Source organism: Carassius auratus, chromosome 39, assembly GCF_003368295.1.
Source record: "Carassius auratus strain Wakin chromosome 39, ASM336829v1, whole genome shotgun sequence".
In the NCBI taxonomy this organism is placed as follows: Eukaryota; Metazoa; Chordata; class Actinopteri; order Cypriniformes; family Cyprinidae; genus Carassius; species Carassius auratus.
The window spans coordinates 4814565-4875512 of record NC_039281.1 but is presented as its reverse complement, the minus strand read 5'-3'; the positions used below and the strand labels follow the sequence as shown (position 1 = coordinate 4875512).

The 60948-nt window shown below is 36.2% G+C and overlaps 7 protein-coding genes and 1 long non-coding RNA gene across 9 annotated transcripts in view; 4 read left to right on the top strand and 4 right to left on the bottom strand.

Moving 5' to 3' along the window:
• Positions 1-6335: 6335 nt before the first annotated feature.
• LOC113057779 (39S ribosomal protein L18, mitochondrial-like) lies at positions 6336-7869 on the top strand. Its single transcript, XM_026225302.1, has 4 exons — positions 6336-6525; positions 7088-7256; positions 7410-7644; positions 7748-7869. The coding sequence occupies exons 1-4, from the start codon at positions 6429-6431 to the stop codon at positions 7817-7819; spliced, it is 573 nt and encodes a 190-aa protein (XP_026081087.1). The 5' UTR covers positions 6336-6428; the 3' UTR covers positions 7820-7869.
• A 2203-nt stretch (positions 7870-10072) lies between these two features.
• Positions 10073-22701, bottom strand: LOC113057759 (protein phosphatase Slingshot homolog 3-like). Its single transcript, XM_026225269.1, has 16 exons — positions 22532-22701; positions 21149-21268; positions 20125-20162; positions 19839-20022; positions 19187-19302; positions 17875-17943; positions 17405-17470; positions 16818-17094; positions 15413-15541; positions 15278-15324; positions 14982-15128; positions 14538-14738; positions 12098-12266; positions 11892-11987; positions 11202-11294; positions 10073-11123 (listed from the first exon to the last, which is right to left on the bottom strand). Exons 2-16 carry the CDS (start codon positions 21194-21196, stop codon positions 10980-10982), a joined length of 1824 nt encoding a protein of 607 aa, XP_026081054.1. The 5' UTR covers positions 21197-21268; positions 22532-22701; the 3' UTR covers positions 10073-10979.
• Positions 22702-24598: 1897 nt separating this feature from the next.
• Positions 24599-26304, top strand: LOC113057792 (uncharacterized). Its single transcript, XR_003277882.1, has 3 exons — positions 24599-24634; positions 26077-26157; positions 26247-26304. It is a non-coding gene; the product is annotated as an uncharacterized LOC113057792 (long non-coding RNA).
• Positions 26305-26398: 94 nt separating this feature from the next.
• LOC113058017 (sushi repeat-containing protein SRPX2-like) lies at positions 26399-28778 on the top strand. Its single transcript, XM_026225687.1, has 8 exons — positions 26399-26438; positions 26578-26754; positions 26864-26987; positions 27077-27198; positions 27540-27719; positions 27802-27935; positions 28039-28160; positions 28559-28778. Exons 1-8 carry the CDS (start codon positions 26399-26401, stop codon positions 28737-28739), a joined length of 1080 nt encoding a protein of 359 aa, XP_026081472.1. The 3' UTR covers positions 28740-28778.
• Positions 28779-29149: 371 nt separating this feature from the next.
• Positions 29150-37196, bottom strand: LOC113057756 (synaptotagmin-like protein 4). 2 transcript variants are annotated; one of them, XM_026225266.1, is made up of 17 exons: positions 37050-37180; positions 35447-35578; positions 34733-34945; positions 34467-34576; positions 34118-34232; positions 33122-33256; positions 32947-33043; positions 32738-32834; positions 32289-32389; positions 32109-32207; positions 31774-31952; positions 31501-31591; positions 30882-31043; positions 30676-30784; positions 30473-30581; positions 30177-30388; positions 29150-29640 (listed from the first exon to the last, which is right to left on the bottom strand). In XM_026225266.1, the coding sequence occupies exons 2-17, from the start codon at positions 35560-35562 to the stop codon at positions 29498-29500; spliced, it is 2088 nt and encodes a 695-aa protein (XP_026081051.1). In that variant the 5' UTR covers positions 35563-35578; positions 37050-37180; the 3' UTR covers positions 29150-29497. The 2 variants fall into 2 exon arrangements, with proteins under 2 accessions (XP_026081051.1, XP_026081050.1); XM_026225265.1 differs by having other exon boundaries at positions 29151-29640; positions 35447-35581; positions 37050-37196.
• A 2478-nt stretch (positions 37197-39674) lies between these two features.
• Positions 39675-41875, top strand: LOC113057784 (ribonuclease H2 subunit C-like). Its single transcript, XM_026225306.1, has 5 exons — positions 39675-39703; positions 40598-40751; positions 40831-40943; positions 41020-41139; positions 41675-41875. The coding sequence occupies exons 2-5, from the start codon at positions 40598-40600 to the stop codon at positions 41693-41695; spliced, it is 408 nt and encodes a 135-aa protein (XP_026081091.1). The 5' UTR covers positions 39675-39703; the 3' UTR covers positions 41696-41875.
• A 1002-nt stretch (positions 41876-42877) lies between these two features.
• On the bottom strand, positions 42878-44599 carry LOC113057765 (zinc finger and BTB domain-containing protein 3-like). Its single transcript, XM_026225276.1, has one exon. It carries the CDS (start codon positions 44590-44592, stop codon positions 42910-42912), a length of 1683 nt encoding a protein of 560 aa, XP_026081061.1. The 5' UTR covers positions 44593-44599; the 3' UTR covers positions 42878-42909.
• A 3526-nt stretch (positions 44600-48125) lies between these two features.
• The window catches only part of LOC113057787 (clathrin interactor 1-like), a 14434-nt gene continuing 1611 nt past the window's right edge, over positions 48126-60948 (bottom strand). Inside the window, exons 2-12 of the mRNA XM_026225309.1 lie at positions 58246-58350; positions 58016-58112; positions 57821-57929; positions 57544-57708; positions 56294-56471; positions 55864-56080; positions 55557-55641; positions 54527-54604; positions 52575-52858; positions 51171-51345; positions 48126-49002 (exon numbers count right to left, since the gene is read on the bottom strand). Coding sequence (XP_026081094.1) covers positions 48653-49002; positions 51171-51345; positions 52575-52858; positions 54527-54604; positions 55557-55641; positions 55864-56080; positions 56294-56471; positions 57544-57708; positions 57821-57929; positions 58016-58112; positions 58246-58350 — 1843 coding nt within the window. The 3' untranslated portion in view covers positions 48126-48652. The remainder of the gene's footprint in view (positions 49003-51170; positions 51346-52574; positions 52859-54526; positions 54605-55556; positions 55642-55863; positions 56081-56293; positions 56472-57543; positions 57709-57820; positions 57930-58015; positions 58113-58245; positions 58351-60948) is intronic.

The following is a 60948-nucleotide window of genomic DNA, read 5'->3' as shown; positions in this document are numbered from 1 at the left end:
ATATTCAAGAATATTCACTCATGGTTTAGGAATGTACAGTGTGAAACATCAGTTTATGAATACCCAGGATTAATTGTTAACCCCAGGTTAATTATGAGCAGAGTGAAACCTGAAGCAAGATAACCCAGGATTCCATCAGGGTTTAGAATAACCCAGGGTTAACCATTGCAGGTCTGAAAAGCTCTATAATGGTGCACACACAAGTTTCAATCGGTTTTAGAGTAGAACTCAGAATGCTACAGTATTGAAAATCTTTCCAAGTCCAATGATCTACCAATACTTATAAGTTAGATTATGGAGAGACTTTGTATAGAAGACTTTGTATAGAAGCACAGTTTCATGACCATGCAAGCAGCGATCCTTCCTTCTCTGAAATTCTGTTTAAATGCAAGTACTTCCCTCACACATTAATCAATCCATGTTTAGTAACTGGAAAAAGGATTTCAAAATGGATTGAGTATATCTTTTGTTTGCCTATGCCACTTCTGAATGGATTGAACTCCATTCTATATTCCCAGACCCAGGAGAGATTGATCGGAGAGTCTGGATATCACAGTTCTAAAATGAAGGGCTTTATTTCACTTTTCCTGCTAAAGGCATGTCTCAGTCTGGCAGGGCATCAGCTGTACTTTACAGCCACTGGCTATTTCAGTGGCAGTATTGTTTCACAACCTTAACCAGAGATATGCCTGCGCCCTTTATTTCAGGAAATATGAAGACTAAGTAAGGTACCAGGCACAGCACTATTTCTAGAAGCTGCATTTTTATTGTATTTGTCAGACTTTGTGTTTCATATCTGCAATATCCCTCTACGAATGTCTATAAACATTTTGATCCAGTGACATCTAAAGAGCTGGTCTCTGTGCTAAATTTACATTCTTTGTTTTTAGGGAACAGTGAGCTCTAAATGTTCCATTACTATTTTTGGTAATGGATGCAGATGGTTTGCTGTTGGCTGGACCTCATTAAAGGACGGTTAAGTCCAAAGTTTTTTACTAGATGACTCTCACTGTCACACTGTCAGATCTTACGTTAACTCTGTTAAGATACAAACTACTTCTGGCAAGAACAACTTTTGATACGTTTGCATTCTGAAGAACATTCAGAAACATTAAGAAAAATGTCCATTTAAAAATGAAATAAAATAAAAGAAAGCAGTATATCAACAGCCATGTTTTGCATCCTAAACTGTTTATGTACTTTATCTGTTGAAACCTGGGACAACATCTACATTCCTGGAAAATATGTCTATATATATATATATATTTTTTTTTTTTTTTTTTTTTTTTTCTTCTCTCTCTTGTATTCAAATAGCTTTTCATTTCCATACTTTTCAACTTCAGTAGTTCACATAAAAAATAACAGTACAGCTATTTGAGTATAGTATGCAGTCATTTCCACCCAGATGCTTTATGCAGTAATTGTTCTATGTATATCAGAGAAATCATTTTGTAGACACTGTGCAGCTCTGTCTATGAGAGAAATGTGCAACTTTTAACATTGACTGTCTGTAATAGTGGTAATAGCGGTTATTGGGGGGTAAATGTATTCTCTGTGCAGAGGCATGACAGTGATGAAGTATTCCTCTCCTTCCAGCTGGCTTGGCAGCATAGCTAACACCTGGATGATCAAACTCTTAACTGGGTCATCTCCATGGGGAGCAGAACAAGTGGCCACTTACCTCATTACAGCTCCCTCTCATTTTTAAGCCTTCAAGTTTGCCCTCCACAACTCTCGCAAATAAGTGTTATGTTTTAGTATGTCGCTTTATTTTCCTCGAAAATAAAGATAAATATATTTGACAGTCAGAGGCAGGTTGCAAAATAAAAGGGAAAAGATGAATAAGTTGTAACAATGCTGAAATCGGCCTAATAACAAACTACTTGAATGTTAGGTAAGGCATACCCAAAGTAAATTGTATGCTGTTTTTGAACCATTTGGAGTATATGCATGGTTTTGGTCTCTTTTGAAAGGTCACATTCTGAGGGTTGTTCTGTTTAACAAACCGCAGAATCACTGTAAGTCTTACTAGTATTGAGTAATAGAACTTTGAACACACTTAAAAGGGGGGAAACACTTCTCATTGTCATTTAGTATAACTTGACATACTAAAATAAAATGAAATAAAATTTATACAATGTACAAACAGTTAAAAATACGAAAAAAACCACACACACACAAAAAAATAATTTATTAAAAACAAACAAATATATTATATAAAAAAATCTCAGTGATAAATAACATTGGAAAAGACATTTGTTTGTTCAGAAGAATGATGTCTACTGAGAATGCAAAGAAAATGCCAGTATTTGACCAATTCAAAAATATAATTCTGGATTATGCAGCACAACACATGTTTGGGTTTATAATTATTTGTTCTGAATGCATCACAACCTTCAGATACAAACTCAACATTTTTTAAATCTTTGTTCATATAAAATTAAACAAATGCTGAAATGCTGGTTTGATGGTCTGTATATTGTGTATTTTATGTGAAAAAATATTACATTTACATACTCTTTACACTATTGTATACTATTGAGCTTCTGTACCGCAAACCAGAGTTATGGGAGTAACTCTTAAAACTTGAGTTCTGGAGGTGGATCAAAGGCTCACAGAGATGAGGAGCGATGGGGAACTCTCATTCTCTCTCTTTCTCTCTCTCTCTCTCTGCCTCTCCTTCTCTCAGGGGCTTTTGACAGTGGATAATAAATAATGGAATTAATTTGTAGTCTAGGGCTACACAGAACACAGCATCTGTGAAATCAAAACTCCCAGATCAAAAGATTAAAATGTGGAAACTAGTAATGGAAAACACACAGACATTAATAACATAGTAAGAATATGTCTGTCCATGCTTCTTTATGCGATTATTGCAATCAGCATGTGTAGCTTCGAGTATATTGTTGATTTAGACTGTGTATTTTAATAGCCTATCCATTAAGACTGCAAATATGTGATTGGCTAAGCTAATCTTATGCTTCAGCAGACAATTCCATTATCATAGATTCCATGAAAAACACTTCCATCCTCCTTTCAGAGGGTTCTGAACTCCGTGACTATGCAAAGCCCTTGTGGCCATGCTGTTTACAGCAACAAGAAGCAATCTTTATCTTTATCATTTGTAGGTTACATTCACTCTCAGAAAAATAAGCTGTCACTGGGACATGACCTAAAACTTGTTACGTGAACATTAACAATTTTATATATGAAATTATAGTCAGAAAGTTATTTATTTATTTAAGGTTTATTGAACCTTTAGAAAAAAATCTATACTTTTTTTTACGCATTTGCATGTGTTTTTTGTTGAGTCATATTTTAGCAGGCTTTTATGGCTCATATGTAGCTTATACTCAAGGAATAAAAAAAAAAAAAACACCTCAAGTTTATTCAAAGGCCCATCCTGAAAAAAAAAATAAATAAAAAAAATAACTCTACTGCTGATATTTATATGATCAAAGTTTCAAAGTTTTTTCTACTAACTTGTAATGTAAATCAGTTAGATCTTTATAACAGTATAGCAGACTACTTATAATACATAAATGTCAGGTAGCACTCTATATTTCCCAATAATATAAGTAACATATTTAATTATATTTATACATTTAACTGCTTAGTTTTATGATCAAAGCTCTGCTGCCTTTTAGGGGTAAAACATACAATGCAATGCAACACTGATGATTGAGATATATAGGCTACAAATAAGCAATTCTCAAAAGCCTGATGTATGATATTTGAATCATAATAAAACATAATTATAATAAAAAAATTTAAGATGTACACTTTATAAATTAAACTCCCTATATTTGAAAAGACCTTCCTTTTGTCCTCCATACTAAATATTTGTAGTTGCTTTCTTTTCTTAAAAACTGGAATAGTGTGTGGGAAAATCACAGCTCTTTTTAAAACAGAATGAGAAAGGAATCCTTAAACAAGTGGTCAAACTCGAAGACTCTCGGTGAGACATACTGCCACTCAGAGGACATTGGCAAAACTGTGCTTTATTCATTTATTGATCTCAGTGCATTGCATGTTCACAAGATTTAATGAACTTGAATGGGGTCTTTTAAAGGTTGTTATTGATCACTGAACACCTCTAGATTTAATATCCACATTCTTGCGATAGGGCTTTATGTTTACATTAAATTAACTGTTGAAGTGTGTTTGTGTGTGTATGTGTGCGTGCATGTGTGTGTGTATTTGTGCTAATGCTGTCATGTGAATAACCAAAAGTTAACCTCCATTTTTGAAAACATATTTTGAGTTGTAAGGAGAATATGAATCAGATTTCCTGAAGTGACACTGTGTTTTGTATGTGTAGGTGTGTGCTCTGACATTTCAAACAGAGCTGAGGGGTGTGTGTGTGTGTGTGTGTGATGTGGGAGGCTGTGTCACTTTTTCCCTCACCCACACCATCAAATCAAACCATGTCTGGGTAACCATTGTGGAATCCCTGTTGCATAGCAACACATCTCCAACACATTCCAGACAAGTGTTTCTTCTGTTTTGCAGCCGGCCTTATTCATGTCTCTCCTCGGTATCACTCTTTCCTTTCACCTTGAGCCTGATGAAATGTTAAGCACCTTAACAATAACAACAAGAATTAACCTTGGTTCACCACAAAGTTCATTATGTTAATCATATTGAATGGCATTATTTTCTCACAAGTGTGGCAAATGAACTTGTTGTGAATAATAGTGTGCTATTTATCTCATTCTTCCTAATTCTAACCAACCCCAACTTTTGTTACTCAACAGTGTTCACCAATCACTTTCATCTCAAAGAACATTTTATTCACCATTACAAGATTTTTTATATTTTGAATAATATATATACAGATTTGTGTCGAATTGCATTATGTTTTGTTCAAAGGAACTTGAAGAAATGTTGTTTTCAACAATTTTTCCCTAGTTCTGCACCAACTTTGACATTTTTGTTTCTATTGGGTCCATTGATTGTTTGTTTATTTTTTTACTTTTTACTTTTAGTTCTGTCAATATGAAGCAGTGGAGCAGGTAGCAGACAAGGTTTGAGCTTGTGTGAATGAGTAGCCTTCTGGAGATGGATACATACACACACATCACGTCCAAGTTATTGACCTGGAATGCTAGAATGTTTCATTCTATTATTTTATTTCCACTCCATGCTCTCAACATTATTGAAGTAGTGAGAGTTATATTTAGTTTTTATGTGAACGTACAGTAGTAAAATAGTTTTTCTTTGTTCCTTCGGCTTGGATATTCCTGTCAGTGGCGTTTATGTAGGACAGAGAAATATCCTTTCATTAAAGATCTCTATGGATAGCCCACATGAAAAGAAAAGTAATTTGATTAACCTTTTTTTTTTTTTTTTTTTTTTTTTTAAAGAAGAGGGAAACAATATAGAGCTGCACACTCCTCCACAAATGCAAGGTTTCTAATGGTCTGAAGGAGTATATGGGTAAAGTGCTCAACATTAGTAGGCTGTAGCTCTTGCTGAGAGCAAGGATTTGGGTAACAGGGTCATGCTTGTTCAAATGGCAAGAGAACCTAAAAGATAATTTATTTTATCTAGGGGCACAGCCTCTTCAAAGGATGCTAAAAGTGCAGCACAAACAAACTGGCCAAATTAAAATGGCAAGCCATGCAGAAAATCCCTTAATGTCCAAAAAGGTGAGGCCACAGCTGCCTGAAAATGTAGAAGTGGGCAATAACAAGCTGTGGAGATTGTGAGAGAAAAATACAGTATTGGATATGTGTTCAATGAACTTCACCGCAGGTGTAAGAGTATGTTGATTCTCATGGTTCATCACAAATTATTAGCAATTGAAACTAATGAATACGCTATTTTGTCTTATTAAATGACCAGACCTGTGAATGTAGGCCAACTAAACTTAAATTTCAACTTAATTTTATTATGCAAAAAGAAATGTAGGGTGTAGCCTATTTAACATGCACATGTTATATTCCAAGCCGAGGTTACCGTTTTATAACCACAATATATGACCAAAAATCCATGATGGCAATTTCTATGACCTTTGTGTAGTATTAGACGAAGGTTTATTTTCTACGATGATGAAGGGTACTAGTGCCATCTTGTGTAATTTCTAGTTAACTGTACCATACCAATAATTGTGACTTAAGGATCTTAAAGAATGTTTTATTAAATACCTCAAGTTTAAGTAGAGCATACCTTCACCTTTTGTTATTAAAATGTTATAAAGCCTAATTGTTTTCATTGCTTGTAATGATTTCTAAGCGGAACCCATGCAAACTCCTAACTTGTGCTCGGAAACACGGAACAGTTTTTGTGTGACATCAAAATGGCTGCGCACTAGAAAGTGGTCAAATAGTTTTAATAATATACGGAGGGTCATGCTGTCTCCGTTTGTACAGAAACAACAACTATAATTTGTCACTAAAATTAAAGGTATTTTATACCGCTGTCAAATGGCTTTGTTCAGTGATGTTTGCCGCGGTTTTCGCACGCTGTTGGGTCAATGTCAGCGATCTGCGGCCGCAGCGGCGTGGATTCACTGTCAATCATGTAAGTAACATAACTAGAGCTTTCAACAATATCTATTTACTCTCTGCTGCATGGGTGTGTTTAATTAATAAAGATTATAGCTGTTGATTATTAGACATTCAATCTGCTTTCTACAAATGTTAATTTTTTCCTCACAGAAAACTAACCTAAAATTATTTTGTATTTTATTTTGTACCTAAAATAAAAAAATAAATAAATAAGAAACGAGGACGGCTGATTTAATGTGTTAACCTAAAGACAGATGGGGATTTTGATTCATCCCAGTGACTCGAATCTCGAGTCTGTGTTCACCAAAAAGATTCGTTAAGCGATACTGAACTGAGACTGTTTCAGCAGTTGACTTTATTATAATTTGGCGATATAGTTTCAGTTGGTAATTTTGAATGTAATGTAATATAGATTTTTTTTTTCATATTAATTAATCATTTTACTAATTTTGCATTGAAAAGTTCTTTCAACAAAAAAAAAAAAAATTCTCCACAAATTTGAGCAAATACAACAGCATTGCAATGTTTAAAACCTCTAGAACACAATGTGTATATAATGCGTCTCTTCCCAACAGCTTGGAAATATAGTCAGACAGCACCTGAGCTGGAACCAGTGATTAGTGATAATGAAGCCATCGATAAAACATTTGTTAACCGAAACCCAAGAAACCTGGAACAGATGGCCCTGGCAGTGAAGGACCGAGGCTGGGCTACAGTGTGGCCCTCCAGACAATATTATCACAGGTTGGTATGCATTGTGAGGACTGGAACTATATGTGAATAATAAAACATCTACAAACAACATCTTAAAAGCCTTTTTCCACATACAAACACAAATGTACACTGTACAGGAATATTGAACTGATGCTATTTTGTTCTTCACCGTTCCTTCCTCAGGTTGGTGTTCAGGCGCACACAGCATCACATCACAGCTGAGGTGTTCTCCGGTGACTCTGTAGATCCTGTGCTGTCCTGCTCCACGAAGGAGTGGGCATTGAAGCATGAGCTGGGCTCCACGCGGTCTGTAGCAGCTTGTCGTGCTGTAGGTGAGGTGCTTGCTCAGCGGTGTCGAGATGCAGGGATCACAAGGATTGTTTATCGAGAGGTACCGTGGAAGTTTCGCTCGGGGTCGGTGAGTTCTCTTTTCTTTTCATTCTTTAAGGACAACACAATAATGGCCGGTTAATCGTGTGAATTTATAGATTAATTTGTGTATATTTTTTCCCCTACTGCAGAATCAGACATTCTGGACAGCAATGAAAGAGGGCGGCATCGTGCTTAGTGAACAAAGACGAAAATTCATTTAAGTTGCAGCATCACTTTTTTACCATTATTATTGTTATGAAATGTGGCTTTTGTCTGTAAATATAAATATTCTCATATTCAAACTGTGTATTCATTGAGTTATACCTGTGTATTCATACCACGTTATACCTGTTTGATTATTGGGTTTTAAATCTTCGGGTTGACAGTGAATTGATTCAGTGGTTTTCAGTTTGTTTCTAAAGTGTTGTTTGTAATTATATAAGGCTCTTAAAATGCTTTTACTGATGCATTTCAGACAAAAACAATTTAAAAAAAGCTTCAGACCACTGCAAATAATACTACTTTGCAAAAAAAAAAAAAAAATCAGAAGTGTGCTTTAAATTGGTCAAGAGTAAATATATCATTAATGGGACCAAAAAAAAAAATAAAAAAAATCATCAATTAGTCCTATGGTTTCCACAAAAAAAATTAAGCACCAGGGCTGTTTTCACAATTAATAAATGTTTCTTGAGAACCAAAGTAGCATATTAGAATGATTTCTGAAGGATCATGTGACGCAGACGACTGGAGTAATGGTTGCTGAAAATGTAGCGTTGAATCACATTAACCAATTGTTTTTAAATTCTTTCAAACAGATAAGTTATTTTAAATCGTAATAATACTTCACAATAAGTTTTTACTTTTTTTATCAAACAAATGCAGCCTTGAGCTGCAGAGACTCAAAAATATTTGAGCAGTACGTGTTATTAATGGCCCTGCTTTGGTGCTTTATTAAAATACATATTTTCTAATTTGTATACTACAAGTTATTTGTCATATTTCAGGATAGATACAGTTGTATTGGGCTGAGTTTTAGACCACCACCCCTTAATTATTGCTTAGCTACAATTTATGACCTGTTTATCTGGCCAAATAAGTACAAGTATGGCCCTATAAAGCTTAGTTGCTATAGTTAGAATTTTCCAGTAAAGACATTTCCAGTAATATGTAAGCACTAGTATATGAATGTGAACTTTCTACACACTTTTACAGTAGCATTATTAAGAATATCTTACGTGAAACAATCACGAATTACAATCATTGAGACCGTTTCAGTTTCCTTTAGACATTTCTCAAGCCACCTTTATAAATTCATTTTAATTTTTTTTATAGCACAGACAACAATGTATATCAAATTAAAAAGATAGAAGTTCAGATCCGTCATAAATAGAAAAAGCATCACCCTGTCTTGATATTTAACGATACCAACAATGGAAAATCTAGTTACATCAGAATAAAATGTTATAAACCGTTTTTGAAGTCGATAAGGCATGGCACATTATACATAAGGTGAGGAAAATCAGCATTTTGAAGGCTGTAGGTCATTATCTATCGCTAATACACATAATTTAAAACATTCTCATGTGGAAAAGAACTACAAAACCAGCGGCGCCTTAATACAAGGAACATTCGACAACATAACTTTGGTTTCACAACATTGGCACTTTGTGCAATGACAGTATACACATTTCAACATGTTTTACAGCAGATTGTATACAGGACTCATGCTTCACAAAAAGGCTTACATACAGTACAAACAGCATGCATACAGACTTGAGATATCATGCAAAGACACAAATCAACCACCCCTGCAGCTAAAGACACATGTAATATGTAGGAGTTAGCTGTGTTAGTTTTAACTGCACGAATATTAAAACCAACGAATGTAGTTATTGTGGTCCACCTCTATCAACTAAAGGCACTGAACCATGCAGAATGATTGAAACCGCAGAGAAGGTTAAATAACTGGCACACTTTTTTTTTTTCTTTTTTTTTTAAGAAAAGATATTCTTCTCAGGTTTTGTTTCCTGCATACTGTAAAGGTTAAAAACAAATATTAAACAACGCCTGCTTAATATGAAAATAGCTCCAAGTGTTAAAAACCTATGATATAGCATGAGTAACTACATCACTGTCTAGAAACTGCACTACCGTTCAAAAGTTTGGAGTCACCAAGGCTGCATTTATCTGATAAAAAAAAAACAGTAAAACAGTAATATTATGTGTAATATTATTGCATATTATAACAGGTTTTTCATTTATAAAATAAAAGTAATTTACATTTGTAATGCCAAAGGTACATTTTCAACAGCCCATTGAACCGATCTTTAATCTCACATGATCCTTTAGAAATTGTAATATGCGGATTTGGTGATCAAAAACATTTCTTATTATCATTAATGTTGAGAACAGTTGTGCTAACATTTTTTTTGGTAACTGATTTTTTTTAATAGAAAAAATATATATATATATAAACAAAAAAAAAAAGTTATAAACATCATTTTCGATCAATTCAGTGCGTCCTTGCTGAATAAAAAGCACAGATTTCTTAATGACCCCAGATTTTTGAATGGTAGTGTACATGAAATTTAAGTTTAAATCCTTGATTGCTTCCTCTTCACTTTTTCACTCACTGATCTCTACGGAGGCAGCATAAAGCTTCACATTCTTGGAGAAGAAACAGCTATAAAGTAGATTATTGCATAGGACTCCTAAAATGTGTCAATCACACTCTTATTAATTTATTAAAAACAACATGAAACAACGCTATAGAGAGAAATAGTTCATGGTTCTGTATAATAATGACATGAGAGATAACAGCCAGAGAAACACTCCACTCACACTATAATACCATATTAAAATCCGTGAAGTAAACTGAATTGTATGGCTCAGTATGAAGGTGCAAAAGGACACAGATATTTCAAAAGGCACAATGTGACATTTTGAATGATAGTGCTCTGAGGAAAACAATTCCTTTAACAACACTCACTTGACAAGGGGTGGCTGAAAGAAACCGGCCATTATAGATCATTATTATTATTATTATTATTATTCAACAATCAACCTAAAACTGACCACAATTTAAGAGTTTTGGGCTAGATGGACAGGCAAGAGAAAATCTGTGAGACATCCATTGATATGTAACCATGTGCTTTCATGTGTTGAATATTAAATATAGTAAAATTACCTAATAAAGCATCTATATGAATAAATTCCTTAATTTTATTCTGCAATGACTTTTCATAGAACTTGAAATGATACAATCAGGAGGATAAGACTTGTGCAAGAGTTTCCCTATGTGTGTTCTTTTTCCTCACCTTTTCCTCACTTTTTTATTCCCCTCTCTCCAGATTTCCTAACACGGCCCTTTTTTAAAGTGCTTCAGAGACCAGCTTCATCCTGGCTGCTGTTCTGTGCCTGTCTGCTGCTTGGCTCAGGAGAAACATCAACATGCGCTCTCTGATGAGTCAAGCTTCTTCTTCCATGACTCCGTCTATGTTGCGAAGGAGAAAGACCTGCATTGATCTGAACAACAGGAATTCTTCAGTTAAAGCTTGTTTTTATGTGCTTTATTAATCAGTTTTGCAAATACTTTCTTCTCACTTCATCGATCCCTCGGTCCTCATCGTCAAGCTGAATAGACTGCATTAGAGAGAACAAATCCATCCTGCCACTTCTGCAGGGGCTAGTCGACACCTAGGATAAAGTGTTGCAAACATTAAAAAAATTCCTTCATGAAAACCCCAACCATTATTTAAAACAAAACCCCGCATCCTGAAAAACAGAAATTCAGCTAAATTAAAAAAAAATGGCCTAATATTACTTAATTTGATTATGAGGTATTCATAACAAATCTATAAAAACTTTCCATCCTGTACAGTCAGGATTAGAAATCAGGATTAGGAATAGAATAATTCATACCGTCAGAATAACTCATACATATGGAAATCATCTGAGAACTGAAACAACAGTTGTAACACGGCTCAGAAAAAGATAGGAATCGTGTCCTCATGGCAGGTTTTTAAGGGATAATTCAAGACCTCTTCACCTTGCAAATGATTATCAAAAGTAAAAATGCAATGAAATGCACGACACTGTGAGAAAGTGTGATGTGCTAGAGAAAAACATGCACTATTTTTTGGAATCAGCACCCCAGAAATACTAAGAAACAATTTGATTAGCAAATATGATGCAGGATTGTGCAATAGTAAAGAAAACCACATTAACATCTGGAAGGACTTTAAAAAGGTTAACTGTAATGAATTTAAATCGGTGGCCTCTGAGTGCTCGAACCTTATCACTTTCTTGTACTGTAATAAGTGGGTTGGATGTAGCTGTATCTGCCCCATACGCGTCAGGAACACTCTCATCCAACTGCTCATCAAAGGTCTGAGAATGACAGAGGCATAGAAATAAACATACTTTTTGGTAAAACCAATTTGGAAATTAAAGAGAAACTGAGTAGCATCAAAATGGCATGTTACAGGACTTTTTCTTACATCTCTTTCCTCCTCCTCATTACTGCTTTCCTCTTCTAGGCTTACTAAGTCCTCCTCTTCTTCCTCTTTCTGTTCATGTTCACTCCCTGCAGCTGCTTCATCGTGGACAGATGGCTGACGGATGTCTGGCTTGGACTTCTTCCTCCAGAGGTCACTGTGGCGCTGTTTACTGCATGACACAATGCAACGTTTGGAATTAAATTCAGTTTTATTACTGAATATATATATATATATATATATATATATATATATATATATATATATATATATATATATATATATATATATATATATATATAAAATAGGTGGGCATAGATTAATTTTTTTCATCTAGATTAATCTCACTGTGATCTTGAAATTAATCTAGATTAATCTAAATTAAAATGGCTCATTCGAATTCTGCCGAAAGCATTCAGAATATGTGTGTTACCCAAATAAAATTGACAAACAGTAAGTCTTTGAGAAGGGGTTTATCAAGATAGGTGGTGCATTAGAAAAGGGGCTCCTGTTTCCAAAATTCATCACAAAGTGCTTGAAAAAGCTGTAAACTAATTCCAAATTGCACAAGGTGCAATCAACCTTACGCCTGTTTCACATCAATGTTTAAGTTTTTTTCAAGTTTGTAGGTGTCAAGGTACAGAAACCAAATAATTAAATGTAAAATAGCACTGGATAGTCTTCAATGTAAAAATGAAATATACAATCAAACCTACATTTATTCAGACACCTTCAACATTATCAAGAAATTATTACCACATTATTACAGTTTTGCTTTATATATCAAAAATTAAATTTTAATTTTAATTTTCTTGGATTAACATTACAGCAGCCAGTAACTAAATTGGGCGCGGTCCCTTTAAGAGAAGATGAACGCATTATTTCCCTCAACTGTTTACTTTCACTTAAGAAATAACTGACAGTTTTTTCGAGCATAATTTCCAAGGTGGATTTTGACATATTTTGTATGTATTTGTCGGCACAAGAGCAAAAATAAGCAAATTCGATATTCAAGTGTTTTGAGACGCCTTTCTCTTTGCAGAAGAGAGCTCAGTTCAGTGTCGCTGTCCGTGATATGCGGCTCTCTCTCTTTCTCTCTCGTGCGCACCGAACACAGCAGATGCTTTAATGTTTAAATCGACAAGCGGTATAAAAACACGTGAAAAAGATGAGCTTTCGTGACGATGCGCAGCAGTGGCCCATCAACTGTCCGGAGCATCTTTTTAGGCTTGCCTCAGCCAGTCGATTATATAAAATATCAAGGTGAAAGTCATCATAGCTTGCTTAGTATAGACCCAGCTCTCAACCCAACTTTGAGAATAGATTAACGGCGATATTTTTTTTTATCGCCCGATAAGAGTCTCGCGTTAACGCAGCACCTTAACGCCGATAATGGCCCACCACTAATATATATACACACACACACACACACACACACACACACACACACACACACACACACACACACACACATACACATACATACATATATATATATATACACACACCTAATTCTCTGAGTGGTTTCAATTTATCACATATGTACATGTACATATGTAGCCTTTTCTGTCCAATTTTGTGTAAAAATGTCTTGATATCCCAACTAAATGAGTCAAGAAAGAGACTGCAGCTGAAATTAATTCTGATACATTTTGGCAAATCTGTCTTCTGCATACAATATGCTGCATAAAGCCTATGCAAATACCAAATTGTGTCTAATAAAATGCGTATTTTATAGATATATCAGAAGTCTATTATTTAATATACAGTTTATGCTGCAGCTGATCAATCAGAATATAGGATTTCAGAAAGCTGTGTAATGTATACACTATCGTTCAATTAAATTCAGTAGTCAGTGAGATTTCTTTTGAAATAAATTAATATTTTTGCTTTGATTAATTCAGTGTGACCTTGCTGAAGAAAAGTCACAGTGAAAACATTTAGAATGTTACAAAAGATTTCTACTTTAAATGCTTTTGAACTTTCAAAAAAATGTACCCCCCCCTTCATATTAATCATTAGTAATAAGAAATGTCTCAAGCAGCAAATAGCACATAAGGACCATGTGACAATAAAGACTGTAGTAATGACAGCTAAAAAGCTTTGCCATCACAGAAGTAAGTTACATTTCAAAATATATTAAAACAGCTCTTTTATATTGCAATAATACGTTTTGATCAAACAAATGTAGCCTTGGTGAGCATAAGAGACTTCTTTCAGAATCCCAAACTTACATGGCTGTGACGGTTTGAGATAAGTTTGTTTATCTGCACTATTCAGTTCCCTTATGTACACACGGTTGAACAACAATAATCCAGACCTGACTTGTTTGTACCTGAACATCTATTGAGATACTACACAAGTGGGAAAATGCCAGTTTTCCTGTGTGAATGCTTGTTTGTTCAAGTATGAAGTACAGCACCATTATGAGAGTGTAAGTCACCTGGCATTGAGGATGCCGCTGTATGTATGCAGCTGTTTGAGGAAACCTTCATTGGGCTGCACTATAGGCCGTCTTTCTCTCACGTGGTGGAGGGCCTGCTCTAATGTCCAGCCCTGCTGCTTCATCAGGTAAGCAATTACTGTGGAGGCAGAGCGAGAGACGCCCATCTTACAATGGACCAGTATGGCCTGTCCACGCTTCCTGTATTATCATCAGTACAAAACAATGACATGATATATTAGAATGAGACAGAGCACAGAGACATACGCAAATATATTTCATTAAGTAGTTAAGTATTAAACACTGCATGTGTGCCTTAATATAAACTAATGCATTTCACAGTCAGGGAAGGGAGACAGCAAACACAAAAACTAATTGCATGTCATCTATAGACCAAAATGAGGAAGAAGAGTGTGTGTGTGGGTTTGTGTGTGTGTTGAGCACCTCGCGTCACTGATGAACGTGTATGTGTTGGGCCAGTGTGAGAGTAGGTCGGTCGCCTCAACATCGTAAACTCTGATATTCATATAGGTGAAGGATTCTGGGAAAAAGTTGTCAATCTCCTTGGTAACGTTGAGGATGTAGCCCACACTGCCAAAAACCAGAAAAATAATGGTTCATTCTATTCATCTGCTGCAGAAAACGTTCATTTAAAAGGATAACTCCGTTATTTCAAATACATCCATTTGATCTTTGATTAAAAATTATTCATTATTTGAATCATAATTAATCCTGTATACTTGTTCTTCTGTAGTTCTTCAAAGTTGGCAGCATTCCATTCGGAACCCTTTGGGGGGAAAAGAGCGTCATAGATAAATGACTGTGTTTTTCCAACAGTACAGCAGACAAGGCAGAAGACAAATGTTAACAGTCACCAAGTAAAGATAGTCCAAGATTCTGGAAGGTTTGTCCATCTGTGCCATCGTGACCATCATCTCATTGTCAATATACTCCTTGTAGTCTTTCATGTCTGTGCCTAATTTGGACTCCAGGGCTGTTCGCACCTACAAACACACAGAAAGAGTTACTGAAGCTTAACTGTATGGTGCTAGAAGCTCCTAGATCATTTGATTTGGGATACAAATAACATTAAATGGAAAGTCACATGATATAAAATGCTTACAAACATCAAATCAAGCATCTAACTACACGAATGCTGCTCATGTTCATACCACAAAGATTCTATGGATAAGACAACAAGCCCAGGCGCATTAACCTTAAGTAAGTTCTAGAAGAAGAGAGTCTTAAAAAGGAGCGTCTTCAGGCTCGACTGAATGACTGGGGTCAGTAAGTTTTGTTTGAAATAAATTAATAGATTTATTCAGCAGGGACACGTTACATTAATCAAAGTGACAGTTAAGACACTTATAATAATAATAAAGATTTCTATTTCACAAGATGCTATTCTTTGGAATTTTCTAGAATGCTGAAAAAAATGTATCTTTAGCACCAAATCAGCACATAAGAAAGATTTCTGAAGGATCATGTGAAACTGAAGTAATGGCCACTGAAAATTAAGCTTTGTTATTTAAAATAGTAGCAATATCACAATATTCATATTTTACTGTATTTTGTTAATAAATACAGCCATGGTGTCCATAAGAGAATTCTTTCAAAAATGAAAAAGAAAAAAAAATAGTTTTTAATTGTAGTGTACTTTGAATGACCTTAAAGGGGCCATAAACTAAATCCAGCCCACACCAGACCACTGTCTGAAAATAAGCTGCAAAAACATGCAAATTGTGAAATGTTTTGCAGCATGTCACAATGCAATACTGGCTTTGAAAGTGCCTGTTAGGGAAGGGTGGACACCAAAATCACAACCGTAAAAAATAAATAAAAACCATTGTTGCATACATATGCAAAAAATTAAACAATCATAACATACTGTAAAAAAAATAAAATAAAAAAATTGAATGAAAAAGGAATTTTCTCTGGTCTGAATTTTAACAGGTGTTTTACCTGTATTTTGAAATTTGCACTCCATTGCATTGTGTTTTAGTCTGTAATGTCCGTAACATTTTTACAGTGCATTTTACATTTCCGGATGTTATTTACATACATAAGTCTTAAAGTAAACATGAAATTGTGTTCTAAACCATTTGACTTCTGTTATATGCCCTATTTACACCCCAAAATAATAGTGTGAAACTTGATTTTATCATCAGGAAATGATTGGATCATAAAAAGTGGTCTATAGGTGACTAGAGGGGAGAACTTGGTGACGTTGTGGAACATTGTTTGAAAAGCAGAGTAAAGCCTTACTCTCTTTCATTTTACCTGCTTAGAGGTAATGTTTTCCAAGTCCTCAGTCCTCATGATATCTCGTAGCTGGGTTTTGATCTCCCTCTCTACTGACTCCCGATTTGATGCCAATCGCCCTACAGTGTCCTTCCTGACTGACTCCAGGCCAGTCATGGCCGCCCATTCATTAAGGCAGTGCTGGTCAGATTCCACATTCTCTCTGTAATGTTGTGCCCACTCCAGTCCACAGCCAGGTATGACAGCCCCACGTACGGCCCGTTCACAGCAGCCATGCAGCGCCTGCAACACAGACCTTGAGCAAAGTGAGAGAGACAAGAGAGTGTTGTGAACAAGCAGTCGACAAACCACAAACACATTTACAAGTTAAAAAGCTAATTTTGATGCTTTATGCAGATGTCTAATAGACTATGTGTGATGACTGACTAAAGACCAGAAGAAAGACAGTTTTATCAGCAATATCAGATAAAACAAATAATAAAACAAATGGGATGATAACTGTGTGCAGTTAAGTGTGTGCAGTTGCGAGACCAAAGTCACACTGTATGTTGTTTCTGTTTGAGGAAACTAGTTGTTTCCTCAGCATTTCCTGCTTTAAAACTTACCACAACGTCTGAATGGACACAGGCTTAAAGATTCGTGTCACTTCTGCAGATGTCACACTGAAACCTCTGTAAAAGAACAAGTGCAACATACTGTCAGAAAAGCAGAACTCTGTGGCTGAGGTTTCAACAGTGTACTAAGTTCTACAGAGCTACGCAAACAAATTCTAAAGTGGAAGATTTTCCATTTAAACCAAGCACAGGTCTATTTATTTGAAATGTTCCATTTTTTTGACATTTTATATTAAGTCCTGTTATATTGCTTAGTACTTTTAGTGTTTATGGTTTCCTGATTTTCTTAAAAAAAAATGTGAAATTTGACTTTGATGGAAAGATAATGATATCAAGATTGCTTTCATAGTACTAAGATTAAACACTTTTGCTTTTCTTGCTTTCCCTGCTATTATCATCATCATATATTTGCACTTTATTAATTGATTTCTGGTCAGAATAAATCAGTTTTATGTTCTTACCCATCTCCATCTAGGTAAACCTGTGTGTCACTCCATATTGGCAAGACAAGTCCAATAGTGCAATCATTACTGAGGAAGAGAGAAATGAGTGAGGGACGTTTCTTGACCGGCTGAAATATGATCAAATGTTATTAAAAAATCTGCTAAATGTTTATATTTAAAGATTTTCACCCAAAATACAATTAAAAAAAAAAACATAAAATGTTTAAAATATATTTTGAAAATGTCTCCGCATTTTTTGTCCATATACAAAAACTCAAAAGTTACCAACATTTTCCACATAAGAAATAAAGTAATATATATATATATATATATATATATATATATATATATATATATATATATATATATATATATATATATATATCATTTTTGGGTGAATTATCCCTTTGAAACTGCTACTTAACATAAACACCAAATTTTCTAAATATCTGCACATTCCATTTCTAAAATAGTAGAATAAATACGGTCTCCTTGATTCAGCTGTGTTGTGAACAAATGCTATCAAAAATGCAATAGTATTTAGGCTGTAAGACAATAGGTATACAAACATTTAACACGCATGTCACACATACAATTTAATATTTCTCCGTTTATCACTAATGAAATCAAATCTGCTTATGATGACTTAAAGGGATGCTATTATGCTTTTCCACTTTTTCAACTTTAGTTTGTAATGTTGCAGTTTGAACATAAAAAGGTCTGCAAAGTTACAAAGCTCAAAGTCCAATTCAAAAGAAGATATTTAAAAAAAACTGAACAACATCATTTGGACTACAACGCATGTTTTCCGGGATTTCTGAGCTCACAAATATGGATGAATGGGATGAGACCTGGTTGAGCTGCACTAGAGAAGGCCATGAGTGTTATCACTATGCAGGAGACACACTAGCTTTCCCAAGGCAGACAAACTTAGAGTGGTTACAATCATCTGGGTTTAAATCACACTCAAATTGATTTGATTTTGACGCAATATTTACAACTGAAGCTCGCAGCAGGCGACTATGGTAAGGAGCATGTCATTTCCCAACCAGGCACCGAGTACTGTCAATCATAGCACACACTGGCCCAGCTAACCAATCACAGCAAATTTCATATTTCGGAAGGCGGGACTTCATTTGATACAGGAACTATTTGAGCTGTTCATGCCAGACAGGGGAGAGAGGTATTGTAATAATGTAAAATATGTGAAGAAATATTGTTTTTCGAACAACCTAGTATGAGATGCCGTTGTAGTACACAATCAAATCAAGACTTTGTAAAAGAGCATAATAGGACCCCTTTAATAATTTAGTTTATATAGATGTGCTACCTGTTTGAGCCTGGGAAGTCTATGCCAAGTAGTAGACTCTCCTGTTTTTTGATAAGTGTGCCAACGATAAGCAAATACCTCACTCTGACTGGGCTCACTGACTCCAAACGCACAGCCTGAGGCAGGGAGAAAGAGACATTCAGTTACATTGCAAATGAATCAGACACAGAAGTCTGAGCTGGATTCATTAGGATAATTACAAATTCCTTAGCAATTATAATGAGATCTTTGCCATTACTATAATTCAAGAACAGCACCCATGCATGTTGTTCAACACATAGGTTTTTTTAAGCCACAGTAAGCTGTATTGTGTGTAACTGTATTCTTAAAGACAAAGCAAAGCTATTGTCATTTCTGCATAGCAGAAGATGGAACAAACTAAAGTGTCTCCAGAAACCACATTGCAGAACATGTGATGTTACATACGCAAAACATTGTCTCAATAAACCCAGGCAGCAAGTGCAAACACTTCCATAAATCTCACACAGACAATAAATAATGCAAATGCATGAGTTACATTCAGACCCATTATTTTTCCAGTCATTTGTGATTATAACATTTATTTAGCAGAGGCTTTGTTTCATTTGTTTCATCAATCCTAAACAGTGAAAGGCAGTGTAGTTAAACAAGAGTGGTTTGAGGAAATCCTAACCAGTTTGACTGTGTCCTCCGGTCGTAGTAATGAAATCATTGCATGCAAATGTCTGTGTTGAGTGTCAGAGGCTCGGCCTCCTTGTCTAGGACCTAGCAGAGAGGGTACGGTTTCTTCTTGCAATCCCTCCCTCTCTCCTTCTCCCACCAGGAGCACTGCCCCCTTAACCAGGGCAAAACTTTCTCTGGGGTACGGAAATAAAAAACTTAATCAGTTACGCATTTCTGGAGGAAACACTATATAACTAAATTACACATGCATGATTGAAACTATCACAAACACTCACCTTTTCTGAAGTCTACCTCTTCTTGGAATAGGCTCATCCTTGAAAATAAAATTAAGCTGATTATAATTTATTGAATGAGAAGTTACAGGAAATTATATAAGATCTATAATTATTATAAGATCTGCCCAGCGAATGGTGATGTTAAAAATGGGTGGTGGGTGAATTGATTATGTGATGCACTTAATTGCAAACAGACTAGATTCTGCTCGACTCCTCTGGATCATCTGAATCAGTTAGTGCTATTTGCCAAAACATCTGAATAAAAACTTGCATCTGGGAAGGGCTTTTTAGCTTTTTTTTCTCACCCATAACTCACTCTGAGATGAGTGACTTGGTTAAAAAAAAAACACTCATGAAAAAAGGAAACCTGTAAACACAATGACAAGGCTTTTGGAAAAAAATTGCCAACTGTAATGCAGTGACAGTATGATAAGACACTGAGGAAGCTCATACTAAAGACGACAAATGAGAGTGAGAGAAAGACAGAGAGAAGGACACCAAAGAGGCTGTTATCAGTGCTTCTATGGAATGAAAGAGGAGACAGTAACATTACCTGTTATGTGACTGACGTGTCCCGACAGAGACAAGAAGAAAAGCAAGAGAGGGGGGTGGAGAGGAGGGGCAATGAGGTTTAAGGTTAAAGCTCTGGTGAGACTTTACTCAAAATAGTCTAAACATAGTGTTTTATAGAATCAGATACACAGTTTGCAATTAAATGTATTAGGCATTTTGGCTCTTTAGCAGAATCCTCACATAATCCGGGGGCTTTTTTTGGAACAGCATGAAATTAACTATCAAATTCAGATTCACAGTAAAATTTGGAAAGCTATGGAGCACTAACAAATCATAGATAAACTTGTGTACAGAAAAAGGTGTAGAGTAAATGGACACACGTGGAGGGAGTGGGAGTAGGGTGAAAGAATGTGAGGAGAATTGCAACTGACACACACAAAAAGTGCAGATTTTCTTCTGTAGCATTTTAGAAGTACATTTGTACATTTTCATTAGGCAAAATAAAACTCACCGGTGTTGTGCAAATAGACTGCGCTCTGTGCAAGGTCAGCAAAGCCATTCCACAGCCGGTTATCCTGCTTTAACACCAGCAGATGAGTCTGAGCAGCTCAACAGAATCCTTGCAAGTTAACTGGGTTGAGTAGGACAAAAAAATACAAATAAAAATACTATTAAATACACAGACTGATGAATGGTACTACATCTGAAAATGCAATACTTTATCAAGATGTTTAACTAGACTGAATTATTTCAGAGCAGTCTCAGAATCTGTTAATAACATCCAAAAAATTTTGCCACCTATATGTGCTTTTCACAAAAAAAACTTGTTTTAATAAATGATGTAATTTTATTTATAAAGTGGGTAATGATTAACCTTCAGAGAGTGTTTATCATTAACCTCAGGTGGTCAAATAAAATTTTATAAGAGCAGTTTTATTTTCCATTCATTTTCTACAGGGTTTCACCATAGAAAGAAACTTATATTTAACACTACAACTTCTGTTCAAATTTAGATGGAGATGTAATATCTTGCCAGAAAACGTAGAACAAAATATGTGGGAGTGATGTTAATAATTAAAAACAGTTTTTGATCATTAATACTAATTTTAATTTAAAAAAATCAACTCTATTTCAAAAGTCATTTCAACTGACTGTCAAAATTATGACACTGCAGGATGAATTTTATTTATCGATAATTTCAGATCTAAGGTCAAAAGGTCAATGCATCCTGAAGTGGGATCAATTTTAATCTGAAATAATTTATAACAATAATAGTAATAATAATAATAATGTTAAAAAAAAATAGTGTATCAAGTATTTATAACGTGTAAAAACAAAATAAACTAAATGAATTCGTGCTTTTAATGTCTTAAAAGTCAAGGAACGCCAGAGTGTATCGTATTACATTAGTGTAACGTGCTATTAATTCACAACACAAATCACGTAACGAAACAGATAACCGAAAATAAACGACCAAATGGTTCTGCGGTCTAAGATGAGGAGAGACATACCGTGTATTTCTTCGCCATATCCATGACACATTATAATAAAACGCGTAACCGATCCCACAGTAGATATCAAAATATGCGCTCGATGTGTTGAATACGTGCATGAGGCTGCGCGCGTCATGTTGATACGGTCTAAAATACCTCAGCTCAAGCATTTGCTCTTTTACAAGACAAACTTGCAATCTATGCATGTTAGCTTTTTCAGTTCAGTCGCGATAGAGTATTGCCACATACCTAATGTCCTGTTATTATGCCTGTAGGCTGAGGCTTTATGCTTATGAAGCTCCAACACAGCTGTTTTGACCAACAACAGACTCGAGCCTTGTCATTTCCAGTTCCTTAAGAAAAGCAAAGGAGGGCGGACTTAACATGGAGAGTTCGCTTACCTGATGCGCTGAAACGCTGTGAAAATGAAAAGGATTCCCTCCTAACTGAATCTTCCACGAGAAAATCGTGTTAGTTCTTTTGATCCTATGACCACAACTTTTGCATTGGTCCAAAATCCATTTAAAGGGGAAGGCAGACTACTATATCATGAAACCAGGAAGACTTATTCTCGGCCGAGAAAAGTAAATGTGCCCTTAAATGGAAGAGGCGGATCGGGAGTTATTCGTCTATTAAAGCGACAGAGACATACTATTTAGTTCATCGGAGGTTGAGTAACGTAATGCCTTGTCACATTAAAAATGCAACAAGGAACAGCAACAAGAAGTGTTTACATATCAATATTGTGTTCACACTAGGAACAAACGAAATGTATTTGCTTGCAATTGCACATGTTCCACTCAAAATGTCTGATGTGGCATTCTCTAATACTTTGTACATCAGTTATTTCCAGTCCTTGAATTTGATTGACATATTGATTTTTTTTTACATAGTTACGCCAGTAGGAGGCAACGAGTGACTAATCACGCTCTAAACACCGTCTATACTCTAGTGTACAAATATTAATAGTGTACCGAATGGACCCCTGCTAACATTTAACAGACGGATTCTACTTCATATACAAAACATATAACACGAGACTTTACAAACAGGGACACATTTCACACAACGAATGACGACGTTAGCACTAGACTGTTTAAAGACACTGAACTCACATTTGAAGGTGTTTTCTGTAGCGTTACTGACGTCATTTACTACCACTCCGTCTGCGGCTCGAGCCACCGGGTAAACCCGCCCCATTCAGCGTTCTACTGTTTGTTTTTTCCTCTGTTTAATAGGTTCATCAGGTACACGAAATGCACCTTTGATTGCAGTTTTCATTGTGAACACCCTACCTATAATATATATATATATATATATATATATATATATATATATATATATATATATATATATATATATATATATATATATATATATATATATATATGCGTGTGTGTGTGTGTGTGTGTGTGTTTTCTGATTTTTTTTTTTAAATCAAATGTAAACTCCTGTCCCAAGTTTTTGATTAAATAAACATTACTTACACACTATAAGTATTTATAAGTACATTTAGGTGAATTTACGTATCGTTTTCAGGTATTCTATTTACTTATTTGAGGTGCATGTGTGGGAACCTGTTTTTATAAAATCTATGGTGCGAACTGTTCAAATGTCCAGTAAGGCTGAGAAAACAGTTTCGTCTCGGCCAAACACACTAACTAGCGGAAGTGTTTGTGAGCAGGTCAGAGTATTTCGCGGGCAGGCGGGGATTATCTTTTATTGTCTATGGGGATTATGCATGCAAATATATTATCTTGTGACGTTAATTAGTAAGAGTATATATATATATATATATATATATATATATATATATATATATATATATATATATATATATATCCGCTAGTTAGTACTCATTACTAATCACATATTCACGCATTTGATAAATTCTGAATTAATTATGATTGTTTCTTGCGATAAATCCTGCCTCTGCATGCGCGCATTCGCGAATCAGTCTGAATGAACTATATATATATATATATATATATATATATATATATATATATATATATATATATATATATATATATTATATATTGTTCATTCAGATAATCATATATATATATATAAAGAATCAGAATCATATATATATATATTTGTTCTTTAATTATTCAATATTTTTTTATTCATTTTGCTATTATGGAATACTAATCATCATTCATCATTAGACCTTATTTGTTTGTCCAGTTTCCAGAAAGACGATTATGGAACAGCAGTGCCACCATCAGTCCAAGTGCTTATTACACAGAAGGCTTTCAAGTCCGACTGGTGGAAGAAATGTTGTGCTGAGATACTGTTGAGACGCTAGTCGTCTGAAGGCTGCGTGGGATGCACTGCTTGGGACTATACTCTGTCAGGAATTAGTTATCCGAACGATTACTTCGGATATAGCAGAATATTTATAGTCATATTTTCGCCTGACGTCCAATGCAATGAACAAATTTATTATTATTTTGTTGAGTTGTGCATGATTTATCAGGCTCTGGGTGATTTGACTGAGGGTAAGATATCTTTATATTCTCATGCTTTGCGGAAACTATAATCTTTAATGGATTGAACAGCGCAAGGTTATTTTTATAGAGTACAGAATTGAAACTTTATTGACGGTTCAGCTGTGAATGTATTTACATGTGCACTGCAGTTACAGACTATACGATGCATACAGTTAAATATACTTATTTCAGTCTTGTTAACTATTTGATGTATAATTTTCATAATGTCTAAACAACAGTTGTAATAATAACCTAGTGACCCAGTAAATGACTGAGTGTGAGTTCACCATCTGTAACATGAGCCCTAATTTGAACTACAAAATGAAGAACTTTACCCCTGTCATCTCTGGGTCGATTGTCCCGCTCTGGAAGCCAAACAAACAAGCAAGCAAGAAATAAGTATCTTGCCATGCATATGCTATGCAAGTTGATTATTCAAAACAAATGACTTGCATATTTATATAATTAAAAGAGCAGTGAGGTCTGGCTTTCTGCACAGTTCCAAATAGTTTGTGAAAATGAGAACTACATTCCACACACAAACAGGACAGCTAACATAATGTTAATGTAAAGCAGTGTAATGACAAATGTTGACTCACAGTCTTGGTATGTTACAACTCTAGACAGAAGACAGCTGCAGTCAGTCTCTAGGAGTAGGAATTCAACATTTATATATTTAAATTAATGTATTTAAAATCTGGCTATCTGTTGATGACGATTCCTTGCCTAAAAACCAACTCTGGGTTAAGCTCCAGCATCCCCCAACCCAACATAAGACAAAAGGTTTGTAAATTGGATGGATATTTAAAATGAGTTCCCTCTAAGCCTGGCAACATCTTTGCATACCGTTAGCTTAGATTGCAATTTTCTTTTGCTCAGACATGTCTTAATTTATTTTTTTACTTAAATAGCGATAAATACTTGTCTTTATAAAATTATTTTCAAAGATCTTAATCCAGTAAACATAGACTTGGAAACCCTGACTTGGCTGAATCTTCAGTTTTCTATGTGCTGAGAGCAGCACCCTTTGGCAAATGTGATTTTGGCATTGGTTAAAACAATTCTGTACTAGATTTCGGCTGGAGTTAATAAATACTGAACAGTACTGAACTTGATTGTGTTTTTAAAGCTCCCTTTAACAATCTTCTCAGTATATATTTCCTAAAGGTATCCTTATTTTTTAGGTTATGGTTATAAACTAAAGAGTTCTTCCAAGAGTATTAAAGAGGTTTGTGTACGTGTAACCGGAAAACCGTGTGAGAGAAAAAAATGATTGTGGTTGTGCTGATTGGGGATCTTTTTCTCTATTGCTGAGGCCACAGGATACTAATGATGCAGCTGATTTTGTTGCTATGATGTGCCGGCCAATATTTTGACTCAGTCTTTTGGAAGATGACTTTTAGAAGACTTTTTTGAGATCAAAGCTTCAGGTTTTCTGTTTGCTCTTTTAGGCTCAGCGTCTTCTGATCATGACACCAACGAAGTTGGGCATGAGGACGAGATTTATTACACCCCTCAGTTGGACTACAAATGTAAAAAAAAACACAAACAAATTTTACAATATGACTAATTTTGAAATGCTAGTTACTTAATTTTTCCCCCCAATTTTTGTTGCCATCAGATCCGCAGTGGTGCCATGTACTTAAGCTGTCCAATGGACAAGTGTCCTGTTCTTCTCCTCAAGGCGGTCACCACCGGGGGTCACTTGGAACACGCTGCTCGCTTTCCTGTGATCGAGGATATAAACGGCTGGGCCGATCATCTGTTCAGTGCATGCCTAACCGCCGCTGGTCTGGATCTGCTGTCTGTCGAAGTAAGTATAATTAAAAGGCGTCATAATAATTGTGTCAGAGAAACTAGCTATTAGCTATTAACTATTTAGCAGCTGCTACAGAGAACTTGACAATCTATACTTACTTGAACCATGTGTTTATATTATGTCTGAATCTCAGGGATACGTTGCCATGTTCTGCCTCTGATTGACCAAGGTATGTACAGTTGCACCCGTGGTTTTGTGGTAGACTCCAGGTGTGACTACAACTGCTATGAAGGCTACCAGATTGAGGGAGATCGCTACCGGATGTGCCAAGAAGAGGGAACATGGAGTGGCACAGAACCGACGTGTGCAGGTACATTTGGAAAAGTAGTCATTCATTGATAGTTTGCAGATGCTGTTATATCATCATTTAGGCCAGAGAGAAGATGTTGTGACAATGACGAAAAATTACATTGTTTCAGATCATGACCCCCCCAAACTGAAATGTCCTTTGTCCAGAGTGAAAGTAGCAGAACCAGGAAAAGTAACAGCCATGGTTTCATGGGAGCGTCCTATTGCTACAGACACCGCTGACAGAGCACTACAGTATGTGCATCAGATTTTATGAAAGCCATTCAACTTCTTCCGTGTCAAAGAGGCAACTTCTAAACTGCATATTTGTCATCCTTTATCAGGGTCTTGCGAAATGGACCGGAGTCTGGATCCGACTTTCCTGAAGGAATACATGTAATTCGATATACAGTCTCTGACCAGGCTCACAACACAGCCACATGCAAATTTACTGTGCATGTTGAAGGTAAAGCTAGTATAAAATTTTGCTTCATCATTTACTCACTTTTATGTTCTTTCAGACTTTTATGACTTGTGTGGAACACAAATATTGGAGCCCGCTGACTTTAATCACATTAGCCGAAAGCACCAAGACATTTTTCTAAATATAATCTTTTGCATGCCACAGAAAAATAAAGCCATGAGTAAATGATTACAGAATTTTCATTTTCGGGTGAACTATCCCTTTAACTATAACTGGTATTATTAAAATATGACTTAAGGTTTTAACTCCCTTCTCTACGTCCACTTTCTTTGTACTATACAATGGTATGTATGTCTCAAACTGAAATGTTTTTTTCCTCTCAGTGAGGCGATGTCCAAAGCTAAAGCCACCTATGCATGGCTATCTGATGTGCTCATCTGATGGTAATAATTATGGGGCTGTATGTGAATACCATTGTGATCCTGGCTTCGAAAGGACAGGTTTTGCAACTCGCGTTTGTCAGCTCAACCGCAACTGGTCCGATGAAGCAGCTCAGTGTATATGTGAGTACTTAAGGTTATGTGTATTTTTAATTGAAAATATTTTTCTCTTATTGTTGTCTGAAACATTTGCTTTATCTTTTAGTCATGGACATAAAAACAGACGTCAGGTCTGCTGGTGCTCTGCTTGACCAGTTTTATGAAAAGAGAAGGCTTCTTGTTGTGTCTACTCCAGATATCACTGACCAGAAGTACAGGCTTCAGAATATTATGCTACAGGTAATATAGATACTTCCTTGATTAAAGCACAAATAATAAGAAGGGAGAGTTAAAATCCCATTATGAAGCATAACTATATGACTGTTGGAATGTTCTGACACAGAAAGCTGAGTGTGGTCTGGATCTGCGACATGTGACAGTGATCGAGATTTTAGGAACTCCACCTCATGCAATAGGCCGCATCAAAAGACAACAACTAGAGCCTGAAGTCATAGAGGGACTTAGGTAACTTACTGAGTATCTACAGTAGTGTTTACATGATCAATACTGTATATTTAACTGTTGTGTTTAAGGACTAACATGGAAGTCACTGCAATATTACAATTCTTAGTCAACATGAAATTAACCATATCTACTTTTTTAATGTTCCCAATTGATAAAATCAATTCCAAGCTTTCTCATATCAAATATCATGGAATGAAAACGGGATTTAATGCTGACTTTTTTTTGTTCATAAGAACCATGTGAAATTCTTGGACAAAACACTTTCATAAGGTTTGTCAACAACAGGGACTCTATACTGTAGTAAAATGTTTTGCTGACTCTCTCCATTATGCATGTGTGTTTCCAGTCTATAAGTGGTAAATTATTGTTTGCATGTGTTTTTTGTTTGTATGTAACAGACAGGCACTGCATATGTCTACATCGTATTTCACCATGGTGCTGCTGGATGAGTATGGTGTGGACCGGGAGCGCTTTGTTAACCCCACCACCTCTGATGAGCTCTACTCGTACTTAGAGGAGTATCTCCTCACAGAGGAGGAGCTAGAGAGACTGGCGATGAACAGGGACTTCTGTGACTGACCTCGGTGTGATCAACTCCTGATCTGATGTTGTGGGTGGGAGTTTTTTTATTTATTTATTTATTTTATAGTGACAAGGACCTAAAGAGCCTGTTTCCAAGACAAACAATCATTTAAAATGACATATTGCAGGAATTATTCATGGAGAATCACAGTTGGAAATGTGATTTAGTCTGGAACGGCTTTTAATCTGCGGAAGTGGAAAACTGACAGCTGTGGTTATATACATATTCTTAAGAAAAAATATTTTAACAGTGTACAGCACACAATGTGGATTCTTAAAAAAAAGATTTATTAAATGCTGGTACTTTCGTGTAGCTCATAAAAAGAAGGTGTTCACAATGAGGTCAATCAGCATTATAACATTAAAATACATTGTGTTAAAAATCTACATTTTCATTTACATTAAGTGCACATTTAAAACCAAAGTGTTCTTCAAACTAAAACATTTAATGTCTCCAAGCGTTAATTTTCAAGAACTGCATTCAAATGATGTATTTGAAAACATCCCTTTAGCTGCAATATTTATAGGAAATAAATATGATTAACATATACACACTGCACATTTTCACATCATTATTTGTGAACTGCCTTAAAATGTTAAAAAAAAATATAAAAGATGCATTAACCTAAAAAGACTTAAAAATATTACTATGATGCATTAATGTTCTCATATTCCACAGCTGTAACGGCAACAGATGTTATGGAATGTGGAATCCCTTTTCCTTATTATGGCTTGGGGGCTATTGGGCAGCATCCTTACTTGCCCTTTCCCATGGACGAGCGCAGTGGAAGAGTGCCTTCTGCCCAAGAGTCGGGATACTGCATCATCTTCTTCCACAGCAAGATCTCCTCGCCGGTGGAGTCTGCCACCCATTCTTCCTTTCCTTCCTTAATAGTCACTGTGCAAACATCAGTTTAAAATGACTTAAATATTCTATATATATTCTAAATTGTTCTATTGATCTTTATATTAATCAAAGAATGCTGAAAAAAATGTATCATGGTTTCCACAAAACAAAACAAAATATTAAGCAGCACTATTGTTTTCAACATTGATAAGAAATGCTTCTTGAGCATCAGATTAGCATGTGTGAATCATTTCTGAAGGATCATTGAATATTGGATGGCTTTGAATAATTCAGCTTTGTCATCAGAGAAATAAATTGCATTTTAAAATTACAAAATTACATTGTATAATCATTTTTTAATATTTTTTTTTTTTTACTGTATTCATTTAACTGCAGCTTTGGTGACCATAGGAGACATTAAAAAGATCTTATCATTCCTAGTTTTAATAAAATTAATAATATCAATAAAGCTTGCCGCGTCTTCTGAATTTGGTGTCTGCAGTTAGTGAATCCAGTAATTAAATTAATGTTAAAGGCTTCTGAATTGATATGAACTCAAAGGAGTATGTAGCAGCAGATGCTCTTACCTCCTCCCAAGCTGAGGCGAACTCCTCCCAGGAAGTCATTGCTGGACAGGGTCTCTCTGTCCCAGACAGTGACCTCCAGACATACATCCTTCAGCTGCTCCATTCTCAGGTTGTTGTACACAAATGTGTGGTTATAATTTGGGTTCTTTGTCTTCTTCACTAGCGGAGTCTTCTTCTTTGAGGAAGACTTGCTCTTTGATGGCAGCAGATACCTGAAGGACAGAGTTCAAAGTAGAAATAAACAAACCAGGGCCTTTTAAAACAAAACAGATGTAATGAAACAGATGTTTGCAAACCCTTTCACAAAGGAATCGCATGTGCCTCCAGTTTTAATGGCCATCAAATTTTTGGCCTCCTTGATCAACACGTGCAGCTCAGCACCATCCGTGGGTATGGTCTTTTTTCCTTCAGTAAAGAACAGAGGCATCATTTACTATGTACTATGTATCATTTGTTAGTTAAAAGACATGTAATAGGTATGTAAACTGTTTTCCCTCACCTTTTCCATTAGAGTTCTCTGCATGTGTCTTATTTGCTGTGACATACTTCAGTGAAACCACCAGCTCTCCTTTGTACTGATCGAATGGAGATGCTGGCTGGGCAGCTGCCTATGAAGAGAAATGGAAAAAATGTAATGGTACTTCTTAACAAAACACCAACTTGAGTACAGTGGCATATTCATGTTTTGATGCCACATAAATATACCTTTCCTCTAAGAGCCATGCACTCTAGATGTGCAGAGTCAATGTCATGGCTATCCAGTGGTACCTCCACCTCACCTAGAAAGGCATTGCGGCCAAAACGGTCGTAGTGCCAAACTGAGAGTTGCAGTGTTCGAGTCATCAGCTGGGTACGGCTGATGGAATACTAAAACAAACAAGCACAAGACAGGTTGTCAATATGAAATTTATTTAAGTTATAGGTTACCATGTAGGAGCTTTGGTCAGTGTGCTTAGTCTGTTTGTATGAACTACGCATGTTGTTTGCTCTAGATTAAAATGGAAAAACATATGAATGAACTAATATTTATCTAACTGTGACTCAGTGATATAAGTGTACTTATCTTATCTGTCAATACTAAGCCCATTCGAAACCTGAAGTTAGTGTGCAGTGTTTTAACTACCTGACATTAAAGCAAAGCACTATATAATAGTGTTGCTATTTTTACTCAATGGGATCAGTGTCTATATAGTATAGTATAGATAGTATTTGTTGTTCCAAACCATGAAAAATTAAGTTATTTTGGGGAGTTTGATTTTGCTTAGAAAATTTACTGAAAATGCTACTATTTTTAAATACGACCTTAAATGAATTGAAACTATACCTTCAGTGTTTCCTTAAAACTGGGGTTAATGTTACGTTTGATTGAGGTTTTCTTCTTGCTCTTGTCTGGGAGGAGGTAAGCCTTGACATATCTGTGGAAAGGAATCAACCAATCAGGAGAGTTTAGCAGTGATGTTCTCTCTGTAACGGGGAAACCCAGTAGTATGATTCACGGGTGAAAAATTACTCTTCTTGGAAGACAGTAAAGAATTGAGACCCTCTCAAGAAACCACATGTAAATCACTTCGCATATGCTGTGTGGAGGCCCACTTACGGGTTGCACTTCTTTTTTGCTGCATCAGCATAAGCTAGTCCTTTACACTCATGGACCACAACAGACAGGCTCTGGCTCGGCTCATCATAGCTGAGAGAGAAGAGAATATCTCCACTCACTTCCACACGGTCGTAGTCTCCTGCTTCACTGTACACACTCATTGTACTACCAAGAGTGGCCTGTGGAATTAATCATCATAATATGATGTATTATTAATATTATTGTATTATTATTATTAATATATGTGGTATTATTAATCATGTATTTACAATTCAACCATTTTAATACCACTTCATTTTAATAGTATTTTATTTGATAATATTAAGGTGGGTTACCCTTGAGTAGCCTCCCAGACTTCCCGAGCTACCACCGAATTTCTGCCTGTGTATATTCACCAAGTTATCAATATCTTCTTCCTCCTCCTCCTCCTCCTCCTTATGAAACAAGCCAGACATTCAGATTAATACATTGCAAGCTTGTTTGGAGTAGTCTGAATTTGTTTTAAATTAACTCACAGCATTAAGGCCAGGAACGGACTGGCTTCGGTCTCCCATAGAGGGTGCAGCATTTTCTGTCCCATCTTTACGCAAGTCAAGTGTGGAGGCTGGTTTAATATCTAGGACAAAACAGTGTTTGCATCTTTAAAACCCAGAGTAAATAATAATGATAATACTAATAAATATATGTACACTAGCATTCAAAAGTTTGGGGCCGGTAAGATTATGTATTGTTTTTGAAAACAATGATCTTTGATCAAAAATATAGTCAAAACTAAACATTTATTCCTATGACACAGTTGTGCTGCTTAATATTTTTTGGAAAACCGTGAGACATTCTCAGGATTATTTGAAAAATAGGACAGAATTAGTTTGAAACAGAAATTTTTGTAATATTATAAATGACTGAACTGTCACTTTTAAACTTGCTGATCCCAGACTTCTGAATACTCCTAATATAATGTCACCTGATAGTTTGTGCACTCTTCTAACACTTTTCTTGAAAAGCCTATCCGCATCACGCAGCGAGTCAGAACACGCATTCATGTGATGAATTAATGAGGCCTTAAATTGGAGAGATGATGGTGGAAAAAGCAAGATAATAGGTGACACATGAACAGAAATAGGACAGAGAAAATATATAGCTAAACAGGGTGCACTATGAATAAACACTTACGGTCTCATTGGTAGATTGGCTTTCATTGTTAGTGGGGACCATCAAGATGGACACTGCAGAGCCTGCTGGACTAGTCTTGGCTGTCGGTTTCTCTTTTCTAGGTGCAAATTAGAGGCTTGCATCACAGTACTACATCATTAGCCATGGATTTCTGCATCTCATACACAGATTTTACCTTTGCATTAGGGGGGTACTTTGGGATGATTCGGTCCCGGCAAGGCTGCTGCCCAGACTGGCTTTTTCTATTGATTCTGTGTCACTACGCTGTTGCACTTGCACATCAAGTCCCTCATAAGTCTCAATGGGTGAGCTGAAAGAATGAGACTGGATGAAGTATAGAGTGCTGGACAAAGATGTCAGCCTAATAAATCACATTTAACACCTGGAAGCTGGAGAAATAGTACACTCAAAAATATACATTACTTGTATTACTCATCCAAACATCATCATTACAAACCTACCGTATTTTCCGGACTATAAGTCACACTTTTTTTCATAGTTTGGCTGATCCTGCGACTTAGTCAGGTGCGACTTATTTATCAAAATTAATTTGACATGAACCGAGAGAAATAGAAATGAACCAATAGAAAACATAACCGTCTACAGCCACGAGAGGGCGCTCTATGCTGCTCAGTGCTCCTGTAGTCTACCCCTGAAAACAGAGCGCCCTCTCGCGGCTGTAGACGGTAATGTTTTCTCTTGGTTCTTGGTTCTAAATAAATGCGACTTCTAGTCCAGTGCGACTTTTATATATTTTTATTTCCTCATCATGACGTATTTTTGGACTGATGCGACTTATACTCAGATGCGACTTATAGTCCGAAAAATATGGTACATGCATTTTTTTCCCCCTGTGAAACACAACAATGATAAGATCTCAAACAAACAGGTTGGAAATTATCATCAGATGTATTTGCTTTTGCATGTCAAAAATGATCTACGTGAATTATTTCTAAATTATATATATATATGTATGTGTAGTGTATAAAAAAATGAATGGAATGTGAATTCTCTAAAATCTCTTTATAACAAAGAACTGGGTCTGCGTGATTTTTAATAGAACAAAATTATATAACGGAATTATGAAATTGTGAATATTTAAATGATAAAGAACATTACATTAATTTCTCAGTAGAATCATGAGTCTAAATAAGTGCTGATGATGACACACCTCTTATTTGCTAGTGCAATGTCTTTCAATCTTGGTTTGGGCACAGGAACAGTTTGGCTGGAATTCAACTCAGCTCTGTTTAACAGCATTTCCCCAGCTGTCTCATGCTTTTTACCTAGAACAGAGAGATGCCATTTATAAAAAGGGGAAGTAAGTGATGTATAATGATTAATCTTAAAACAATGCCAGCCATTTAACTCTAAAGTAAACAGGAGAATTATTCCTATGCCCTCTTCTCTTGGTGAAAGCACGCACACAAAGAAAATATTTTTTCCACCCTTTATAAAAACAAAAAGTTCAAGTTCACACTGCTCTATCAGACTCTCTGACATCTGCTTCCTGTACTCACTCAGAGGCCTTTTCCTGAGGGAAACTCGAACTAAGTCATGTCCAGGGGCTGCAGAATAGCGATTAACCCTCCCGTCATTGAACCAGTCTCCAGTGCACATCTTCAGATCTCTGATAGAAAAGAAAAGTGGAGTTTCTGTTAAACATTAAACTTTTCCATTAAGCAAGGGCCTCATTTTCCCGTCTATTGTGCCTCTTAATAATAGGGTTTTTAAATGGACTGAGGCCAAAGAGAGGGGAGCTGGGAGGCATGGGGTACACACTCACATCTCTTTGGCACACACGGCACACATCCAAGATCCGTTGGGTCGAACAGATTGACATTTTCTGCAAATCTGATGTTTGCATACTCTGCACTGGCTACTGCGGGTCAGAAGGCCCATAGGCTCTTGGCAGCGGCCACAGCTGCGCTCGCTGTATTTCCCACTGCCACGCTTTGCACCCTTTCTTTTGATTTCCAGCAACTCGGCTTTCAGCTTCCTAAGAGTACAAAAAATTGCATTTCTTTATTCCCCAACATTTTTTGCCTGATAAACATCCTTTCTAGGGTACGAAAAATAATCTAAAGGCCTGTTCACACAAAGGATAATAACTATAATGATAACTTTAAAGTTAGAATCATTCTAATTTTATGAGAATAAGCCAAGTCAAGTCATGTTTTAATACATTATGTTTTAATACATTTTAATATACTTTAAAATGTAATTTATTCCCATGAAGCTTCATTTTCAGCATCATTACTCCAGTCTTCGGTGTCACATGATCCTTCAGAAATCATCCTGATATGCGATTTGATGCTCAAGAAACATTTCTTCTTATTATTAATATTGTAAATGGTTTCTACTTAATATTTATATTTTATTGTAGAAACCATGATTCATGTTTTCAGGGTTCTTACTGACCCCAAACCTTTGAATGGTCGCGTATTAAAAAATAACTAAAAAACACCAACAGATTTTATTTTTTAATTGTGACTCTCACTTCACGCGCAGCTCCTCCAAGCGCCTCAGCTCCTCATCTCGTCGAAGGACTTCTAGTATGAATTCTTGCTCTGACTCAGTCAGCAACGATACGTTGATCTCCATGTTCTGCACCATCCTCAAGAGTCAAGCCCTGCTTTTGAGGAATAAAAAACAAACAAATGGCACTGAATCCATTAAGTCAACAAGATATAATAAATGTATGCAAATGACTGAAACCTGTACAGCCACATACTACGGCTTACGAAGTAACATAAATGTTACCCACCGATAATAACAGAAGCTTTCCCAACCAGGAAGAGGTCAATTGCTTTTCAGAGATGACACTAACATAATGACAGTGTTACACAAATAAAGGATGTCTTGGTGTTTGTAAAAAGGGTAGAGACCGGGAGACAGGGTTGAACTGACAAACAAAGGGAGTGACCTTTCACAGTTCCTCCATGCAGTGTCTGTCAGTGTCAGTATGTCAGAGGCTCCTCATCACCTCCCTGAAGGAGCCGAGTACTTAAACAAGCACGAGGACGCCCTGTGACATGCAGCCCCACATGCAAATTAGCTGGTTACCAATGGCTCGCAATGCCAATGTCGCAGCAGGGAAGTAAAGATATTCACATCCCAGCATCTACCACATAAATCAAGTATAAGCATATTAGCAGTAATAAATCACTTAATAAAAATCAAGCCAAGCAAATGCATGTATTTTATAAAAACATATAAAGGAGATGGCTTCTCATCGGGTTCTTCCTGAAAGGACAAAAATAATATTTTGACCAGACAGCATGAGAACCTTGTTTTGATATGTCGCTTGTAAAATTATGGACAGCATATCAATAAAAAGTATGTTGAGCCTGGGAAAGGAGTCAGAGCACTGGAATTCCACCAGGAAAGAGGAAAAGAGGAAAACAACATGCAGTCAGTCTATGACAAGTGTTATCGCCCTTTATGGACACACAGCCATGGGTGGAGGTCTTCAGCAAACTTTCTTTTTTTTTTTTTATGAGGCATTTATGCTGATTATTACTTGGTAGCACCCAAGAGCCTTGTAAAATCCCTTTGAGATCAAATGGTGGCAAAAGTGTAAGAAAAACTGAAAAAATAAAATAAAAATAATCTATAACCTTTAAGTTAATTAAGACTGGTTTGGTCTATACCCAAAACAAATGGACCTTCTGTGATAAACTTGTTCCTCGTTCTTTGAATGTTTGAGGAAAATATAAAGGATTAAAGCAAGAACCACAATGAATGCACTTTCTTCCAGCTAACGTTACACTGATATAGATCTGAGGGATCTGTCCTGCTCCAACACATGGACAACAAACAACATTCAACTCACTAAACTAAATATCCGACATTACACATGAAACGTTCAATATTGAACAGAAAGGTAACAGTTAACGTATAGGAAAATAAAATACAAATGTTTGAACACTTAAAAGAAAAGACTACATCGACGCATAATGACAACAACTGAGAAACGCACGACTCGTGTCTCACAGGGAAGCGTTATTGTAAACTAGAATATAAACCGTGTTAGAACAGTTTCTAGTATGCCTAACATGTCTAACAAAATCTCCTCATATGTGCTTTAAATGTTTACTTACCAACAGCGCAGGATTTTCCCAGTCTTCCCTTCGTTCCCTTCTCCCTGCGAGCTCACCGACTTCCAGCTTTGCCAAATAAACCGCCGTCCCGGAACAAACGGAAACTTTTCAGTCTCCGCAGGTCGCCGCGTCAAACACCGAGCAACAGGTGCGCGTCCACAATGCGCGCAGACGTCACCGCTTCCTCCATGGAGGTCATATAGACAAAAATCACGTTGCTTTTTGGTCCGGTCGGTGTTTTAAGATTTGAATCGATGTGAAGCTTGGAGAATAGCGTAAAAATGTGTCAATAACAAAATAAAAGACGTTTCATTTAAAATAATGCGTAGAATTTATTTTTTGAAACATGTACTGGCAAGCGCTGTGATGACAAAGAAACTTTTGTATATGCAAAGCTGTTTTGGTTTTTGATTAACAAAAAGGAGAATAATTCATCCGTGGCCCAGAGGGTACGGACATACACTAAGCTAACTTCCAAACGTTTGTGATCAGTAAGATATATATATATATATATATATATATATATATATATATATATATATAGATAGATAGATAATTTAACAAGGATGCATTTAACTGATCAAAAGTGAAAGTAATAACATTTGTTACAAAAGATTTCTGTGCTATATAAATGCTGTTCTTTTGAATTTTTTTAAATGAAAGGATCATACAAATAAATTATTTAAATTTTAAATAAATAAAAATGTGCATACAACTTCTAAGAAATGTTTCTTGAGCACCAGATCAGCACATTAGGATTTCTGTGGATCATGTGACTGGATGGCTACTGAAGATTCAGCCATTACTGTTTTTAACTGTATTTTGATCAAACCAGTTCAGCCTTGGTAAGCATAAAATACTATTTTCAAAAACATGGAATGGTAGTGTATATCATAAAATAAATATTGATGGTTGCTTTAAAATAATTTCTGGTGCTCTTCATTTAGAGATAAAGTGAAATAATTTTTGCTGCTTTTCAAACATGACAACCACAAATAAGTGTTCATCGGGGTTTGTTAAGTGAACACGAACAGTAACCAACACCACAGCAAGATTATATATATATATATATGGAAATGTTCACACTTCACATAATGAGAAAATTATCATAAACCAATGAGCTGATTATAATCCACAACTTTTTTTTCCCCTTTTTTTTCTGTGAAGTGAACTAAAGATAACTTTAATCAGCACTACTGTATCTTGACCTGTCTGTTGTCTCCTTGATGGACAGTGCAGCGGTGTGACGCACCATTGATCTGCAGATTTCTCTGTAGAGCTTTTGCTACTTCTGGGTTCACATGCGTAGACATAAGCAGCCTTCGCATGCACAAGATATGGAAGAGTGAAGTAGCCAATGCCTGGACAGTGAATGAAAACACACACCACTGCTTTTACCTGTGTATAAATCAACCACAGTCTCTCCACTGCAGTCAAAGGAGGCTGTTCTGAGCTTCTCTGTGATATTCCCAGAAGAGAACATGCACTTGGTGACATCAAACTCAGCCAGAAATTTCAGCCGGACAGATTAATTAATGTTAATATTTGTTAATATATAAAGTTATAACATGGCAGCTAATGAATTACCTATAATGTGGTTGGATGTGTATTACATAGCTGCTGTCTCCTAAAAGCACTATCACTGGTGTGTGATAACCATCTTGGGAGATTTTTTTAAATTTGTGCTATACATTCCCCCCCAACCCTGCCCCCACCAAGGCAACTGCAGTCCAGAATTGAGATCCTAAAACAAATTAAAGGTTAGAACATGCTTGAAAATGTATAATCCTAACAAAAGATATACAATCTAATTATTTTATATACAAAATTTGACCTAGAAAGGCTCTCAGATTCATTAATACCCACCAAAATCTTTCCATCCTGCATGAGAGAAGCAACCTTCACTAAACAGGACAAGATCTCCATGGCATTGCTAGGAATGTCTCTCTCCAGATCCTCACTCCATGTTTCTCCTTTAGAAACCAACGAGGACTGTGTAGTCTCTGTAAGCCTCTTATGAAAAGATTTAACTTTCTCCTTCTTTGATAATGGGGGGTCCTAAAACAAGCACATATACTGGCGTTCAGATGCTCAGTAAATTGAGTGCAAATAATTATTTTTAAATATATGAAGTATCTAAAACAAACTAATATGGGGGTCCATCTAAACTCTTTTTGAACCTGAGTAATATCGTTCCTATTCGTTCTCGAGCTCCTAGTAGGAATATTATCAGTGTTGCACTCATAGGCTGTTTTCAGTCTATGCTGTGAACTGAACACATAAGAAATATAACAGATGGTATTATACAATTCTGTGTGTATCTGTACATTTATAAATATATATATACATACATACATACATATATACATACATATACATATATATATACATACACATATACACACACACACACACACACACACACATATATATATATATACACGTTGCAGATACTAATTATAATAACAGCAATGTAAGAATACTGTCTTTTTCGAGTCATCATCCGACGACACCAGCGAAACGGTAGATGGCAAAATACTTTGGATTTTACAGCGAAAAACATCCGCCTGGTGGCGAAGAAATACAGCACGACCAATCACAGTAGACCGCGGCTGTCCCACGTGACATGTTATAAACTTCTGAAAGCAAGCAAGGTAAGATATCTGCAGATGGTACAGATAATTATATATCCGTGTGCGTATCATTTTACAAATGTAGAGGTTTAGTTCTGAAAGCGTTAATCTGAAAAGATTTTTCTGAGACCTTTCGCGTTATATTATGAGTATTGTTACAATGTATCGTAGGAGACACGTCTTTAATTCAACTTCAGTTGTCACATGTTACGACGTTGCATAATTGAATTACAAATTAAATTAGTCTGTAAGTATTAACAATTAAACTGAGTAAAATGTGTCTCCAATGTTTCAAGTACAGAGAATAGTACACGTGTTTATTTAATAACTGTTGAGTAAGTATTTCATATCTGTGTTTATGCATATGCTTTATTTATTAAGATTAACTTTCCCCCCATAGGCATTGTTAGTTGCCAGTATTATTATAATTTTTTTGTCATAGCTATGCAAATAATTGATTTAAAAAACAGAACTATACTGTATTTAACATCAGAATGATCTTAACAATTTATTTAAATTTTTTTTTGGTTATGATTTAAAATTAAATTATTATAATATTACTTAAAGAATGAAGGGAATGAAGGTCTGACAGTAATCAGTGTTTAGTAGGCTACTACTGTGAGGTTAACCCCTTCCCTGGTTTAAATGTTTGAAAATGATAAATAGCTGAAAAGTCGTTAGAAATGTAGAAAAGTAATCAAATGTAACCAGTTACATTACTTTAATAAAGTAACTGAAATGGTTACACTACTTATTATGTTTAAATAGGGTAACTTGCATTCTGTAACCTATTACATTTCAAAAGTAACCTTCCCAACACTGCTTGTCACAATAGTCCTTGTCTCCCTTATATATATGAATCAAATGACAATGCTAGTAATTGTCACCTGTGCTTTACACACTTTGATTTAATAGATGTCAGCGAACGGTTGTGTGACAGCTATCCGGCTTGATTCCCTCAAGCAAGCTGACAAACCACAGATGCACCTGCTGCCTTGTGAAATAGAGCATGACGGACCTGCTGAAGTCTTCAAGTTCTTTAATCCCACTGTGAAGGAACGCAAACACGGTTAGTCAAACACCAGTACACAGCTTGAGAATGAAACAAGTTGAAGCACTCCACCCGATAAGATAACACTGTTCTGCAGAAACGACAGTGTCATTGAGAGGTCGGGGACTGAAGGGTCAGGAAATGCATTGCCCAAATGGATACACAGGCCTAGTGCTAAAAGAGGTCCAGAAGCCTGCATCTGATCAAGAGGTACCTGCACTATTTTTTTCTCTAAATTCACTGACATGTCCTTTTAGAACACTAATTCGTAAAAAATTGTTTGTAGGACAGAGTAGTGAAAGTTTCTTCAGTGTTCCATCATTTCACATACTGGAATCTGGAGACTCCTCCCACATCCGATGATGGAGTTGTGATGGCGATGACATGGCCTCAGCTATCGGAGGCAGTGAGTTTCTTTTGATAACTATTAATCATTTACCATCAGAAAGCCATGATCACACTAGACTTTCAGCATGCAATGTGGTTTCGCATGCTGCAACGATCGTGATTTGATGTCACGATGTACAGTGTCTTTTTAAAAACTTCAATTCAACACATAACAAATTATAATAATCTAAAATGTAAAAACATACAATCTACTCCACTTTCCTGTGGCGCTGCAGTTTTAAATGTATGTTCTTTTAATTCAGATACGAGGTCATTTTGTGGCATATCGCTCTTCCATTGGTCACACGGTATCACGTGATGTGAATCTGTAGACCAGAGTTAAACAAGTTTGAACTTTGGAATGCCGTGAAAAACGAAAAATTTTCACACGGGCTTGCGTTTCCGGTCTGACATTCACATGCGTATGAATGAAAGTCAATGGAGCGAAAAGTGCAGTGTGACCATGGCTTTAGAATCTGCTTTACTATAAGACATTTCTCTCAGTTCACTTAAAATTTCTCTAATATTAATTAAAACAATACCTCTTTCTGCAGATGCATGGACCAGTGGACTGATAATGGACATTGTTTTGTTGTGGAGATCTGCTTCTCAAGTACATAGTTACAGTTAAACAAATGTGAAAATGATTCTTTGTTGGAAGACAGTATAAGTTACTGTGTTGTGGTAGTAAACACCATTTTTACCAAACACATGTTGAAGAATATCACAATGCAACATTAAAAGTCTTAACGTTTTACCTTGTGCATAATTTTAATTTCAACATATTTGGCCATTATTTAACAGTAAAAGATACATTTTCATCTGATTCGCATTAGCTTGATTAGAATTGATTAGAATTCATCGTTTGGGGTTCATGATTTTTTTTTTTTTTTTTTTATTAAAGAAGTCTCTTATGCTCACCAAGGATGCATTTAATTGATCAAAAATACAGTAAAACATTCATGTTGTGAATGTTTTAAATTTTAAATGTTTTATTTTAATATATTTTAAAATATAATTTATTTCTGTGATGGCGACACCATTACTCCAGCCTTCAGTGTCACGTGATCCTTCAGATATTATTGTAATATCAGCAAATCAGTATTGAATTGAAATGTCTTTATAATCTAATGATTTGCTCAAGAAACATTTCTAAATATCAGTATTTTGAAAGATATTAGTTGTGCTCTTTATTTTTATTTAGTGAAACCATGATACATTTTTTCAGAATTATTTGATGAAAGCATTTATTCGAAATAGAAATCTTTTACATTATAAATGTCTTTACTGTCACATTATGTGTCCTTTCTGAATAAAAGTATTAACTGAATTTAAAAGAATCTTACTGGCCACAAACTTTTGCACAGTAGCTTAATTCTATAAATATTTTACATACAATAAATGGACCAATCTTAAAAGCACTCAAAGCTGATTGTAATTCAGTCTCACCATCTTTCACGCTCACAAAAATGCACAGAACACATGCACATCAAAAACCTTCCTTGTAGTCCTTCATCTGCTCTAGTGTATCTTAACGCTCATTACTTGGTATAACAGCTACAATATTCCATAAGAGACATAAACATGACTTTTTAAATTACAAAACACCACCATGAATGGTGATTGCCTATCAAATGTCTGAGTGCTGGAACCACTCTTAAGTCAATTCTTTATATTAAAACAATATACTTTAGCAATGAATATTAAAACTAGATTGTGTAAGATTACAAATCTCAAGTAATGTATAACCAATTCAGTTTACACCAAAACCATTTTTTTTTTTTTCAATTCACGATTGAGGATTGAGCTCTGTCTGGGGAGGTGGTGACGGTGGAAGGTCTGATTCGGCTCTGCTGCGTTTTACTGTTAAACCCTGATTGTGTGCCTTTCTGATGTGCCTGTACAAGTCTCCAGATTGTGTGTAACTGCGGTAACAGTAACTGCACTCATAAGGTCGCTCCCTAGTATGCACAATGGCGTGTCTCCTCAGGGTGTAAGCACAGGAAAAAGTCTTCCCGCAAGTGTTACAAGTAGGCACGTCCTCTATGTAACTCCCAAGCGAGTCATGAAAATCCTCAAGGTACATGGCCTGCTGCTCCGGCTGGGAATTGGTTGGGAAAAGAGATGATGAAAAGCTGGTGGTTTCTGCTGTGGAAGTATTAGGACCTTGCGGTGAGGGAGGGAAAGAAAGGGGTTCTTGATGTGGAAGATGAATTAACGGGTGTGTGGGTATGAACTGAGTATCAGTCAGCTCCTCAACATCATGGTTGCTGTCGTCATAATCATCCACATGATCTATATCTTCACTTCTACATGGGCCGTCATCCGTGACCACAGTCTCGTCTACATCATCAGACTCTTCGTCAGAAATCACAATGGCCTCCACTTTCACTTTAAAGCGATCTTCTTTTTCCTCTCTTGGTGGTTGCGAAAGAGGTTTTTTACGCTTACTTTGCATGTTCCTTGTATTGGGGAAAGAGTACTCATGTGTCCTTCCATTCTGACTCTCGGTGTGTTGTGAAGACCCTGGATTTCCTGCACCTTTATTCTGGATTTGGGGTTTTAGTGTTTGTACCTGAATGAAAGCGCTAGGTTCATGTTCTTGGGCAGCACTAGCATTGTCCAGACTGCTCAGAGCCACGGCAGTGGTTACAACGGGATGTGTTTCTGTCTGAATTAGTTCTGTTGTACTACATGGACTTGAAAGTGCCGACTCGAGGCTGGCAGACCGTGCCGATATTCTTGTCTTGTCAGGTCTAGGTGAAGAACGATATGTGGAAGCACCTGAACAAGAGTTACTAAAGGCTGGTTGCGAGTCCATTCCTGGTTGAGTCGTGTCTGCCATTTCTGATCTCTCTGTGCTGTGCGTGAGGAGATTAGCCATCCCTGCTTGTGTTTCAGACTTGGTATCAATATAAAGTGACATCTGTTGACTCGACTGAAGACAGTGTGCTGCTGCTCCATCTCTTCCTGTTTCTGCACCAGGTCTGTCTTCTCCATTCGAGCCATCAAGTTCTCCAGGCTTAGCGGACTCGTTTGCTCCGACTTCTACTCTTGTACTATCCGCCTCGGCCAATCCTCGTCCCTGAAGTCTTCTCTTACAAACTCGCACCACGTCATTCATATGTAGGAAGCTGGCTGCGGCGAGCACGTCCTCTGGAGGGGGGTGGGCTGATAACCACAGAACCCCTTCGTACATGAAATCAAGGAGGAGTCCAAAGGCTTGTGGGGTCACGATATCTCCATTAATAGTGACTGTGTCTCTCTGTGGCCCTCCGTTGATTGTGCTGGTATTGCCCATTGACTGATCGGAGTAAAACATATGGAAGAAAGGGGAGAAAGAGGCCAACACGGCACGATGGGCTCCGAAATGAGTCGAGCCAACCTGCACGGTGCAGTCACATAGGAAACCTTGCAGACGCTGAGAGCGCAGGCTTGCCAAGAGCTGCTGACTATGTCCTGGAAACTCCATTTCTACTGACCACCTAGTAAAAATAAAGCCATGGTATACAGTTAATAAATATAGTTTATGCAGTGTTTCTATCAATAATTTTTTTTTAAATTCATAATATTATAATCTACGTAGTGTTAAGATGAAATGTTTCTTACAGAAATGTCCAGAGTGTTGACAAAGTCCCCACGTCCACTTTAAGATCAGCTCTTTTGAAGCACTATCATGTTTGTTTTATGGATCCACTGACATTCTCTTGACATCAACATTTGTTCACGAATCAATAGCACAATACATTCATATGTTTGAATCTTGAAGCAATACAAATGGATTCCTCATCTCCTGGTATTCTTCACACAACATTTTTCCAGTATGGGTTATTACGATAGACCGTGTTGAAGGTTATTATACCAAACCTTCACCGGATCGCCGTTATATAAATCAAAAGCAGCGCCACATATCCTTAAAATATCCTTCTAGTCAAGAGGACAGAATTTTAAATATTTTATTTCTAATACTTGATAAAAAAATAAATAAAAAAACATTAGTACGCGATTGTGCAATGTTTTGTTTCAGAACAATACATCACGAACACACACTTCTACGTGCAGTACGGTCAGTTTAAGTGAAGAGTGTGGTCTGCCCCCTACTGACTGGGAGGAGAACGAACGCGTACAAGTGTACACAAAGGATTTTGTTTTGGTTTCGTTTAAAAGAAGTCCTTATTTTACAGAAACTGGTACAATAATTGTATAATATTGTAGAGGTAGTTGTTCAAGAATAATGGATATCTCTTTAATTAATGCGAATTCCTAAATTATTATGATCCTTGTATTTGATGCCATTCCTAGAGGTCTTATTCAGCTTTTGTCTGGCAATATATTTATCCAGTTTATAAATAATTTATACTATTTATAAATAATTATCATTATTTTGCAATCACCTTAATAATCATCATGATTCTGTTTATTTAAGAGAAATGTCATGTTTTTTACATTTTTATTAGTTGTTTTTAACATATCTAAATAGTTTTATTAAAAAATTAATTATTTTATTATTAATATTTAATTATTTTAGTATTGTTAAATGTGTCTCTGAAACTAGCTGAAATAAACTAAATATTTATTTAAATGTTTTATTTCAAGTTTACATGACTTTTATTTCAAATTACATTTTTTAATGTTTTTGGTTTTAACTTTTAATACAATTATATGATTTTTTAAATCTAATTTAATTTTCTATTAAAGCTATTTGAAAAATTAAAAGTTCAAGAGACCGTGTCCCTCCGTGCAGCTGAGAGGAAGTCAGACCTGCACAGTAGTTCATCTCACCTGTGAGACCAAACCAGGAGAACCGACCCCAAACATACCCCGGAGAGATCTGAACCCTCTGAGAAAGACAAGACTGCATTAAAAGAGATACAAAAATCTGAAACCAAGCTTAAAGTGGATTATCGAAGCGTGCACACATGTCATGTCAATCAGCTTTTTATACAAGGAGAAAACTTTCTTCTTGTGAACATGCAGCAGGACTAAAGACTAACCAGATGAAATATGATTTTACTTTCTATGAAGATCACCCAGGAAGGTTTTGTAAAATGAGTGTATCATATTGATATGTATATTAAAAGGTGAAAATAAAATGTTAAAAGCTGAGTAAAATAAGCGCTTTTAACTGTGGTTACGTTCATGATCTAGGTATACTCAACATACACACTGCTTGTTTTTGCTCTGAATGACCACTAGGGGGAAGTAAGATACCGATACACTGTAAGCAATAGTCTAATTTGTTATATTTTGTAAATTATCAAGGGGAAAATGGCAATATATTTAACAAATCTTTGCTAATATTCAAATCACTGTTCTGTTAAAAGGAAAGTCAATCTGTCAACCCCATAAAAACGTCCAGCCTCTTATTTTCATGTCAAACTGAATTTGTTTGTTCGACGTTTACCTCTTTTAGTGTTAAAAAAATTGCAGTTGGGTCTCCACGGATTAAAAAAAAAAAAAAAACAGTATAAATGGGTTAATTGAGCTTCTTGAGGTTGAAAAGGCTTTTTATCTTGACACGTTTGTTTTTGGGGGGTTTTTCCTCATTGCATATATTAGCCATATAGACATGAAGAATATTTATATATAACACTTTCTCTTCACTTTTTAAAAATCTTACAAATCTCCTGCTGTATTAAAATGTTCTATCATGGTTACAGATATTTATGGTTTAAACAGTAAGTAGTTGTATTGATCTTTAAAAAATACCTAATCTAGTAAAGAATGTCAAAAAAAAAAAAAACCTAGTAAAGATTTAGTTGGTTTTCCCAGCATAATAGACCACCAACTAGAAAGCTAGAAATGTACATTAAAATGACCACATTTGATTTATGAGGAAAGGTTCAACATTTTGTTGCATATTTGGCACCGGCTAGGGAAACGTGTCCAGATGGACTACTTTGAAATACATGTTAGGATATAGCATCATGTACGGAATATATAAAAAAATTATACAAAATAGACAGTTTCCTTTTCACATATTAAGCTCAAGTTCTCAAAATGAATTATTAATTTTACGCCAATTAAAAAGTTCACTGGCAAAGGATCCACTGAAAGTGGGACATGTGGCTGTGCTTTCATCCTATTAACTTGTGCAAAGTTAACGTTTGGAGTCAAGTCCAAAGAGGGTTCTTTTTTAGATGAGATCAATTAGAGAAGATAAAAACAAGAAGCCTCACAATGAAAATGGAAATCAAATCTTTATTGTCATTCATAAAATAGAAGTACAATCGAGTCATTGTATGAAATAGGAAACATATTAAACATTATCAGTGGAAGAAAGACTTCATTTTTTTGTTGCTTTCTGTAGAGTTGCATAAACCTATAGTGTTTCCTGTTAAAACTCCCCAACCGCTAAATAGATGAGATCTTACAGAACCCAACAGACCTGATTACAAAAACCTAAATCAACCCTTCAGAAAAAAGAAACATGGAAGAATTTGGTCATTTTGCTTGTAAAAATCTTCAGAATGGAAGAAGTTAGCTTCAGCAGACACTGTGGACAGCAACAGATGATCTTGACAACTGATGGGCCTCTGGACACAGCATCCAACTCTTTGCTACCAGGCTTAACAAACAGACAGTCTCAACTTACTCTCAGCATAAGCAGAACTGCATAAAATTACGAACCCATATCAGGCTCAATTACATATAAAATCCTTTTAGTCACCCAAAATCTTCCTGATAAGTTGGCCATGCAAAAGACATAAAAAAGTGCAAATATGTACTCTACTGGATATATATCTTCTTTAACAGTACCTTTAAAAAATACTGCACTTTGCATATCGTTCATATAGTTTTTGATTAGAAGAAAAACAAAAGAGACTAACAGGCACCATGTGTTTTAAGGACAGATTTAGCATTTTCATAAAGATGCAGATTTTCAATGAAAAAGTACATATTAACTATTTAAGGCCACAAATGTTTGGATTTGGAATTGTCATGCTATCATCCTGATGTCTGAGTACTTAATTTCTCTTCAGAAAATGGTTATTTGAATAAAAATCAAATACAAAAATGGCAAGTGATCACCAACTTTACTCCATACAAAAATCCTCACCATCATAATTCATCAATCTTGTAACTCAAATAACTTATTGTCTGCACATGAAAATATTTACAAGTTATCTTAAGGCAGAGTAGAGGAAAGGCCAGAACTGATCATTATGATTTTTCCTACAGCATTAGGAACCCAGTGCTTTCTGGGTTAAATTTGAAGTTATGTGAGAGGACAAAGTCAATGGACATTCACGATCGTCACATTCCTTAAAGCGATATCCCGACGCAATGGAAACGTGGGATGTGTGAGTGCAATGACTGAAATGATTCTGAGCACAAACCAGCCACCCTCGATAGGGCTCCTTGGTACAGCTGATTAGAAGAACATTGAAAATAACATAATAATCCAGTTGTACATCAGCATCATTCAAACAAACATTTCCTGTGTGGCTTTATTTGACATCGTTCAAGTAGTTTTTGCCTTCCAGCTCTTCATAGCTTCTTCAAGGAATTTTCACATAATACTCTGCAGTTCATTTCCCAAAGTTGGCAAAATCTGCAAAGGCATCTTGTTTAGGCTGTCCCATGGCAGGGCTCATCCCCATAACTGGCATTCCCGAACCCATGCCCATGCTTCCCGTCATCCCCATCTGAGCTGTAGACATGCCCATGTTCATATTCATTCCCATCATGCCCTGATTGACTGGCATCCCTCCCATGGTTGGCATGGGCATGGCGCTACCTGTCATGCCAGGCTGCATGCCCATGTTCATTCCTCCCATCATGGTGTGGGTGGGCGGTCTGACAATTGTAGGGGTAGCCTGCATGCCCAGGTTCATTCCAACAAAGCCCTGAGTCATCAAATTCACAGGAGTCTGAACTCCTATTGCAAAAGAGGAGGAAAAAAATGAAAATTAAGGCTGCCTATATATATATATATATATATATATATATATATATAAATCTAAATTCTTTTGATTTGGTTTACAATCATTTTGTTGTATTAATTATCAAATCTGTTATACCACTTTGTAAACAGATATTCTGCTTAATATTGTGATTATAAATTATTTTACTGTCACTGCTTCTATGCTTAAAAGCAGGGCTTTAAAAAAAAAAAAAAAAAAACTCAATCGGTTCACTCCGAGCAGAATTAATATGTTAACGTTTCTGTTCCTGCATTCTTCTGATATTATTACCGTTCCAAAACTGGTTCGGGTGGAAGAAATACCGGTTAAAAACGTTTTATAATAATTAAAAAAAAAAAGAAATTCTTTGCCTATAATTTGACTAATAATAATAATAATAATAATAATAATAAAGTATAGCGAAAAAAAAAAAAAAAATAGAGATCTAACGCTTAGTCACAGCCAAACAGCATCATCTTCTCTAGATTTTGGCCAAATGTAAGCTAAAACGAAACTGAAACCAACGTTGGGTCTCTTTCAACACAAAATCAAATGTTTCCGTATTCGCGATGCATTTGAATGACAAAGTATTATAAAAATAGCCTAGCTATGTTTACAGTATTTATTATAGCCTAATGTTTGTAAACAGTTTGTGTCTGCATTATGTCTATTTTTTTTCTCTCTAATATATATATATTAATATATATATATATATATATATATATATATATATATATTTATTAGAAAATGGAAAATATGTATTGTACATAGAGAGTATAGGAAAAGCTAACAAGCTTTTGTCTTTGTTGAATCTTTCTCAGACGTTTCCAAATGTCGAAATTGGGTTGCGCATCTATTTGTGCATGATGGTGTCCAGTGCCTCTGGCGAGCGGAGCTTCTCAAAGTTGGGAATAATCAAAGGAGAGCTGCGGTCCTCAGTTGGGCAGGAAAGGCTAAGCATGCTGGCACTTGAGTGTCGAATTCATGCACCAACGCCCTTTTTGCGCTGCAGCATCAGGCCCAGTTTGGTCTTAATCCGGTCCTGAAGGCGGTGCATTGCCATTGAGATTTGCCTATGATGAGTTCACAGCTGAGCGGACATTTCACTCGTTGGCTTTAGCGTCACATTTGCATATGCGGTACTGCTGGAATTCATGATTGGTTGACAGCAAATTTCAAATATTAAATGGAACGATAAAATAATGTTATTAACCGGTTAATGGCCTTTTCAAATTTTCGATTCTGCTCGGAACTATAAAATTTGATTTCGTTTCTGGTTCTGTTCCTGTCAAAATTTTGTTCATTTCTGGTTTTTTCGTTCTCATCAGAGCCCTGTTTAACAGTAATAATTAATTTCTTTCCAAAATAAATAAATTAATAAACACTAACTGACCACAAACTTTTGAACAGTAGCGTAACTGTTTTTATTACTTACTTGGAAAAATATGACAATATAAAATTAGATGATAACAGTAAGAAGGTTTCAAACTTAAACGGTCAAGAGACCAATGTGTTCATGTTTTTGTATCTGATTCTAGTTTGCTCTTACTATTAAACTTTTATGTTGTGTTATTATACCTATACAGTGCTTCCCACACACTTGCACTCTATGTGTGGAGGCACTTCCCCACGGGGGAAAAATAACAGCAGACGGCCTGATTGATTGAAAATGATAATTAATTCTCTGCCAGCAGAAGGCGCTTTTGGAGCGACAGAAATAGCGTTTTTTCAATGTAAACAAAGCAGCGCTGCGTTCATGAACATTGCTTTATGAGGCATTGTAGGAAACATTAAATGACATTGAACGTTTGTAAAGACAGTCAGTTCCTTTCAAAGATGCTTTTATATAAAACCACCTGTTCCAAGTCTTCACTTTGAAAAGTGCAGTCATCATGTTTATTCAACAAAGTCAAAGCCTTTTGGACACTCTATTTGTGGTGGTCAGTGTTGGTTTATTTGTGGCAGCCCACCACAATATCAATGTATGATAAACTGTACTGCTATACATTTATATTTTCATACGTTAAATATTTTTTTGTTAGTTTATGTTTAGTTAGTAACTAATATTCTCCACTCCTCATATAGATCATTTGTTTGAATTCTTTGTGCTCATTTGACACTCTACATCAGTATCTTTGCTTACCTTGCTGCATCATGTTGAGTGTGGGTTGAGAAGGTTTGGGTGCCTGCATGCCAGGACTAAGGTAGTCCAGGCTTATGTCTACATTAGAGTTGGACCAGGTGGACGGCAAAGAGGCTTTGGTATTGGGGTTCTGCGGTTGCTGGGGCATCAGTGAGGTCCCCATTGACTGAAGGGGCTGCAAAGACAAAGAAAATCAAATTGGTTTTAGAACAAACCACATATGATAGTGCCCATAGGATCAAAAACAATGTTTTCTCTGATTTTGTTAAGATGATACTGCTCTGCTGCAGTTCAAGCATGATAATTAAAATTCTCAGATGGCCATGAATGTTTGCCCATGGCAGAATGACACAAGTCAGAGAATATGAAATGCAGAATACTCCAGAACACTACACTGTGGTCTTTCAGGGTTATCAAGGCTCTTGAATAAATAAGACAAGAAATGTCTAGCTAGCTAGAGGCGTTGTCTTCTAAAATTATTTTAGCATGTTAAAATGCATCTCAAGTCCCTCTAATTATACCATCGGGGTGCTGCTTTTTTCTTTAGCCAAACAAAACTTGCCATTTTAAAGTAGGTCAGGCTTTTAGCATGCAAATATTATCTTTGTGCAAGGCTTTTGTTTCAATTTAATGGTTTTCTGACTTAAACTTGTTCCTCCTCATTTTGCCATTCTCTGTGATGGGCGTCCCAGGGGACTGGGGTTGATGGGTAATGAGGAGGGGGTGGGTGGAAAATTGTGCCGATGCTGCGTGTTAACCCTCGCTCGTTTTGCTTTCATGTTGCCTGCTCTCTAAACCACTGGCTCTGAACCTCGGCCAGAATTGTCTTTTCTTGCGTAAATAGTGTTTAGTGTGCAGTTCCACTTAGATGAGCTGCATTAAGTACTCAACAGATGGGGATCTGAATGAAAGCCACATTATCTATGTGCAACTCTACATCACTTGGTTTCATCTTTATTTTTTAGTATGCTGTAATCGTAATGTTGAGGGATGGCAATCCACAGAAATCTATTGTAGGTGCACCACCTAATGAAATACAAACACTCGTTTGCAAGAAAAAGTAGGTATTTACAACAGCATAATCAATTTTTTTTGCCTTTTATTTGTCATTTTTGTGGGTCTTACTGGTTGAGATTGCTGCCATTTTTTGTACTCCTAAAAGATGACTAAATAAACATTTAAAATCTACACTATCATTAGTTACAAACCAAGTCTGTACAAGTCTCTTCTGTTAAACCAGGCTGCATCTATTTGAACAAAAACATTTTGAAATATTAACATCTGAAAATAACTGTTTTACAAACATATATATACACATAGATAATTTAATCTATTCCTATCATACCAAGGCATCATAAATATATAGTAGATACGTTGAGAAAAAATTTCAAAGGTAGCAGGCACCTGTGATTTGGACGATGGCATGCCAGTGGTCTGAGAGGAGGTCATGGAGAAGTTCATGCTTTGGGAGGTGCTGAAGTTAGTGGTCTGAGATGAGCCCAGTAGGTCAAAGAGGTCAGATGAGGGTGCTGTGGATACAGGGGCAGGAGCAGGAGCAGGGGCCACCTGCAGACCTGAGAAAAGATCTATTCCTGCAGGGTTTACAGGCTGAGCTGCAGGGACGGCTGGCTGGGCTGCAGAAAAAGCATTCCAATCACCAAAGTCTCCATTCCCACTGGATGCTGGGGCTGAAAAAAACAAACACTTTAGAGATCACAAGTAACACGGGAGAAAGTTGTAATAGTTATGTAGCTTTTTGATCAAAAGGCATATTTGTGCTTTTACTGCACAAATTGCTACATGTCAGGCTTTATCATCTAGCAGAGGATGTCCATTTGCATGCAAATGAGCAATACAAAAATCTCGAGAAATGCAAGAGAACCAGTAATGAAACTATCAGGGCACTGAAGATGCATGAACATCAAAAGAATCTCAGACTCTCCATCACTTCAGCTCAGTCACTCCCCAAAAAAGAGGGTGACGTGTCACACCCAACAAGAGCTGAAATGTGTCTGTGCTCATTAGCTTTTAGCACAGCTGCCCACCATATGGCTGCCCCCTCCTCTCACTATTTAAGAGCTTTCTGCTTGGAGTATTTCATAAACAGGCAGCTGAGGATAGCGAACTCAAATCCAGCAGAAAAAAAAGCCTTTTGTTATATTCCCAGAACTATATTTAAATAACTATATAAAAACACACACATATCACGCTTTATGTCTTACAAGTTGCACTCCCTTAAGGCATTTATTTTAACATGCGAGTTTAATTAAAATAATAATACAGAGACTTTTAACTAAAGCCAGTAAGTTTTTTTTTTTTTTTTTTACTTTTACTTTTGGTGTTGCATATCTTTTAAAGAACATAAGTAACAATATATTAGGGATAATAATAAGGTTGTGATGGTTGACTAATGGATTACTAACTTCAACAAATTTATCTAGACTTTCTGCTGGTTACTAGTCCTGATATTATTAGTGGTGGTGCATTAAATATTAATCTATAAGCATTTTGATTCTACCTGTTAGACAGATTTCACAGTAAAATCTTTGAGTTGTGTTTAAATTCTTCCCATGCTGCTACATACATGCTTTTTTCTCCGAAGTTGAAAAGTGTGTCATGAGACCCCAGCGTTCTGTTCCATTCAGTTGCACTACATTCAGCAGTTTCTGAACGTCTTATTTAAGCTGCCCTGAGAAACACACCTGATTGGGGTGATATGAACCCAATACCAGTCTAACCTTAAAACCAATTAACTGAGGAGTCATTCAAAAACACAAAGTGAAAAGTCACTTTTGAAAGCACACTATTGTTCAAAAGTTTTGGGCAGGTAAGTCTGTTTTGCTCACCAATGCTGCATTGATTTGATCAAAAATATACATTGTGAAGTTTTATTATTTAATTACTACTTATTTTAAATATCTTTTATATCATATATATCTAATATATTTTAGAATTTCACTTACACTTATTAACAATTTCACTTACTAACAATTTCACTTACTAAAAAATTACTTCAATACAAAATGCTTTGATGTTCAAGAGACATTGCTTATTATGAAGGTTTGAAAACAGTAGTGCTGCTTAATTTTGTTTCTTTGATGAAAAAAAAAAAGTTCAAAAAGAACAGCATTTATTAAAAAATATACATAAATCTTTTGTAACGATGTAAAAATCTGAACTGGCACTTTTGATAAATTTAATGTGTAACATTTATATATATAAAAATATAATAATACTGACCCCAAACTTTTGAACAGAAGTATAATGTTGTAGTAAGTAGAAGTAAAAATAATCAAGTTTCAGTTTCAGGTTGTATTTTTGACCTAATGGTTTGTTAAGAGGTTATATAAACATACCAGCTGATGATGGAAGACTGACTGCAGCTGCAGGAGAAGAGAAATCGGCAAAACCTCCAATCAGGTCAGAGCTTGAAACTAGAACGAAAGAGAGAGATTCAATCATGACATTCTAGGTTGGTAAAACATATCAATCCCCTATTAATGTCCTAAGGAAAGGACAAAAATGGAGAGCACAGATATAGAAACATCTGTTGGGCTCTGTAGGGGGCACACACACAAACACACTCTACGGTCACGTTACATTCCAGCAGCCTGTGGCTGGAGTAATATGGAGGAGGACAGATGCAGCTGTTTGGCTGGTGGAGGAGTGAGCAGGAGAGTAAAGAGAGGGATCGACGCATCTGCTCAGCATTACACACCCACCAGGGACCGCTTTGACATCTGGCCCCGGTGACTAAATGCTCCAGCAGGAGCGCAGGAGAGCGCATATGCTAAACTTTACTGTGCGCCCCTCCCATTCAGGATACGTCCTGAACGGCATAATGCTTCCTGCTACCTTCACTTATTTCCTCATGCCTTATATATTCTTCACCTACACCTTGCACAAATACTCATTACTAGAAATTGACCAGAAAAGTAGTTTGACGGAAATGTTTACCGTAATGTGAATGTAAATGACTGCTAATACGCATCAGTGTTCAATGCTTACTGTCCACTGCAAGATTCATGCTGCTTGCTATGAATGTCCCACTCCATTGTGGTTTCTGTCAGCCCCCTGGGTGATACTTGATTACCTTTAGGGGTGGTTTGAAAAACCTCCTAACATGATTTGTGAGCATAAAGCACTCTTTGGAATTTATTTCTACTGTTGTGACAAGTGGCAGAATTGATCAACTATTCAGCAGTGCAACCCTATTTCTTTAAAGGAAGAACCCCCTTCAATATTACTTCTCCTGTTCTTGCATTTTCAGATGTAAAGATAGTGTTGAACCACAAATCAAATAAGTATTTTACATTTAAACATATATAAAAAAAGAACCACTATGATATTCTTAACTTAGAGTAACCCAAAGAAGATGCATGTTACCTTGGGAAGCTGGTTGAGCAGGCGCAGGATCTGCTGAGAACAAGTCCACCAAACCAGAACTGGGCTGGCTCACTGCTGATGTGGTCTATGGCAACAAAGGACGGACAAACTGAATACACTCTTAACAGCTACCATAAGATGTCAGTGTAGAGTCTATATTGTTTCGAATACAAGTTTAACATTACACTTGACTCTATTTATTAACAAATCTCTCCCAAAAGTTGCATCATCTATGTGTCCAAATGCCAGAGATATTAAATTAAACAGGAAAAGACTAGTGTTAGTAGCTAGTGTTTCTCACATATACCTGGCTTGTGTTTGTATTGCTGGAGGGTTTATCGCCAGTGTAATTTGCAGCTGCTCCCAGACTTATGGCTTTGGAGGGAATGCCTCCTCTCTTACGAGTGGTCTCTGTGGCCTGGACGATCTGGACGCTTTTGGTTGTCACCGTCTCTGCATCATCTTTAAATTCTGATTTCCCTGACTGCCCGTTTCGGGTTCCCCGACGGTCCTCATCTCCTTCACTATACAGAGAAGATAAAGAATGAGCTGGTGCAAGATCGCTAACAAAATGCGTCCTTGCTTTGAGAATAAGTAGATAAAACACAATCAGTCAACTGTCAACAATTTGTTCATATAATTACTTATAACATTAACAAAAACTAAACAAGACTTGGCAGAACAGGAGTTTTCAGGTGATCTGAGAGGGGAAAGTGAGACAGCCTGGGGGTCCTGACCTGAATCTGTCAGGCGAATCGTCCCGGTCTTTTCTGCGGAACATGTTAATGGTGTCATCAATAGTGCTTCCGATCTTATCGCTGATCTCTCCCAGTTTCTCACTGAAAGGGAAAGCCCCCTTACCCCAGTCTTCATCCCATTTTGAGCGTGAATCTCTACTATCAAACCTGTCCTCCGCTGCAGAATGCATAAACAGGACAGGAAAAGTGTTATACTACAAACACATTATACAGTCAAACTTCATTTAGAAACTATATATGGAAATATAAGGTGAATCCAATAAAAACATGTCTGGGTAATTAGAAAAAAAAGAAAAACAAATACATTTTGCAAAAAGAAAATGAAGCTTATTGATCAATTAAACACATTTTCAGACCCATTTCAATTTCTCTAATGCAGTTGGATGTTTTACTTCAGAAGTTGATAGTAAATTTCATTATTCTTAATAGTTATGGTTAGTGGTTCTCATTAGAATTACTTAATTAGCATAAATTAAAGGCAGTACAATAAATATTACCATGAAGTCATAATAAACAGTTAATTAAATTAATATACAATTTTCCTTTTTGTTGATTATACTTTTTGTAAGGGTGTGCTTAATTGTCGAGAAAATAATTAAAAAACTTAATGCTGTTATGCAAAATAAAAATAAAAAAATATGACCCAGTGTGAGATTCACCCACTAATTTGATGTCAATGTAAGGAGAAGTAAAATCAGGCTATGATGCTTCCTCTTGGGGCATATTTCATAACTAAGAACTGGGATTGGGCTGTGGTTAAATTACTGAATAAATGTGCAAGCCACCATCTCAAAAACAAAATAAAATACATGTATATCAAGTTTAATTAAACTTTAGAGCTAAACGACTGTCAAACGAAATATGATAGCAGTTAATTCAGTTAAAGTTAAAGCAATACAAATAATGCATGTATTTTTTTCCTTCCCAATCAAGGACATTGAAAACATAATTTATGCTCTCATTTGAAAACACAGCTATGCTGGGTTTCAAAATAAATCTACAGTACAGTTCACTCATCTGGCAGTGCAAACCCTCCAGGGACAACAACAGTGGAGAGGAGACAGAGGACCTCCTTGTTTTCAGAGTCCCGATTAGATATATCCCTTATGATAAATGCGTTTTCTGCGTGATGTTAAAAAATCCTTGCAAACCTTGATAAATGTGACAGTGAAAATGTTGTGTATGTGTGTGTGCGCGCAAGTGAGAAAGAGAGAAAGTTAGGGACTTACAGTATCTGAAGCCTGACATACTGTCAGAGGACACGCCTATGTACTTGTCCCTGTTTTTCTTGGCCTTTTTCCTCTCCTCTCTCAATCGGTCATCATCCTGGATAAACTCTATCAGCTCCTTCACTTTCTGACGCACATTGACACCCTGGTCCTTGCCATTCTCATCTGAAACACAAACCCCATTCATCCATCACTGACTACTACCCGAGTGACATCAAAGAGTCTACATGACAGATGAATAATTATAGAAGCTTTTGCTTTTGTGCATTTCACTCACCTACATAATGATAGCTATCAATTGAACGCAAGTCAAACAAGTGCTCTCTTGCACTGGTGATAACCCGTTCAGAACCATTTCTGATCAGGTACGCCAGCAGCAGTAAAGACTGAGGTAGAGAGGACAGTCAAGTTCATGACAGATGACAGCTAAACAAAACATATTCAGTCATATACCGTCCTCACTACAGCATACCTTATAAACTCTCCTCCAGTTTTTCTTGTTGTCTTTCAGCATTCTAGTCCACAGCATGTTCATTACCTCTGGAAAATGCTCGTACATGAATGTGTCCCTGAAATGAAACAGAAATAACAAAAGCTTATCTTAGGAGACTCTTCATATTGGAAGAAAGTGTAACTGCTGACAAAGATATGGTTCTGAGAAAAAAAGAGAGACAAATCAAACATCAAAACCCCTCCACTTGCCTGGCGATTTCTCCCATTAACTGTCCAGATGGTCCCCACGGGTCATCATTGGTGGCTTCGCGAACTTTAGACTCAGTTTCTGTATAGTTCATCACAACATTGGTTCTGTAAAAATAAGATTAAAACACAACCTCCTTTCAGTAATGTCAAACATCACTTATTTGGACTGACTATAAGATAAAAATTATATCAGCAGGAAAAAGAGCCTTTTAGCAAAGGCTAAATATATAAAAGATAACATATATGCATTACTGAGTGGCAGAAAACCAAATGAAAAAATTCATATAATTTATTTGTAAAATGACAGAAATTGTAAAAATTGGTAAATCCTCTGTGGTTCATGGGGTGATACTTGTTTTAGGCACTGTAAACAGAGGTCCATAATGACCCGTACAAAAGCTTACAGTTAGCAGGGGATGTTAAGCTCCAAAACACACACACACACAAAAAACGCATAATAACAGTACCAAACATTTATTCCATATGACTTTGCGCTACATCCAAATCATCTGAAGCAATATGAAATTAGATACATTTCGGTCATACAAATTTTGGTCTGTTTTCATTATTAAGTCTCAATCACACTTGTGCTCATTTAAACCTTGTGCTATCACATTTTGGTTGCTAAACACATGAGAATATGGACATTATGCAAATTATCTATTTGGTGTTTCAAGGCGGAAAATCATATGGGTTTCATACATAATGAAGGTGTGAGAATGATGAGAGAACAAAAGAGAATGACTATGCTATACGGGTTAGGCTATTTATTAACAGTGATAATAAACACAAAAAAATCACTTCCCATTTAAACTATATAAAAAGCATCTATTTGTTTATCATGCTATCTGGTAAGTACCATTTTAAAAATCCCCTAAGGTTGCATCACTGGTGTCAGTAAAATTTATATTTGTATTCCAGATTTAAAAAAAAATGAAAGTTAGACCAGTCATTTAAATAATGTCTAAACCAATCATAAATCTCAGACCCCACCTTCATTTGAATACTGGACGGAAATTAGTAGCACCAAAACCAAACTCGTATTACATGAAACCAGTTTAGCACTAGAGGGACATAACAAGAATGACATAAAAAGTGGTTATACAAGACACACAAGATCTCAGTATATGGGTGGGGTGAAGGACAGACTGGCTGAGAATAGAAACAAAATAGATCAAATATTCAAATAGAAACACTCTATGGAGTCCCCAGTCTATCTTAGTCCTGCTGTTTGCTTTAGAAAATGTATAGTGTCTCAGTTTAGAGTTTACAGGGAAAAAAATACCTGTTGCCATGCTCAATGGAAGTAGAAACATAAGTAAGCTGAAATGAGTAAAAATAAATTAATACATTTTAAATGTTATGCTCCTTACTATATACTGTGATGCAGTGTCCCAAGGCGACGAGACAAAAGCATTAAAACCCATTATAAACGAGGCATTTGTTGCATCTAGTAGGGACATAATTACTGATTTTAATGATTTATACAGTCTTTTTACACATTGCATTGCACCGCGTAAACATAAAACCATGTCTGCATTTGTGATCAGACACACTACAAACAACAAGCGCTACACTACACTGCTTAAAACTCACGTTTTAATCATCAGTGGCAAATCCTTCACATATGTAAACGTACTTACAGACTGTGAGTCAGAACAACAGCATTGTACTCTACTCTCCCAGGATCAGGAAACAGTCTTCCTTAAAATGTGCTGCACACATCTGAATATTTGGGTTGAACTGTTCTGGAACAGTGTTGTTAATACAACTTAAACACTGATTTCTAGTCATGTCGTCTTTTGCAAGGTCATTGCTTTCGCAATGAAACACATAGTGTCTTCACAACATGGCGGCTGCGGTGGCAACAACAATAAAGTTACGCTTTATTTCTTTGCATGATCATTTGGCCAGCCTTATTCCCACATAGTGACATAGATGTGTGGTTGTGTTATAATGAGCCGATTTAGGTAGGCGTGACTGAGTCTTAACTTTGATAAAGAATATCTCTTTGGATTTGAGACTTTATTCTTTGCAACTTTGCAGATCTTCTTTATGCCCCAAGAGCTTGTAACACTCCAAAGAGAAAGGAAAATTTAAATCACATCACATGACCCCTTTAAATGGTATCACAATACCATCTACTACACTAAATATGGTAATACTGAAGTCTCTCTGTGGCATCTCAGGACTTTCACACCATTTAGGAACAGGCTCATTGCTTTACCAGCATGAAGCAAAATTCCCCACACTTTATCGTTCCACCCATGGCTACACTTGGCAAGTAGTCTGTTAATAAGCTAAATTTCTTCACCTTGCTACATGGTTTTCAAACTTGCTTTGCAAAAACAGGAAATTATTTATTTAATTTCTATTTTGGCAGGTCATGAAGAGTGACGGCTATCTAGAATAAATGGTATTGATTGTTTATTTTATATATTTCTATTGCTTCTCCAGAGATTTCTTTGTAGTCTCTGTTAAGTGGCTAAACTCCTTAACATCCAATAGAATACACTATAGTGTCAAATACTTCATATAGCATAGAAAATGACAGTTTCAGGGACGTACCCACTTATTAGGCAATACCCAAAGGTTTGTGCAAGTCATATTTGTGAATTAAAACTTTCAGTAACTGCTTTTCCATACTGTCAAAAAAGGGCAAGGTAGCAATAGATTAAAACAAAACTAAAAAAAAAACTAAAA

Coding starts and splice junctions, on each gene's coding strand:
- LOC113057779 (XM_026225302.1), top strand. CDS start 6,429: ATGGCTTTGTTCAGTGATGTTTGCCGCGGTTTTCGCACGCTGTTGGGT. Junction 6,526..7,087: donor GTGGATTCACTGTCAATCAT/GTAAGTAACATA, acceptor TCTTCCCAACAG/CTTGGAAATATAGTCAGACA. Junction 7,257..7,409: donor TCCAGACAATATTATCACAG/GTTGGTATGCAT, acceptor TTCCTTCCTCAG/GTTGGTGTTCAGGCGCACAC.
- LOC113057759 (XM_026225269.1), bottom strand. CDS start 21,196: ATGGCTTTGCTGACCTTGCACAGAGCGCAGTCTATTTGCACAACACCG. Junction 20,023..20,124: donor AGAGGTAGACTTCAGAAAAG/GTGAGTGTTTGT, acceptor TCCGTACCCCAG/AGAAAGTTTTGCCCTGGTTA. Junction 15,325..15,412: donor TCTTGGACTATCTTTACTTG/GTGACTGTTAAC, acceptor TTCCCCCCAAAG/GGTTCCGAATGGAATGCTGC.
- LOC113058017 (XM_026225687.1), top strand. CDS start 26,399: ATGCCTAACCGCCGCTGGTCTGGATCTGCTGTCTGTCGAA. Junction 26,755..26,863: donor CACAGAACCGACGTGTGCAG/GTACATTTGGAA, acceptor ACATTGTTTCAG/ATCATGACCCCCCCAAACTG. Junction 26,988..27,076: donor ACCGCTGACAGAGCACTACA/GTATGTGCATCA, acceptor ATCCTTTATCAG/GGTCTTGCGAAATGGACCGG.
- LOC113057756 (XM_026225265.1), bottom strand. CDS start 35,562: ATGGTGCAGAACATGGAGATCAACGTATCGTTGCTGACTGAGTCAGAG. Junction 34,946..35,446: donor TTGGAGGAGCTGCGCGTGAA/GTGAGAGTCACA, acceptor TTGTACTCTTAG/GAAGCTGAAAGCCGAGTTGC. Junction 33,044..33,121: donor AGTACCCCCCTAATGCAAAG/GTAAAATCTGTG, acceptor ATTTGCACCTAG/AAAAGAGAAACCGACAGCCA.
- LOC113057784 (XM_026225306.1), top strand. CDS start 40,598: ATGTCAGCGAACGGTTGTGTGACAGCTATCCGGCTTGATTCCCTCAAG. Junction 40,944..41,019: donor AGCCTGCATCTGATCAAGAG/GTACCTGCACTA, acceptor AATTGTTTGTAG/GACAGAGTAGTGAAAGTTTC. Junction 41,140..41,674: donor GGCCTCAGCTATCGGAGGCA/GTGAGTTTCTTT, acceptor CTCTTTCTGCAG/ATGCATGGACCAGTGGACTG.
- LOC113057765 (XM_026225276.1), bottom strand. CDS start 44,592: ATGGAGTTTCCAGGACATAGTCAGCAGCTCTTGGCAAGCCTGCGCTCT.